Source organism: Poecilia reticulata, linkage group LG19 (assembly GCF_000633615.1).
Source record: "Poecilia reticulata strain Guanapo linkage group LG19, Guppy_female_1.0+MT, whole genome shotgun sequence".
In the NCBI taxonomy this organism is placed as follows: domain Eukaryota; kingdom Metazoa; phylum Chordata; class Actinopteri; order Cyprinodontiformes; family Poeciliidae; genus Poecilia; species Poecilia reticulata.
Genome location: NC_024349.1, coordinates 18,725,851 through 18,796,199, shown reverse-complemented (window position 1 = coordinate 18,796,199; position 70,349 = coordinate 18,725,851). Strand labels below are relative to the sequence as shown.

Sequence of the window (70,349 nt, the reverse complement as noted above, 5' to 3'; positions counted from 1 at the left end):
CGTAATAAAACAGAGCCGCATTCAGGGAAACCGCTGTTTGTGTTTGTGTGTGTGTGTGTGTGTGTGCGCGCGCAAAGTCCGACTGCAGCAGCTGGGAGGGTGAAGTGGGTCAGCAGCACGATGTAAATAACCAAATTAGATCAAATGTCAGCGGTGAATGAACAGAGCAGAAACCAGAGTCTGGACGCAAAGAAAGACAGAAGGAAAGACATAAAAGGAACATCTGGATGAAATTAACTTCAGAGCTCACAGGGGCAGCGAGGGGGGATTCTACAGTCACGATGCGGAGGAAGCTCATCCTCGCTCAAATGAAGGTTTTGATTCTTTGTTTTTTAAGCCAGTCTTTTGTAAATGCGATTGGGATCGTTGGCCGTCGACGACAAAAATGCTAATGTTGCTGTTAGCTATTTTAAGTCCCTTTGCTCGTTGGTTAAGGTGAGGAACCAATCCGGTAACACTTTCTTTGAGCATAAGACCAACATGACACTGTCTAAACATGACATAACATCTGTCATGAACACAAAAGGGTCATTATGAATGTTTAACTGTTGTTATGAAGCGTCATTTGGTAAATAATGACACTTTTGATGCCGAGTTGCTCTAAAAGTTGTATTGAATCCATTAAAAGTGCATGGAAGTGTCATTATTTACAAAATGATGGAAAGTTGGCACTTTTAATGGGCTTTCAATGATTCAGTGTTCTACAGAAAGCACAATGCAGCCACCACCGTGTTTTAACATGGGGGAGGTGTGTTCAGACTGATACGTAAGATGTGTGTGTTAGATACAGGTTATGAAAATTTAATTTTGGTCTCATCTGGGAAACGAAGAGTCTTCCTCAGAAAAAAACACTGTCACAGACGATCCTTCTTTCCCTTTCAGAGAACCATCTCTAATGAAGTTCATGGCCAGACAAAATGAGGCTCATCAAACGGCAGAAGGACCTGCTGCGTTCCGTTTGGGGTTTATCAGATTAGGCCTGCAGACAGCTGAAGCCGTCGGATGCAGACGGAGGAGCTTCTGCAGAGAGAAGGAAAGCAGGAAACTGGAACAAAGGAAGGAAATAAAGAGCGAGGGAGTGACAGAGAGACCGAAGGGAACAAAAAACGAGCGAGACGGATGAAGAGAACGRAGAGCCCATGCCGTCTGGCTGTTTCGGTAGCAGAGCTCGGTCACTCCGGGGGCCTCACCCCGTGGATTTCGGGGTTAATCGAGTTAACCAGCGGACAGCTGAGGGCTCAGACCGAAGCCTGTGTCGCACTCCCAAACAGCGGCTCTTTGTCGCTCTTTGCCCGGTCACCCAAAGGGCAGGAAAGCAGGAGGAGCCGGGAGGAGAATCAGCTGGTCAACTGATTCTTCGTCTTCCTTCAGATAATGGCGGTTCTCACAACGTCTCAGTCATCAGCAGAGTTCCTCTTTAACACGCTCGTGACTGGGTTCTGTAATTCATCCAAATGAAACTGGGACGGTGGAGTTTGTCTCTTTTGGAAGGTTTATCGAGCTCAACGACTGTGTGCATTACTGCCACCTTGTGGTGATGTTAGCTGCGGAAACGACAGCCGGTTGGTGATGTATGACTAAATAAATAACCTCCGTTTTTATTGTCCCTTTGCAGCTTTGTTAATTCACACTGTTGTAAATGCCTTCGTATTATTTTATTCCCTGTTCTGGTGCTTACATAAACCTAATTCCTAATTTAAAAAAATTATAAAAAGTCAAGTAATTCTCAGTAAGAAAAAAACAACAAAAACAAAGCTAATTTGCTCAAGAGCATTCCACTTACTTATGGATTGTTCATATTGTTCATAAAAAAAATTAAGCTCTACATTATTTCTGGTAGATAACTTTTGATTCTTTTTCATTTGTTTCAGCGTTCTCGTTGAATTCCCCCCCCCCGTCAGTCAGCATTACAGCTGATTATTTAAGAGGATTGATGCCTGAAATCTTTTCTGAGACCAAACTGAAGCACAGAAAGGTTAGAAAACTGCCTTCGGGCTGCAACACCTGAGAACAAACCCCCCGCTTCCCCATCACCCGAAGAAACAAGCGAAACAGTGACGTCATCCTCTCCTCCAGCTGAGGTCAGAGGTAAAAAGGTCGCCGCTGAGAGTGACAGGAGGTCACGACAAGGAAATGGAGCGACAAAACCCCGATAACGATCCACTGAATGGCGAGTGACGCACACGGAACACAAAGACGGGGGTTGGCTGGGGAGGCGACGCGCGCTTCCAGCTTCTGACGGGGGAAATCAGTACGTCTGGATTTACGTGGCTTCGGTCTGATCGTCACACAACGAGGAAGAAGTTTCAGTAGATAAAATATATGCGGCTTGACCCGGCAACGCCGCATATATTTAGGATCCGCAGTCGGATCCTAAAGCAAGCTTACTCACTTTGCGGAGGAGACGATGAGCGACGAGTCCTTGTAGGCGATCAAGTAGCCCTGGTTCTCTGGATTGTGGACGGACACCTGCATGAACCCAAACGGTCACTCATTTCCGTTTCATTCGGAGCTTTTCTTTGATTGTTTTTTGTGTGTGAATCCTATGCTGACACTTTCAGAGATCACAAAGAGGGAAAAGTGCTTAAAGCAGAACCTTTCAACACTTCAAGCTAACCCAGTCTACTTTCTAGTACAAATATCTTAATACACTTGAAATAACACAAAACTAACTTAAAAGTAACTTTTCAGCAAGATATAGCTTGTTTTACGTTAATTATTCCATAATATTGATTAAAAAATTTTAAAAAAGTACTAGTTCCACTAACTTGCTATACATGAAATAATCTGCCAGTGGAACTAGTAGTTTATTTTTAGTTTTTTTTTTTAATTAATATTATTCACTCAAAACAAGTTATATCTATCTAGAAAGTTACTTTGAAGTTAGTTTTGTCTCATTTCAAACGTACTTGGATAAACTTTTTTTTTTTTCTTCAAGTTTCCTCCCCCCCCTGAAAACACTTACGCTCTCCAGCACCCGCAGACACCGCTCCGCTCCCCACAGCGACGAAACCAGCTTCTCCTCCTGGTCCTCCTGGTCCAGGTTGTCGACGCACTCCTTCACTGTGGAGATCGGGGGAGACAGCCACGGTCACATTCAACACTCGGGAGACGGCGAGCGTTTTCTGTCCCTTTGAGACAAACACCTTTATCCACGATGTGATCCAGTCCTCCCAGCAGCCGCAGCTCCTCTTTGAACCAGTCTCCCGCTCGCTTCGAGGTCAGAGACAGCAGCGTCTCCATGGCTAAATGACCCGTCTGTAAGGAGAAGGGGAGAGGATGAGCAGCGTTTTAGTTCAGCTCCGATCGAGCTGCTAAAAACAGCCTGGAATCTGTGGGTGGTGTGAAGAAGCTGTTTTAGGAGCAGCTTCTTTTCGAAAAAAAAATTAAATAAAAAAGCCTGAAAATCGGAAATGAAAGGACTCGGAGCGTTACGGCACCGTAATGTTCTGCAGGTCCAGGTGCTTGTTGTGCACGGTGTCGCACAGCTTCCTGATCTTCTCCTTTATCTTGGCCAGCTCTTTGGCACTAAACTGGACGCTGGAGTCCGGCTCCGCCGCCGCTCCGTGGTCCTGGTCCAGCTCGAGGAGCCGGATCATCAGGTCCAAACAGGACCGGTCCAGGTCCATGTTTAGCCGGTCGCGGCTCAGGATGTACATCAGAGCTGCTGTGCACAGAGCCAGGTTCTGAAGGTTGAGGAGAGGAGAGAGAGCGTGATAACCAGCAGATTAACACAATCTGGGTCAAAGCACTCGGCTCAGTTCCGGAAAGCCGCGTCGCTCTTCCGAGTGTGATCGCTACCGGGAGCTGCGGGGCGTCGTTCAGCGTTTTGAAGACCTGAGCCACCTTCCCTCTGGCCCGGAGGTGCATCCTGAAGCTCGGCATGGCGCAGCGGGTCGCCAGGCTGATCACACTGGAGAAAACCAAACAACTGTGATGTTCACGACACCCTTCAGTGGCGCATGCAAAACACTCTAAAGTAGGGCTGAAACGATTAACCGAATTAATCGTGGCTGACCGATCATTGACATAACCATCGACTAATCGATTACTGATCTCACTGAAGAAACCAAACAACAGTGATGGCCACGACACAAGTCAACACTCCATCCAAATTAGGGCTGAAATTCTGTAAGAATAAAAATGTAAAATCTATTAAGCTCCTTTTATAACCGTTAGAATCAGGTGTTCGTTTTCATACCTAAGGCACCGAGTGTTGAGCGGCTGGCCGCTCTTCAGGCCGGTGGCGAGGTACTCGAAGTCGTCCGTGAACTCCTGGTTTTCCCCAAACTCCACCACGTCGTTGAAGTGCTTCACATGCTGGACCACCGTGTAGAGCTGCAGACGCGAGACGGCGGGGAAGAGAAGTCGGAAGCGTTTCCTGGTTTTTAGTCAGGAGTTTCTGAGTGTGACTCGGGGAAACAAACGGAAGCGTACCTCTTTGTGTTCTTTATGACACTTGAGTGCCGTGACCGTGTCCTGGTACGGATCTGTGGGAACGGTGACGCACTTCGTAACCTTCGGAGGAGGAGGCGGCGCCTTGAAGACCCCGTCGTCCTTCTGGGAGTCGGCCGGCTCCTTGCTGGAGCTCCCGGTCGGGACGGACGCCTGCGAGAGGGAACGGAGGAAAGTTTCCGTGAGTTTCCGCAGTCCAGCCGCAAAACCTAAGCGTCCGGTCAGACGCCGCGTCGGTGCCGTCCTGCGTTCTTACAGAAGTTGCGTGCGATCGGGAGGAGAAGAAAGGCGGCGGCGGTTCCTCCTCGCTCTCCACGGTCCAGTGTCTGGCGTTGTACACGGCTTTGGTGGGAGACTGAAACGCAGCGCAAAAAACAGGAATCGGGTTGAACGTCTGCGAAGAAAGGCAGCTGAGAACACGGTGGAGCCGCCGGCCTGCCGGCAGTTTGAGGCAAAACCTCAAGCTGACACACGATCTGATGCAGACAGAAACACTTCGTCAGCAGTTTTTCTTTTTCCCTTCAGTTACCTCATTTGACTTTTTTTTTCTTTTTTTGATCCACAGCCAGCAGATATAAACAGACACAAGGACGCTGAGCCAACAGGACAGGAGGGGAAAACATTGGGCTCCTAATGGGACTAATCTGATGAAATTATTTGCTTACATTTTATAAGGATGATTTAAAAAAAATATTTTAAAAAAGTCACACAAGGCCTTTGTGTGGGTATCTGATTAAGGGAAGCTCTTACTGTAATTGCTTGTTGTAAAACCTTATTAAACATAAAACTAAGGCCCCGACTTAATTCGCTGTTAAATGTTTTATTCCATCGCGAGCGTCGAGTGGTGCATTTGAACTCTGCTGGTTATCTCAGCAGGTCTTTGCAAAAAGTGTTCATTGGGAATTTAGGTGACAGATCATACAAAACAGCACATATTTAACGACAAAATGGACACAAAAATACACCATTGACACATTTTTAGTTGGCCCCTTTGTTCCGAGAAGCAGGCAAAAAGGCCTAAGGCAACTCTGAAGAGAGGTGGAGCTTCATCTTCCTAGAGGTCAACCACCCTAAGCATTCAGCTGGAGCTGTAATGGAATAGATTAAAGCATATCTATTATGAGTTAGACTGGCCTAATCAAAGTCCAGACCTAATGCCAACTGAAAATCTGCGGAAGGAACTGCAAACTGGCGTTCACAGACGTCCTCCATCCAATCAAAGACAACAGGAGAAAAGTTTCATTTCTGGTAGAGACGCAGGACATTTTCCTTTCACTTCCCAATCATGCACTACTTTTTACTGATACGCTGCATAAGCTCCAAATAAAATACCCTGAAGCCAGTGGTTTTAAAGGGTTCCATTTCTTTTCGGCGCATCGTGCACAAAATTTGCCGAAGAGCAAAAATGTTGGCAAGCTGAACTCGATCAGACGGAGAGCAGTCGAGAGCTGAAGCACAGAGTGGATGAGCAAGTGAACCGAGGAGCAAACAGATGCAGAAGAAGTTGGTGAGAGTCAGCCAGCAATGATCGAACAGCACGACGCACTTAAAAACAAACACACACACACACACACCGTCCTCGGTGCCAAACCTGCGGTTGGTGGCTGCCAGGGCATTCAGGACGAAAAACAAAAGACGGACAGAGGGAAGAAAAGAGAGCGGACCGAGTTGGCAGGAAAAAGTTTCTCCGCAGGGTTAATAAGCAAGAGACAAAAGGGGAGTTCGGGGATGAGCCGCGCAGAGCTGGAACGTCAACACAGCAAATTAAAGCCTGCTACAGTAATCTGAATGACACAAGGAGCCCCCCCGCCCATCCCACCCACCTGCTGCTGAGCAGCATGGCGCAGATAAAAAAAAAAAAAAGCGAGGCAGGAAGGTGGGCAAACCCTCCTTCTCCCCCCACCCAGCGGAAGAAAACAGACACACGGTTCACACGTTGCCGGGGGCACGCTTCAACCGCGGAACGGCGCTCGGCTGCTCGAGCCGAGGTCACGGCTCAAAAACGTTCAAGTCAGATAAACGGCGCTGATGTCGCAGGAGCCCGGTCACCGTCCTGCAGGGAAGCATCAAATGCTCTCCTTTTTTTTTTGACAGTTCACACCGTCAGAAAAAAAAGAAGAAGAAAAGAAATCCTTCCAATTCACCCGTTAGGCCCAAATACTGACGAATCCCTGCGTCACTATGGAAACATTTCCCCACTGACTTTCATTTTTCACTTAAGACAGTTTAAGGCCTTACTTTTAGACGCACGAATTTCTGACTTTTCAAGGACGCTCCAAAACTGAAATAGCTGCGAACTGAAAAGAACCCAAAGAGGTCTCTGGAGCTCATTAAGACAAACCTGACTGATTACCTAACGAACGAGGGTCAGAGACTTCTTAAAAACTCTCCTGCCGTACAACAAGACAGAACATAATTATCGCTCCGTTTCAAGCTGTTTATTTGATAAAAGCTTCAAGAGCAGATGTATAAAGAGGCTTCACCCCACAGCCCTCCTCTTCATGAACCTGCCTCCTCCATCTAACACAAAGTACACAGACTCTCCGCTCTGCTTGAGTGCCGCTGATCTGCGTCGGCTCTAAAAGAGGCCGATCGATAACTCTGATCTGAGGCCGGCACCGTGAGGCGCGCAGCGACAGGCCATTAGCACGCTGACACAGCAAAGACGGGCCAGCTCGGGAGTCTAAAAAAAGAAAAAGGGCCGATCGTCTGCCACTCCTCAGCTCTGCCGACACACACCGCCGCAAACCAACGCACCGCACCGAGCAGTGAGTCAGAGCAGGCGGAGGCGGAGAAACCCTCGTCCCCACAGGTACATCCATCCACACCTCTTTAACTCCGCAACAACATTTGCGCGCGGCTATAACGGGCTCTAARTGGATGAAAAGACCAGATCGATCAAGAGATCCAAACACGAGCACGCGGCTGAGTTTTGGATACGATTAACATTTCCAAAACCTCAATTCAAAACGAATGGACAAGTTTGTGGGAGGAGAAAAAAAAAACTACGACGAAAACCMGAGTTAATTTGGGAAMATTTAATGCCTTTTKCAGGCTGTGGCGATAATAAAAACAACCTCAATATCTCTTTAAAAATAAGAATCAAATGYGCAAGTTTGGATTAGCCTAATCCACACAGGGTCAAAATTATACATACGCCACCCCACTGATTTCTGATTACATTTTTCCTACTTGCCAAGAAACCAYGCAGTTTTCAGAGCCCTCAGTGAGCTGTAGTCCTGGGTTGATATTTGACCATTTGTCTAWCGGAAACGGTGCAGCGCATTTAAACTGGTAGGTTTCATAGCACGGAGCCAGCTATCAAGTATAATATTCAATATATTTTTATTTGAAAGCTATTTAGGAACCTTMAAAGACGAGTTCTGCTGAACACTGTAATTTTATCATCTTCTTCAGCAGCATTTAGACTATAAAACATGACATTTTTGCCATTACTTCTTATCCTYAGATCCACTTCGTMTACAAAGACTAAGTGACTTTGTGTTGTAGTTTAAACAGCGTCACGGTTGACACTCGTGAGTCACGTCAGACCCTTATGTGCCTTAGCGAYGTTGTGTCTGACCTTCTTATGTGCGCTGAAGATCCTCCGGAACGTGTCGGGATTCTTCTCGGTCACTTTGCTTTGAGCCGCCCTTCTGGGGCCGCTGGCCAGCACTCGGAGGCCGTCCTCAGAGAAGTCCAGAGTATCTGGAAAACGGAAAAAAAAACAAACACATTCCTGATTATCTCCTCCAATTCCAAGTTCCACCTGAACCAGTATGGTTATAACGAGACCAACACGTCAGACGTATTGAGAGTGAAAGTGTCCGATGYTTCCAACAGATTTCCCTGAAAATATTTGGTTTTATCTCTTGCTTAAATCAGGGTTTCTCCAGGTTTCACCAACTSAAATGTAACACTTTTTTAAGACGTTCTTAAGACCATTATGAATTGAATTTAAGACCTATATCGCCACAGACAAGTACAATTTTGTCCAGCTAGCTGGTGAGAAATTTGCATTTACCTATGTTGGACGCAAAAAAGGTAGGTAGCTAGCTAGCTAGCTAGCTAACAGGGGTATGTTAGCAGTAAGATAACCGGTAGCCTCAACRATCTCGAGTCACAACGTCGTGAAGAAGTTTCAGTGCAACTTAAACTTTTGTCTGACAGAAAATTCCAGTGAAAAAACCCAAAAAATTAAATATATTAGATTAAATAGTCCTGCTAAGACAAAATTTAAGACTCCTCATAATTAATGTATTAAGGTCAACATACTTTTTGTTTTTTAAAAATGAATTTAAGATATCCAAAGGCTTTAATATTAGATAAATTTAAGATTTTAACAGACAGCCTGTAAGCAGTTCATTCACCGCTTCAGAGGTGGAAACTAGAGTTATTGTTTAGACGAAAACAAACAGCAACAAGGTTATCGCTGTTGGGAAGAAGAAAAGAAAGATCTGGAGCACAATGTGGGCTCTGTGTCATGTTTACATGTACACACACACACACACACACACACACACACATTCATTCAAAGAAAAATGATCTCTGTCTGTGAGCTGGACTGGTTCCCAATTTCTACCCACACAACAAGGCCATTTTTCATACTTTTTAATCACCAAAATTAACTCCAAATAAATACAAAAACACAACTCAGATTTAAATATGTACCGTATAAGATACGAACACACAGCTCACTTGCCTCTTTTCTGGAAGCAAAAAAAAAAAAGCATCCTTGTAACAGAAATGTCTGTGTTACATTAAACAGAAGTGAGTTTGGTTTCTTTTGGGTTAATTATAGCTCAGTGAATCACTCTGCACTTCTGGTCATCAAGCCAAAGGAGCAGAATGTGGATACTCTGAATCTCGCTTACAGCCAGGATGCTCAGTCATATTTACATCACTGAGACTCTGGTGTCGTTTGTGTTCACCCATTTGGGATTACTGACAGCTTTACTACAGTTTCCACCCCCGACTCTGATCTGTGTAAAATTAATGTCGAGTCATGCATTTTCTTTGGAATGCGCGTTTACCTCTTTGAGTCTTCCACTCCGGTCTCTCGGAGTTCTTCTTGCTTTCCTTCACCACCGGCTTTTCCCAGATTTGCCGACTCTCTCGGTTCTCCAGCCTCTCGAACGGATCCGGAACGTCGTCGTCGTCGTCAACTGTCGTTGCCGCAGTCATCGTTTCCTTGACAGTGACCGCCRGGTTCGCCTTGGATACCGCAGGCTGCGCGACCTTCCTCCTCGGTTTGGATTCGGCGACAGTGTCGTCCACGCCGTCGCTGTCGCTCATGTCGTCGAAGCCGAAGTACTGGATTTTGTAGCTGGACCTGCCGTCGCTGCTGTCGGCGCTGTTCTCTTCCAGGTTGAAGTCGGTGTCGTCGAAGCCGAACAGGTCCTCCTTCTTCGACTTGGTCTGGATCGGCCTGGGCCTGCGCAAGAGAACGGCGTCGCGTATCAAGCGGGGAGACGTTTTTATTCCGTCTGCCACTGTTCTTTCAACGTGAACGAGATTTCATTTCGAAACCATCGCTGAAAACTGCAACTAGRGCTGAAACGATTAATGAAATTCTTTGCGAACAATCGTCAACTTTTTATTTTAGAAATCAATTAATCGTTAACTGACTCAAAAAAAAAAAAAGGCAATTTTGCTGAAACAATGTACTACTCACTGTGCAGAAATTACGCCAAAATGGTATAAATAATATATACATTTTGCATTGACGATAAAAAAAAATGTAACATTTTTCGTAAGCATTATCTCAAGTGATAGTTTTAGCTTGACAGTTTCAAATTCTGTAAAGAAAAAATATCTTATTTTGAACCTGTTGCTATAAAATCACTTTTTAAAAAAACAAACAGATTAGCTCAATTCTGTAGTGATGTTAAGCCAAACGAGAAGCGCCTTGGGCTACAAATGGCCAAATGTTYTCTAAAGAAATGATAGATTGTTGGATTTTATCCAATATAATGTTTATAATCTTTTAAAAAACTAATTTAACTATTTGTATCTATTCATGTATCTGAAGTGGTTAAATTAAAAAGCTGCAGAATGCAAAGATCTTTTGTACCACATTTAATCAATTAATCGTCAAGATAATCGATCACTACAATAACTTGTCAAACACGATTAGCTCAGAATTTCCAGACCCTTTTCTATCTTCACCATTCGTCTCCCTCTGTCTCGGAGATTTAGTATCTTAATCACCAACTATATAAATCTATCATGCAGGGCAGATTGAGTTCATCCAACTTAATCCAAATRAATAAATCTCGACACTAAAACACACAGGATGTGATCTAATGAGCCTTTCTCCTGCACTTGGTCATGTTTTCAAAAGTGACTATTTTTTAACAAGTCAATGTGTTTGTGTCCTACCTCGGCTGTTGGGCTTCGGTCTTTTTCCGCTGCCACCCGAGCTCCTCCGCTTCCATCGTGCTGCCTGAAGAGGCGCCGCCGGCVCCGCTGGCAGGCGCCGCGTCACTAATAAACTCGTCCCTGCCGCGGTCCTGGTTGGTGACGTTGCACGCCGACACGGACGAGGGCTGCAGCACCGTGTAGTCCCTCGTCCTGCCCCGTCCCCCGCCCGTTGTTTTGGTATGGTTGGCATCGGCGGAGGGTTTGGGGAGATCGGAGCCGAAGGCGGCGGCGTCGAATCCGCTGGAGTCCGCGGCCCTGCCTGAGCCCTGCTTGTTGGGCCTCTTGTACGTCCGACAGTTCGAGTTCCTTTCGAGCGATAACGACGCGGACATCTGGGAGAATTTGGACATCTCGGCGAGGTCGGATTCGCTGGTCAGGCTGTTTCCCTCGCCGGGGTTCTGCGGCCGCGGAGGAGAGGGGGGCTTCCTGTGCGCCAAGTGAAGGCCAGCTGGCGCCATTCCCGGCRAGCCCCAGGAGAGCGTGGGGGCCGGGTTCCGGGGTTCCTGGAGGGGCGACGGTGGGCGGAGACCCATGATGGCGTCCCAGGAGTCGTACGTGGATTCGGCCTGGGAGCCCGTCTTCAGGGTGGTGGTCTGGGCCAGGGGCTTTTTGTCGCTGTCTGAAGCATTTAGGTACCAGGAGTAGCTGTGCTGGTTCTGTGACGACGCCGGGTTCTGCCATGACGATCCTAAGACGGAAAAATATATATGTCAATAAATAGGAGCAAGTCTGGGCAATAAACTGAAAACTGACGCCAAAGTTTATGGCAACAAATGACGTCATTTCGTCTATGTTGTCATTTTCCGCGATTTGTTTTTCTTTTAATAAAATAATTATTTTTTTTTTTTGGTTGTTGTATAGGCAGGTGGCAATAAAAATAATTATGGAAACCAGTCCAGTGGAATCACACCATCAATATAACTGGCTGTGAAGTATCCATCAACTTATATTCTTTATTTTCAGCATAGGTGTGCTATTGCTATTATCTATTAATCAAGGTTATGGTTATCCCCATTTTGTTTCAAAATATTAGTAAAATCTAGTTTTACACTAAAACCCTCTCACACACAGTGTGTGACATCACCTCTCCTGCTGTTATAAATACTCAATAAAGGGTAGAACTAAATAAAGGAAGACTGGAGGGAAATGTTTTGAATCCTGTTCTTGCATGTTAATTTATGAATAATACAAAAAAACATCAGATACAATTTATTAGCAGGTCAAAAACCAGAAATCAGTCACAAAATTTCTCCTTAAAGTAAATCCGTAACTGCTTTCAAGGAAGGCCTGAAAGTGTGCTTTAAATAAAATAAGTCAGATGCCTTGCTTAGTTCCTCTCGCTTGATGATATGTTTTTTAAATCAACGCCGTGAACCGAGCAGAATCGCGTCGCTCAAGCGGGACGTTCTTGCAAACGAACAGGAACTCTATAAAGTGTGTCGACTTGTGTTAGATGTGCAGAAACTCACATCTTATCTTCTTAGGCGTCCCCAGGTGCYAAAACGTCACCGTTTCTATGAGCACCTCTGCAAACGGGTCATACAGCCACATCAGAAAAACAAACRGCAGCCACCATCCAAGCCAAACCGATACTCGTCTGAAAGCTGCTACATTTATTCAAAAATGAACACCCATTAGGAGCATACGCAATAAACATGCTAGTCTCTCACTCACTGTTTTTAGAATTTTATTTATTTTTTTAAACACATTAAAGAAAGATATAAAATTGTGAACTACACAACCTCCATCATGCAGGACATTTTGGTCTTTTAAATGTTTGCTAGATTTTACTCTAGAATCAAACGCTTGAGCTCGGRCGTGTTCCAGCTCTCTCACTGAGAAAAATCAGAACCTGGCAGATCCGAGGCATTTGTAACCACCACGATAATAACTTTGAGCTGGAAAAAGTTGCAGTCGCTTCGCATAACAAAAACAGGAAACCGTTTTACATGAAAACACAGAACCCTAAATCTCTCGGCTCTGAACAGAAGCCCCGGGTTTGACCTTGAAACTGGGTCATCTCARATCCAAGATGAAGCAYGCGGTAAATTAAAAGCTGAAAGATGAACGGAGCCGCCRGAAAAGCTTCGGCACTCCAGTTTTGTTCCTGGTAATGGCCGAGCTACAGAACATTAACTGAGCCGCTAATGGACACGGTTAAAACAGCCGTCGCCATAAAGGAACCGTCGGTCTACATACCTGGACATTTTGTTCTCAAATTCTGAAACCGAACCCACCATCTCTWCCCACCTTGTTTCTAATTGGGATGTACTTGACTGCATTGCATTTTATGTACTTGCATGAGAAACCGATCTCATCTACCTCTGCAGGTTTCCGACAAATCCGCCGCTGTCAGGTTTTGCTCTGCCGTGAGAGTGGACTGACAGACAGGCCCCCCCCACTGGGTCGYGTCTAACAATAGTCACCCCGCCTCTGTCAACTTAGCAACTTTGTCTCTTATTTAGCRATTTTTTCTTAAGCCTAGAAAAGAAAAACTGGTGCCAGARAAATGCMATCGGTGCATCCCTACTTCTACTTGAAAGAATGCGACTGAATTTGGACCAAATGCATCAAATCTAACCTAAATTGGGCCTGTTCAGATTTCTTTTGCTGAAAATGTTCAGAATATAATAATAAAAAAAAACATGTTTGAAATATGATGCAATTTGATATGGAACTATTTCTAGAAAGTACTGAGATATAATTGATATGCAGCATTCTCTCCAAAATACTGTACACAGTTATTTCATCACACATGTGATCTGTACCAGGGCTCTGTAATTTAATCGATTCTACGATATTATCGATTTTTTTCCCCTCAGAGAATATCAATACATTAAATCCTACTTTGAGTTTTATGTCAAATCCACATGAATTAAATGACAGCCATCACACACGACATTTTTTACCCATTTGCACATTAAAAATGACGTGATGAAACCAGTTGCAATTAATTAAATGATGAAATGAAATAGATATTATCTAAAATTAGTGAATAAGTCAAAAAAAAAAAAGATTCCTTTTCTGCATAACCAAATACACAAAGACACATTTAAATAAAGCAAATGTAAAACAAAAACATTTATTACACCAGTATTACACATCAGTTCAATTCATTCRATCCATGTCTGTGGAGCAATCACAAAATGTCACCAAAATCACTCTGTCCCTCTAAAATCTTTCAGAAAATCYTAAAACTGTGTCGAATCGGGTCATTTGCTGAATATTGTGATAAATATCAWATCCTGAGCAGAGTATTGTGTCGTGAGATTAGTGTATTGCTACAGCCCTAATCTGCACYCTCTAGGTCTGTAATAACCTTCAGTTTAAGATTGGGTGAGATGATAATTCTYGATCATGGAGRATTAGAACATGTACATAATCWGCCACAGCACAGAGATTGTTGGATTGGTCTATAGAGCACAGTCTATGCTTTTCAATTCTATGCGTCAACAACCTTTAACGTAAATGAGTYGAAACGTTTATTTTGTATTTAGTTGGTATTGGAGCGCAAAGTGTTAAATGTGGCTTTATTTAAAAATRAARAAAAATCATAACTGTGGTCAATGTCCATGTCCTTAGTCTGTGCCGAAGGAAACGAAACAACCAGTCCTCAGTATCAAGCTGATAAAATCAGTTAGAGTTTAGCCAGATACATGAACCGGGACAACTTCCGTAAAACCTTCACACACACGCACACACACACACAAAAAAAAAGACTTCAGCACATATACAATTCGCTAAATTTCAACCAGAGTATCTCCTGAAGCTCACTGATACATAGCACTAGTGAGAGAGGATGCTGTCAGAAGTGTGAAAGCCGAGTGCACGGTGTGTTCAGGCAAAGAGTAAACATTCGGTGTGAGCTGGTGGGAAAGGGATGAAATCATTGCTCTTTGCGGTTTAACAGTGATCAGCAGGCACAAGGCGATCGTACAACATACACCGTTAACGTCCTTGCTGTGCTGCAAGAGTGCATCTGATTTGTCGGCTAAAGTTTTAAGACGAGATAAAACTGATGGGCGCTTCATGTCTTAAGATGGACTTGAAACAAGATGGCGGAATCGATTCAAATTTTGATTAGCTCAAACTTCTTTGTTTTGTCATAAGTCTACTGCTTTTTTTTGTTGTTTTTTTATGAGACATTGCACAATTTTTTTTTTGTTACCTTGTGACAAACTGCATGTTTTTAAGTCCAGCCGAACAATTCGCTTGAGTTAGACATGCAGTGAAAGATCGCAAGCAGTGAACGGCAGGAAGGAAGTCCGAGTTCAGTCGAGATGTCAATGATGATTGCGATGATTTGTCAGTTCAAGTCTAATCCAAACACACAAAAAAAAACAAAGAAACACCAACTAAGACTTGAAACCCATCCAGACTGCAGGACAGACCCTCCCACACAATCAGATGGCACGAGTCCCAACACTCTGAAACCTGAAGAGGAATTCAGACTCTGCTGCTGCTGCTGCTTCTCCTCCTCCAACTCTTTCTCCTCCACCTCCTCCGCACCGATTCATCTGACAGCCACATAAATGAGCAGGCTGTTCGCAATCGCACACTCAATATGACCGCAGCGATCTCGTCGTTCACTCGTTAAACACGGGCGCTTTACGAGAACATAATCGCTCTGCGCGGCTTCCATGTTCCTCTCTCTTTCTTTCCACAGGTAAATGAAAAAATAAATATGAAGACCTGCTGCTTCGGAAGCGAGGGGGGGGGGGGGGGGGGGGGTGGGGGGGGGCTGCGGGGGGAGTATGAGGTCATGATGCGTGGATCCCAGCTCGTGTGGGTGTGAAAGCAGAAAAGGGTGCCAAAAGCTGCACATTATAAATGGCATCAAGGTGCAATCGGACGGCAACCTTCAAACGGGAGCGGACGTTTGATAGAAGAAAGATCCATTACACACATAGTTATATAGTTTGTTTGATTCTGATCAGGCATAAAACTAACGCAGGCTTCCAAAAACGTGCTTAGCAAAATATCAACTGATACAGAAAGGTTATGTTTTGCCGTTTTCTGGATTACATAATCCAAAAAAAAAAGAAAAAAAGACTGATGACTTTACAGTTGTCCTGTAGACAATGATTGACAATGTTTCACGAGACGGGTAAACCGCAAAAGGCCATTGCTAAAGAAGCTAGATGGAAAGGAGGTGCATCCAAGCGCACTTATAGAAAGTTGGCAGGGAAAACAAAAGTGCGGTGTAGGAAGTATAACTACCATCAAGCCAAAACCCATACAAGAATTTGCAATGGATGGACGGTAGCTACGGTCTGCAGCCAAAGCTTCAAGAGAGCTTACAGTTACCTAAAAAAATAAGTAATCTTTTTTTTTTAAATCACAATCTTTATCACAATAGTACTACAAAATATCACAGCGCTCAGCTCGAGTTACACAACAATGAAATCAACAACATCAGCGCTGACCACCTGTCACTTAACAACGTTAGATCCCATTTCAACGCTTACTGACAGCAATAAGCTGAAGATTTGCGATCCCCGATTCGAAGTCGATCTTCCGTAGCTTAAAGATTGTTCCGGCTTTTTATGATGCTAACACAATCAGTCTGCGTGTTTGTTTACCTGTGTTTGAAGTGGTGCTGTTGAAGAACCGGGCCGTGTCCTCCATCATCTCCGGCTGACTCCCGTCGCCGCTGAACCACGGGCTCTCCGCAGCCGACAGCGCGGCGGTGTGGGACGATCCCCCCTGGAAGCTGGACCGGCTGCCCGCCTCCAACGAAAAGCCCGGCCGCTCTGCCTGCGGCGGCTCGGCCGACGCCGGCTTGGAGGGCGACAACTTGCTGCCCGCCCGGGACGTCACCGGCTTGGACTCCTCGTCGCTGTCGAAGCCGAACGGATCGTCCAGGCCGTCCTCCGAGGGACGGGGCTTCTTGTAGACCTCCAGGACCGAGTCATTCCTGGGGGCTCCCGCTCGCTTGGAGCCCACCTTGGCCTTGTAGGTGGTGTCGCCCCATTTGGTACTGAGGGTGCCTCTTTTGGTGGACAGGACCTCGTCGAACTTGGATGTGCCCTCTCCTCCCTTGCGGCTGTAGGTTTTCCCAAATCTGGATGTCATTGTTGCATCTGGTTCATGTTCTCTACAAATAAAAACAGTGAAAATGAATGTTTTTTTGTTTTTTCAATGTAGTTTTGAAACCATTCAATGGACTTAAACCAACACTTCTGCAGATGTGAGTGTGTAGTATCACGCAGACTTATTTCAAAATGTATCACTCAGAGTTTTACAGTGAGGGACGGTGACCAAAGCGTTCTCCTTGTATATGCTTTTATTTGCCATATTCAGAAAAGGCCAGTTTAGCTGGAAGACTTTGTGTCCGTCCGCTCCTGTGACATCGGATATTCAGATACTGACCCAACTTGAATTTTTTGCACTTTGCAAGAGTTCAATGGCAATTATACCTGGAAAAATATCTGATTTTAAAAAACTAGTTAACCTGAAGCTAGCTTCAGGTTAACTCAGAACATATCTAGATATGTTCTGATATCTAGATAATATCAGAACATGTACATATTCTAATAATAAAGCAGGTTTTCCTAAACAAATTTAATAAGTACATGCACTCTTTCATAATGGAGGAAATACTAGCAGACATCTTTTCTCTCCACAAACATCACTGCTTTCTATATCCATTGTTTTTATCATTTTATTGAGCATTAAATGGTCTGACCTTGGCCTCTGCTTTAGGGAAGAACGCTTGTAAATAATCTTCGTTGTTGTACAATGAACAGATTCAAACAGTGTAAATGTAATTAGAGAAGCAATTGCAGATCTTGGTATTGTCTTAGACACCTGTATCCATCCAGAGCAGCAAACTGGCAAAACTACTACTTTTACAGAGATGATCTCACTGGTAATAATCGATTAATCACTGGCATTTGAGCAACAGCTGCAACTTCAAATTCTAGATATTCCAGAAATCAGCAAATGTAGGGTTAGGTTTTTTTTTGTTTCATCTTTGTTTAATAAATATTAATAGCCAAAACACACTCGTGTGTTTTGTGTATTATAATATTAGATTTGAGTCATTTTAGAACATTATGAAAGCCTGGTGTGTTTAATACGCCGTGATACTCATGGGTTAGAGAAGACTAAAGCTTATTTTTGCCGTGACTGTCTGAAGTTATCTTCAACCGTTAACTACACTTTAGCTGTTAGCTTTAGCATAGATTCAGCGGATTAGCCGGAGCTAGTTCCAAGCTAACAGCTAACAATAACTATAAACCGACATTGCACCGCTCTAGAGTTCCACGCAGATCAGTTTAAAGTCTTAACCCGTCACAGGTTCCTTCACTTACCCGGTGAGTTAAAGAGCCGATCGGCATCAGACACAGAGATGAGCCCACAGGGCCGTTAGCCTCACAGACAGACAGCAGAAGAGCCGCCGGGCCTTCTGCTTCCCTGAGTCGAGCTGTTCAGTATAAACAAGGCCGAACAGAGGCAGTTACCGGTGGATCAGAGGCTCCAAGACGGTCAGGACAAGCCGGCAGGTCCAGGCCGAGGCGGAAAAAGTGGATTTATAAGCGCATTTAATAAATTTCTCTTAGTTTATCAACCTAAATTCAGACTCGATTGTCTTCTTCAGCTTACGACGAAGGCTTCCATTGGACTCCCCCCACCGCGTCAAGATTGAACTGAAACAACAGCACGTAACCGGAAATAGACCCCTTCAAGCTGTGAAAATATAACTTCTTACAAATAAAGTACCCATTATTAGTTTACATCGGAACATTCGCAACTAAAATTAGTTTTAAAAGTCTGTGTTTAGTTTTGGTTTTTAAATATGTACAATGGTTAATAAACTCGTCAGTTAAATGCTATTCATTTACATTATAGCGACAATTATATTTTATTTTTTAAACTTAACCGGAATTTGTTTTGTTACTGCTTCTGACCTTGTTCTCATTTATGGCTGGGATGCTGCGTTCCAGTACATTCCTTAAACTCGGACAAATGTATATTTTAATTTCAAGAACGAATAAAAATAATTTAACAGAAAAAGAGTATAAAATTATTCAGAAATGCAAACGCCTGCCAGAGTATTAAAAGAGTCGAAGTGAAAGATAAATTAATCTTAAGGAAGATATGTGTATGTGCGCAATGCCGTTTCATTTAACAAAGGCAAACTGCGCACTTAATTTACGGTACTTGATGTTGACAGTTAACACACAAATGACCAACACTACAACATTTAAAGGACAATGCGGGAAGTCTGCTTGCAAATACAGCAGTCACTAGGTGTTTTCATTTTCTTTTCTTTTTTTCTGCCAAGCTTCAAGGTTGACATATCACACCAAAGGAGCCCTTTCAATCAACCCCCCCGCTCATCCACTTCATGGTGAAAACAGGTTCTCTCCCTCTGTGACGCTGCAATCAAACAGGATGTGTGGATGGATTTTGCTTTGCCTCATGTCCCAGCATCTCTAATTTGGTCAGATCTGTCCGAAGAACATAGTTCAAGCAATCCTGTGATTTATTTTGATTATTAATAGATTTGATAAATCTAAGTCATGCTGCCACACTCCCTTTAGAGTACAGAGGCTTCCTCTCTAAAGATTTCCAAACATAACATACTTCTGCAATCTTTTTGTAATTCTTCCGCCATTTGACATGGTCCATTCTGTCACTGTTAGTGTCCCTCCGTGTTTCAAATACAGATTGAAAAACAACATCTCTGTTTATGTCTGATCTTTGCCACCCTACCTTGGGTCCTACATCCATCCGAGTGTTTGCTGACATGCACCCTTCCGTGGCCGTCTGTTTCTTTGGGGCAGTCGGGTCATCCTGGCAACAAACTTTGATGTTTCAACCTTAAAATCAGATGCAACCGCGACCCGCAGAGGGATAAGCCTGGCAGAGGACTCAGGCTGGCATGCGGCACCCCGTCTTCGTGCCAGCATCAGCCGTCCTGCCAGCCATCAGACCAATGYTACTGTACCATGAGGGGGCTCATCATCCACACAATAAGAAACAGATCTGAGTTTTTCACCGCATTGCCAAAAGCTCCCTGAKYATGGGCCTGTTTGTTGGGATCCTGGCAAAGCTTTGTGGTAGCACCTGGAGTGCCTCGGCATCACACAGCTTAAAAGAATGAGCCAACGCAGTGGCTGCTGTCAGCAATGGCAGAGCCTTCTGTAAAAACAATTAGGTCTTTGACGTTCAGCAGATGATATCTGGCAGAGATAAAGAGAAGAGAAGTCACACGACTTTTCAAAACAAGCAACTYTGCAGAGAAGATGGTTCAGAGAGGACAYGGGCTTCTGGTTGAGTGTGCTTCTGACTTCGGGATGTAAGAACAAAACAGCATCGTCTGCATATGAACCTATCTCTCACTGATTTTAATGTCAAGATAAGGCTTTTTTTCTGCCTCGTTTTCCGTCTGAATGATTCATAAATTGTAGTTCATGAGCTTTGCTATCAAAACAAAYAAAATTCCTCAAAAGGAGTTGATCCAAAAAGGGTTCCGTAGATGTAAATGCGTTAGCACATATGTTGAGGTGAACATTTTTGGACATGAAGGACAGCCAAGAAGTCACATCTGTCTATGAAACCCATCCAGGAAAGACTGAAAATCTACAAYGGACAATAAAAGACTGCATATTTTCTCTGACCAATACATCTTCTGATTGTTTGGGACTGCTGAAAAATAAACAGTTAAAACAAACATGAGTTCTTTGTGGTGCAAGTAAAGTAAAATATCCTGAAATCTACAGAATATCTCAGAAGTCTGGATTGGATCAAGAGCGGGCTTCAAAAGCCAATCAAGAGTCATTTCCTCCAACAATCAAAATGTTGGTTGGTTGGTTGGTTGGTTGGTTGGTTGGTTGGTTGGTTGGTTGGTTGGTTGGTTGGTTGGTTGGTTGGTTGGTTGGCTGCCAAGCATCAGAACATTGAAACGTCGGTAGGAGAAACGGACAACACTTTGAAACAGTAGATGGAGAAGAAAAAGAGTCAACACCCTCAGATCAACTCCAGTGACAGAAGAGACAGGAATGGGTCAGGTTTTTGGTTCAGAAGTTGATATTTGCTTGTTAGAGAGAATGGAAGAAAGGAAGAAATTAGAAAAAAAAGAGGGATCTTCTTGCTTGGATTCAGACAAACAGTGGATGGCTGACAGTTAAATTAAAAGAAGAAAAAGTGCCTACCTTTTCCCTGATGAAGGAAACCCTAGCTCTTGTAGTTCCTCAGCAAAAAWATATTTGTCTATCAGGAACCTTGGGATAACTTGTGGTAAGCTGAAAATGAGTCATGCATTTGTTTTGTCATGTGTGGATTATGGCAGAACACTCTACCCGTGTCTTATCAAGACCTCCGTGTGGAAAATGTGCTGCTGGCAGGTTTTTGACAAAATCATGCAAGTTCTCACAGGTGACATCACCGCTGATGAAACTTGTAAAAGCTCTCWGTTTATTTCAGAGTGCGTTTTTATTCTTGTTCTGACTTGGAAAGCTCTTYGCGTCCAACACCAGGTTCTGTCAGAGGACTTCTGCACCCACGTATCCTCAGTAGGGCTCTATTTCTTTTTCAATCTGTCTTTATTTTTAAAAGTTTTCCCAACACTGGACATGCTGGCTTTCAGTTCAAAGTTAATGCTTTTGCAGATAAAAACCCATAAAAGGTTAGAATTTTTCAAAACAGTTTTCTGTTCGGAAACAAAACTCTGCATCTGTTAAATTCAGTAGTTTTTTGACCATGACAAAGGGCAAAATGAAAGACTGTAATTTTTGTTTTTCACCACTAGATGTCGGGATGTTCACGCGGTCTGCTGCTGCCTCGTCAACATCTCACTGCACTGACAGCTCCGTCATGATGCATCCCAGCATAGAGACTGAGGTGAAAAAGTAGAACATTAAAACTACTTTTTTTTTTTTTTTTTAACTTTTTAGTGAACACAACGCATCAGAAGAGGGCACACTGCCAGTTTTTATTGTAATCCAATCAGAGGTCAGAACACAAACTTGGGAGAGTGAGCAGAAAGTGACTGAGAGATTCTCAACCAGTCTGTCCGTTTACCCTGCTCTGTCCTGTTTTTGTTTTTCTTTTAGTTCCTCCTCCTCCTTACTGTAATAAAAATGTAAAAGCTCATACACACAAGGAAATTCCAACGGGCCAGCATTCTGCAACAGCAGGCATCCACACACACACACACACACACACACACACACACACACACACACACACTTCAGGCCACACGGACCTGCGGGAAGTCCCCTAGTTTTGTTTGAAGCGTAAAACCAGATGCTATTTCCTTCTCACACTCAGTTTCAGTTCCAACCGGTGAAATGTGACGATGCCATTTTTTTTTGTGTGTGTGTGTGTGTGTGTGTGTGTGTGTGTGTGTGTGTGTGTGTGTGTGTGTGTGTGTGTGTGTGTGTGTGTGTGCGTGCGTGCGTGCATGCGTGCGTGCGTGTGTGTATGTGTGTGTGTGTGTGCGCGCGCGTGTGAGGGTGTGGGGGAGGGAGCAGAGATTCAAAATTAATCAGTCATCCATACTCAGTTGGAGGTCTGCTCAGGGTTGACTTCAAGTGTAAAAAAAAAAACAAAAAAAAAACTGGTTCGGTTTTATGGATGAGGTTCTGTTAAACTGAAAGAACGAATGGACTGTTCCGTTTCCTGAAAGACTGCATTTCCCACAGGTCATTGCAGTGCGAGAATCGTGCCAAATCCACATCGTCGGGAAGCTGCTGCAAACATTCTTCCTTCAAAATAAAAGTTGCAGATTTCTTTCACATTTTTCACTTTGATTTTATAAAATGATGTTTTCACCTTTTTCTTTCTTTTTTTAAAAAAAATCTTTTTTGTAATTTACAAAGACAGAAAGACATTGTTGAGGTGTGTGGTAGCAGTGATCTCCACTTGATGCACGCTGCTTGGATTATTATTACAGCTGAGGCTGTAGTGACTAAAGAGGAATAAACTTTATGAACACATGGGAAAGAGTTGTTCATTTCAGAAATCATTTAGCGGCAGTCAACAGCCCGGAAGACCAGTACAGATAGGATCTTTGCTTTGACAGTATAGATGGAGAAGTTTAGAAAAGGTCAGAGAGAGTTGCTGAAAAACTGGATAAAGAGAAAGCGGGTGACACAGTGCCAGGAGAGGAACTGTCGTACTGTTTGAGGAAGTATGTTAGGACAGCACACAGTAGGAGCTGGGACAGCAAGACAGCAGAGATGTGCGAGGTAAGTTTTGTAGATTTGACCAGAAATCTGCTTTTAGCCACTGATCGTCTCCATTGGTGATGGACTGGCTCACAAATGAGGTCATGAAGACGTCTCAGAGCAAGATGATATTTGCAGAAGGAAATAGTCTGGATGCTGAAACAGTGGCATTGTATGAGGAAATGGGGAGAGGTGTGGAACATTTCAGAACAGTGAGAAAGTGGTAAGGTGTGCTGTGAAAGGGACAGAGGAGTTCCAGATGTAATGGGGTTGTGGCCACAGCTGGGATTTCTGTTGTCTATACTGAGAAATGTGGAGAGAGGAAAAATTAGCTGAAGTCAGACAGAATCAATGAGTGAGAATCAAACAGAGGGTTTAAGATTAGTAAAGCTTGAAAGATTAGGGGGACTCTAGGTGTATGAGTCCATTTGCAGAGCATAAAAGGTGTGAAAAAGAGAGCATAAGCAAGTAGAAGTGGACGGAGATTGTTGGGAGTGATATGTGACAGAAAAGAGAAGCTTAACAGATTGAGACCAGCTGTGATGTTTGGAGAAGACGTGAAAGTGCTAACCAAAATGTAAAATTCTGGAAAAGTTCCGATTTTTGCTGACGGTAAATAAAATTGGGGTACAGTGGATGTATATATAGAACATTACCTCCTGACACTCAATGTTTACAGGATGAAACACATCAAAAATATGAAAAAAAAAAAAAAAATCAGTTCAGGCATTTTACGATGAAGCCTATCCGGAAGTGGCGGCGTTGTGGAAAGGAGACCTTTATTTTAACCGTTTAAACCGGAAGTCGTTAGTGTTTCTTCTACATGTAGCTTGACGGTTTTTTTTTTTTTTTACCCGGACAGCTTCCACTCTGGACTCGGACTGAGCCGAACTATGTAAGTAAACCTCGCTCCCAACTGGTCCCGCTGGCCTCACGGCGGTTCTGAGCAGAGCCAGAACCCGTCGGGATGAATACTCGGACGGGTTTCGGGGCGCCGTAGGAGAGTCGGTTTACTGGTGGTGGTGGTGGGGGGGAAACGGCCCGATGTGTCAGGCCTCTCTGACTGACAGCAGCTTGATCCACAGGGAGGGATTTGGGCAGATTGTTGTTAGTGATGATTAAACTGATTTATACCGCAGTGATGGCAGACAGAGAGCCGCATCAGCTGATCCCAATTTATATCCACCAGAACGGAGTTTTTTTTTTTTTTTTACTGTGTGATTACAGCAGGATGGGAGCCGCTGGGATCTCTACAGAGGAGGACAGCAGGAGTGGAGGATTTTTACTGTGCGCTCATGAAAGAGAAACGGCTAAATATGCTGATTTTTATTCTTTCAGATGCTCTGTGGGCTCTGAAACCTTAGAGCAGATGTGGAGTTTGAGGTCCAAATGTGTTGGTTAGATTTAAATTCAGGGCCAGACCTGATTTCTTTAGATTTCAAAATGTGTGGAAAACCCCAAAGATATGACAGATTCACATATCTCCAGCAATCTGTCACAATGGGGACTTGTCCCTTGGGGACTTTTATTTAGTTTAATGGAGGAGTTGGAACATGGTGACTCTGGAGGAGCTGCAGAAATCCCCAACTGGGGCGGGGGAAATTTTGCTGACAGGAAAGTTAAGAAAATCTGGCAAGAAGAAAGACAAACAATAGGGGACATGGCAAGAAAATGGAAGAAGGTGTCAAATGAGACCAACATTTAACTTTTTGCCCTCTACACACTTCGATCTGTTTAGAGGTAATTAAATACTTTGCATAGCATCCCAACTCTGAAACATGGTGGTGGCATCAGCATGCTGTGGGAAAGCTGGTCAGAGCTGATTGGGAGATGAAAAGAAGGACTCTAAACAAACAGTCAGAGCTGCAGAATAACAGCTTAGATCAAAGTATATCCATGCTTTAGGGTGGCCCAGTCAAAGCCCAGACCAAATGCCATTCCACCGTGTACGGGATTGTACAAGATTGAGTTTAGGAGCCCTTTTTTTAATGCCTGAATTGTTTTCAGAGATGAATGGCTTAGCAAACAAACATCCCTCAGAGAGTGGTCAGGAATAAAAACTGGACTGAAACACAGATGACAGCAGCTGATATCTACAGGAAGCTTGAAGGACTTCATTCCTACAGATTGGGATCTGATCAAGAACTGGACCAGACATATGAGGATCTCCATTTGCCCCCCCAAAAAAAAAAAACTTGTTAGGAATGAAGCATTACATTTTTTTTGATTGATTTAAATGTTTTTATCAAAATAACGTCCTCTAATCAGCAAAGATTCTGTGCGTGTGTTCACATTTTTAAAGTCCAGCTCATCAGCTGGAATCAGAAGTCTAGCTGACTCAACAGTTGCCGTGATACTAAAACAAGTCTTTAATCTTTCAGGAAGTTTGATTGTTTAAGTGTCCGTCTCTGCAGCTGCTGATGAGACGGATCTTTTGAAAAAAAAAAAAAGGGGGTTGGGGGGGAGGGGAGGGGGATGGATAATGGACCAAAGAAAAAGCATAATGTTAATTATTTGCCGGCATTTTTGACCCAAAATGCACTCTGGTGTTTTCAAAATGTGGAGACAGAGACCTTTGCAAAGTGAAAGCTGACAGAAACTGATGGGATTTTTGTGAAGTGTTCACTCGCGCTAAGTTCAGCCGCTCACCTGTTAAAAACCAAACAAACAAAAAAGACAAAAGAGAAACTCTGAGAAGGAAGTAAAGGTTTTTAAAGGGGATACATCTCCACGGCTTTTAATGTGAATACAACTCTGGCCTGCAGATAACGGAGATGCTGCTGCATTCGTTTTCTGAGATGTTCAATTTGGACTTTTCACTTTCTGTCATTCATTCGTAATCGTCAAAATAGCAAGAAATAAAAGAGCTTGAAACATTTCCCCTGTGCGATAAACGTGTACAATATGTCAGTTTAGCTATCTGAAATGAACCTCTTCACAATATCAAACTTCGTGGCGATGTAACTACCAGCACAGTTTTGATAAGTGCCCACCCCATTGACTCGAATCTCCTAGTAGCTATGGTCTGCTTGCTTTAACTATACCAAACCAGATTGGGTGTTTGTTTGGGATGATTGTTTATGTGGAACACCCAGGCTTGTGCTCACGTTTCAACCGTTCAGCTGTTTATTTGTTTAGGTAGCCCTCCTTCCAACTTGAGCAATGCAAGAGACCCTCAGCATGATGGTATCACCACCGTGATTTTTTTGGTCACGTTGCCCAGACAACGCAATCGTCATCTCGTCTGACTATGATGCTTTCCTTCAGAAGCAGTTAGTGAGGCTTATCTACGCTGGCGTATGCAAATCTCAGTAAGGTGGTGTTGTGCTGACCCAACTTACAGACGTGATTGATAAGCTTTGGATAAAAGGCGGAGCCACACCCGCCCCTCCCCCGGCGCCCCAGAATCCATCACTGCGTTACCACGACAGCAGGAGTACCGTAACTCATCTGCTGGAATCGGAAATCTACTGTAACTGGGAACGACTTGTAGAGTAACTGTAAATATGACCAATATGACCAGTGCAAGCCGGGTGACTTTCAAGGGGTCAGAAGGATTTTCATGGATGTTTTCAGTTGGGCTGCAACTAATGATTATCTTAGTTTGAGATTGTTCTGACAATTAATCGATTAATTGGATAAAAGGAACTGGCACGTTCTGCAGATTTTTCATTGAACCACTTAAGCTTTTTATTTTTTTTTTTTTTTAGACGATTTTAGAAATACATAAAAAGATTCCAATTAAATAATAATAATGATAAAAAAAGAAATTAAAAATGACAGTATCATTTCTTCAGTAGATGCTGCTTTATCGCTGGTAGGAAAATATACACCTGCGGCTGAAATAAAACTTCTAACGTCAACATGAGAAAAGCTCAGTTCCCTTGCTGCATCAAACCACTGCAGGTCTGAGCTGTTGATTATTGCTTCTGTTAATAATTGGCTTGTGAAAGTGAAGCTAAAAACTATGATATTTGGAGAGTTTTGGGTTAGAACATATACAGACAAAAAACATTTTTTTAATATTAAATGCAAAATGTATTTGTTTTGTGAAGCCTTGGCTTAACTAATGCTCTGAGTATGTTGTTCTTTCAGTAAATGACCTTTTATTGAGTCCGTATGCTATATAGTTAACTATTAATATATTAGTTGATGATTATTTCAATAACTGATTCATCAAAATTTGCCAGATTAGCCCTAGTTTTTTGTAACTTGTCTTTTTATTTTACGTCAAGTTGAGCATAGTGAAGCAGCAAAAGCCACAATTTAAGGTCATCCATCTAGAGTGACAGTTACAATCAAAGTAAAATAGAAACCTAACCAGTGAGAGGAGAATCACCTGCGGCAGCGAGCTGTGAGGAAGGACGGGGCCCAACCTGGCCTTGACCTTCTGAGCAGGGTGACCGCAGCCTGCCGTCTCACCCGCGACTGAACTCCCGACCTGTTCCTCCGCCCTCTTCCCCCAGAGTTCCTGTGATGCCCCAGGGCGGGCCGAGCTGGCCGGGGTCGCGATGCCGTACGTGGACCGACAGAATCGCATCTGCGGCTTCCTGGACATCGAGGAGATCGAGAACAGCGGCAGGTTTCTGCGCCGGTACTTCATCCTGGACACGGAGCAGGGCAACCTGCTGTGGTACATGGACAACCCTCAGGTGGGTGAAGCCGAGCGGGTCCGCTCCCGAACCGGATTTTTAGTCTGCAAAGCAGTGTGTCGGCGATTACTTTAGGCTGCGTCGGGTGGACCGGTGGGTGTCGCACAGAACGGATCAGGAAGCAAACAATATGGTGGAACATTATGTTACGATTGATTCAGTTTATCGTTGTGCTTTTAGCAGAATGTTGTGGCTTGATTGTCTTGGATGTTGCGTTTAAATGACACAGTAGTAATTAACGGAATGTATTTTTAATAAGTTGACTGTTACACGTTTGGTGTTTATTTTTGATTTCCAGTGACATTTTTGTTAATGACAAAAATTTACAGAAAGGTTGTTATGGACAATGCAGAGCAGACTAATAATGAAGACGTTTGAAAGAAGTTTTTGTACATATTGCATGTTCAAACAATAACTTCGTGCCAAAACTGGTTGAAACGTGATACATTTTGTGTCGATAATTCAAGCAAAATTGAGGGAAAAAATATTTACAGATACTTTAGTCGACACATTTTTTAAAAATATAATAAGTCGACTACAACTAAGACAATTCTGCTGACTAAATTATGACAAAAACGAAATGACATTTTAGTCAAAAGATTAAAACTAAATAAAAATGAACACTGCTTGTGGAGCCACCTGCAGTTACAGCTACACGTTGTTTTTCTTCAGCATTCTTTGGGCAGAGTAACTTTTACCAGTTCTCTTTATTTTCTTTGAATTGAGAGTTTCAAAACATCGACCTCGCTCTGGATTCTCAGTGAGATTTAGGTCTGGGCTTTGACTGGACCATTTAAGCTCACGTACACGCAGTGAGCTAAACCATTATAATATTGGCTGGATGTTTAGCTTTGCTGGTCGGTGAACCTCCAGCCAGTCTCTAAGTGGGTTTTTTTCTCCCACGGTTGTTCTAAATGTTGCCTTTTCTTGCAAAAAAAAAAAAAAAAGAAACAGTTATTGGAGCATTAGATGCAAGGGAGCTAAAAACTTTTAACATATTTCATTGTACACACTTTTTAAAAAGCACATAACTGCCTTTGTATAATCAGGTCTTCCGTTCTTCTAGCAAACACTGTTTTAGTGGTTTATTTTTATCGTCTGCTCTGTCCGCACCGCTCAATCTTCAGGCTGCTTGCTTCTTTCTAAAAAAAAAGTGAAACTCTCACATACTTAACGTTTGTAGAGGTAGAAACTGTTTGTAGCCACATTTTGTAGCAGCAGAGAAGGAAGGAAAAATGAACAAAAACAAAGCGCGCYTCAAAAACATCTCTGTAAAAATGTAATTCCTAAAAAGAATTGAAACATTTCTGCAAACAGGTTAGAACGAAGGTGAAGGGGAAGTTCTGTGCTAACGGGACAAAACGACGTCGAGCGGCTTTTTTTTTTTTTAGCAGCGCACCTGCCACAAACACACATCCGAGCGGACTGACTTGTGCGTTCAAAGGCCCTCGCAGGCAGGAAGTGATGAAAAGCTCAGCGGCGGGACGCTGACGTTGAGCTCCTGCTATCGGGGAATTCTTTAATAGAAAACCACGGACTCATGGGATTAAATATAATTTAACCAGAAAATACACGAGAATAAACTCAAAGAATTTTCAGATGAATGGCTTAAAATAACAAATCTGAATAATTTCTTCAGCGGTTATCGGAGAGGTAGCTGTTTTTCTGCATTTCTTTTCCCCTCTGTGTTCACACCAAAACACAAAGACGAAGAAATATCGAGGCACGACGGGAATCTTGAATTGTTCTTTATCGATTTCATCCCTTCTAACCCGAGCCCTGTTTTGACTCAGCAGGATCAGTTTGATCACATTCTGAATGTTTCATTTTTCTTTCAGAACCTGCCTAAAGGTGCGGATAATGTGGGCTTTCTCAAACTCACGTACATCTCCAAGGTCAGTCCTCGCTCAAACGGCGGCGCATTTTGCGTCGCGTCTTTATTTGACCAAAAACAAGGAAATCTTTTAGAAATCACCTGTGTTTCCAGAGCAAGAATTTCAGTCTTTTTGGCCACACTACAACCAGAAGTTACAGAAAGGTTGTCAAATTTTCCAAGCAGTTCGTAGTTATTCCAAGCTGTTTTTAGGAGGAAATGTTTCAGGGAAAGCTTCAGGCTCCAGAACAGTTTATGGGTAATTTCTCAGTAACTTTGGAGTTAGTTGCGTTCCACTGGGTGATTTTTAGGCTTTCTTGTGTCGTCTGTGACATTTACTGTCTTCCTGTCTTCAGGTCAGCGATGCTACCAAGCTCAGGCCGAAGGCAGAGTTCTGCTTTGGTGAGTTTGTTGTTTTCTCCCTCCATTTATCTCCCTGAACTCGCTCCGTCTTTGTGCCGAAGCTTTGCCTCCACACCCCTTCCAAGTCCCTTGTTTCCTTCCTTCTGTCCTTCCTCATCTCTCCACTTCTTCCGCCCTCCTTCTTCTCTTCCTCTCCCTTCCTCCCTCCCTCCCCCTTTTTCCTCATCTCTTGAGTTTACTTCCTCCCTTTTGTCCCGCGCTACTTGTTTTTCCTGCCGCGTGGAACAGCAGCTCTTTGTCACTCAATAGGAGGAAACCGTGCAATGACAATGACCGAACCGTTGTGTGCGGACATGTGCACATGTGTTTGCATCTAGATGGGATGTTAACGCCGAGACGTGCATCCTCTCTGGCTCTGAGAAACCAGAAACAAGCGGATATTTTTAGATCTCCATGCGGCGGAGCGGATTTGTCTTTGGTTTTATCGGGTCTTGTGATAAGCGGGAGTATTTACATATCGTCCCCTGTTTTTTTTGTTTTGTTTTTTTATCTCTTCGCAGTTATAAACGCAGGCATGAGGAAGTTCTACCTGCAGGCCAACGACCAGCAGGATTTGGTGGAATGGATCAGTGTTCTGAACAACGCCACCAAGATCACAGTGAGACTCGCGCACACAGATACACGCACAAATGGGGTTGGGCACAGATGGATCCATAGTTGACCCTGTTTTACGTCGCAGCCATCCCACACTCTGCACTCGGCCTCGGGCCACAGCAGATGGAAAATTAGCCATCAGACCGGACCGATGAAGCTCGATCCGCTCTCCTCAGAGCCTCGTCGGAAAGTTGTGGGGCTTCACAGGCCGATGCGCTTTCCAAATTATCCTCCGGCTTCGAAGCCGCAGGGTCAATTAGAAAAGCTTCTGCGTCAAAACTATCTTTTAATTGTAGGGATTTTAGAATGTCTGCAAAAATCGTCTGGAAGGCGAGACACAAAAACCTTTAGACAAATAACATCCTACACTGGTAAATAAAAGAGAAAGAGGAGAAGGGACGATTCCAAACTTCCTTTGAGGTAAATTAACTCCAGAAATCCGGGATAAGTTGACTCTAAAACTACACTATTTGGAGAACAAGAATATTTAAATAAATCAGCGATGCACCGATCTATTTTCTTCACTTCCGATACCGATGTCTGAGGTTTAGTATCGGCTGGCGCAGAAAAAACTGTGCTGAATTGACTTAAGACATTTCTGTTTTTAAACAGACTTAAATATACTGAAATACAAATTTGTGTGAGGCAGTACAGCACACTTACATACACCAAACACGTAAAAACAACTTTCATTTGTTCAGTCAGTGCAGTCAGGAGGATAACAGCCAGTGTAAATCAAATAATAGGGGAACTGAAACCGATTAAAAACAACAGGTTGACTGCATTGGTGAAACATGTAGAAAATAAACTGAAACAAACCTTAATTCAAATGGTTCAGAAAACGCAATTAGGATTTCTAAGTAAAATGTAAAATAAATTCAGAGCACAGAGCATAGAATTAAACTGAATAGATCTGTCCTAACGGATCGGGCACCTATGCAGATATTAACATCGGGTCTTTGCATCTCTAATATAAATTATAGGGTTTTTTTTCTTTTAGACCTGTATGATTCTAAGTCTACAAAGTTAGATTTAATTTAACGGAGACTTTTCTAAGTAGTAAGTAACTTTGGCTCACATTTTGTACAAAATTCTAAATCTCAAGTTGTTTTCAATCCTCTAGAGAAGGGAAGTCGTTAACATCATCCAGAATTAAAGCTCCCCCTACATTTAAACGACGTTTTCAAGCCTTAATTGTGTTGATTTTTCATTGGAAACGGATAATTCTAGGGCTAGAATATCACATCAAATTAGCAACAAATATTTTTAATCTTTTATTTCCTGATTTAGTTTTGAAAAGGATTTCTAATTTGACCAAAAAAAAAGCCTCATTGAGACACACATTTTGCATATGAGTGCATGTTTATAACAGATAGTTGGTCAAAGTATGCGCAATGATGATAATAACAATAAAACATATTATTAGGAATATTTCAGCTCCATTGGTAACTGCTGCTGCAGGAGGACTGAAAGATGACGAATGGGTGACTCAACAAACCTCACCCACTTGTAATTTTACTGCTTTTCCTTTTTTTTTTTTCTAGAACATCAAAATAAATGTCTGGAAGGCTAATAAAACCTAGCTCGGCTCCACGGGTCGGTTCTGATCTCCCGAGTCGGGTCTGAGGCGTTACTGTCTCGTTGCGTTTCAGGTGCCAAAGTCTGGAGAGAGCCAGTCCGCCTATGTGGAGACCCCACAGGAAGCCCTCGGCGCTATGAAGCAGGTCTCTTACAAAACGGAGATCATAGGTGGAGTTCCAATCATCACAGCCACGCAGGTAACGCTTCCCCCAGTCAGAGCCGTTGTCTATCAGCAGCAGGTCTGGTCTTGTCTCTGCAGGTATGCGGCTGTGCGTTTCACCCAGAACACAACAGCTCTGCTGCTCCGACTGTTTGTGTCTCATTAAAACCTACTGGGCTTCACAACTGCTGGGGAAAAATGACCCGAGAGTAAATGCAGAGGTTTTCTTTTGCGAACTAATTTTACTTATCAAAACTGGATCTACTTAAAAAAAAAAGCCATTATCAGAAAATGGTGTAAACTCCAAACATCTACAGTAGAGGACTGATTCAAAATCGTGTATGGCGTATTCAAAATGGAGAAGATGCATACATTTGTGATTTCTGTTTGGTCTTTTTCTTTTTCATTCATTTTGTTTTTGTGATTTTTGAATACGTGTACAGAAAAATATTAGGAAATAATTCATAATTATTATCTTAATTACAGTTTTTTAATTCATAATTGATAAACTGGACTTACTTTACATCTATAAACTTCCCCACATTGTTGGGCAACTACAGTTGCATTACTGAGGGTAGGCTTACGTCTTTCTATTTTTGCAATTTGTTATGGCACCAGAAAACTACCAAAAAATAATTCTCAGAAGGAGCTAACACTAATTAAAAGTGGTTATCGTTGCATCAGTTCAACTTATTTTTTTGTCTCACTCCCTCTGCGGTCTGATTTTCTTTTTATGTTCGATAGTAAATAACAATGCCAGTTGCTCCCTAGATCATTTTCAACTTAAATTAAAGCGGTTTTTCATATTTCAAAAATACAACTCTCTTAAATTTTAGTCAACACTGTTCTACAAATTATGCTCATTACAACAAGGAACCTGCGAAAGATCAGATTTAACTAGTTCAATAATAGAATTATGACAAGAATTTCCTCACAATTTAACACTTAATCCTACTCTAATTGAATACTGCAGTCTAAAATTTAAATGAATTGATAATAAAATTTGTCATAACGCCACACTTTTTGCAAAGGCAAAAAGCTCTCAGATGCACTGAATGCAACTAAGCGAGGTCAAATAAAACACCTGAAATACCTGGACTTGTTTGCTAGCAAATGTCCTAAATAGTAGTAGATATACAAGTTTGCAGGTTTAAAGTTAGAGTAAGAGTAGCTTCTGTTTCCAGTTTCCTGGCGTACTCAAAACCTGAACTGCAAGACGTACACCACTAGCGACCCAACAGAACCTGTAATGTCCGCTGCAGTTTCCTCACTTCTGTATAAATAGGCCAGATAGGTTTTAGGATTCTGTTCTGTGGAGCTCTATAAGTCAAAACTTGAACTTTTTGGATCTATGCGCATTTTGGAGAAGGAAGAATGAATCACACATTAAAAAGAACCGCCTGTCCACAGTGAGGCACTGGAGCAGCTCTGTGATGCTGCGGAGAGGGCAAGATGGTTTTTGTTTTCCCCCGTCTGTCTTAAACAGAACCTTAACGTTACGCCAGGTTAAGATGAATCCTGAACATGTGGGTGTTTGTTGTAGGAGCAGAGCGAAGGCCAGAACGGGTCGGACCGAGGGAAGCGGGCTCAGAACCAGCTGCCGTACTTCCTGTCCAGAGGAGCGCAGGACCAGTCTTTCATAAAGGCGGGATACTGCGTTAAACAGGGAGCTGTGGTGAGAGCAGACAGACAGACACCTTCTCTAGCTTTCATGACGATGCATACGATAAACTAGTGTTGATGTTCTGTATTTTTTTTTTTTTTTTAGATGAGGAACTGGAAGAGGAGGTACTTCATCTTGGATGAAAATGCGCTCAGCTACTACAAATCCGACCTGGTGAGAAAATGGGATGAGGTGGTGTGTGTTTGACATCAAGCTGGAACCAGACGGCTGTTATTCAGCTCCAGACCGGAGAAAATGTCGATCTTAAAATTAAGAAATTTAGAGTATTTTCCTTCAGCAGCAGGTCTGGCAGCTCTTTGTCTTCGTATCAAACAGAAATCGTGTATCTTTGTATATTTGTTGTGTCTTGAGAACCTGTTCTGGACTTAGCTAGGTGTTTTAGCTAGGTAACACTAGCCAAAACACCTTAGCTAGCTAAATTCAAGGCTCATTTTGCCTTGAATTTTTGGGATGTTTGTCTGTACACGCAGCAGCACGCGCTCTAAATTCCTCCCCGTAAGATCCGTGTGTGGACAAATTAAGCGAATGACATCCCAACCAGGACCTGTCGAAGCGCATGTGGACACACCCAGGTTGTGTGCCCTCAGGCTGTGTGTTCATTTGTAGAGGCAGCTGAGATCAGGTGATCTGATTAATAAAATAAGCACTGCTGTTAAAAAAAGATCTGGAAAAACAGAGCTGAGTTTTCGTTCTCTGCAGTGACAGCAGGAAGTCTTTTTGGGCTTAGTCTTGACCAGCTTTGCACATCTAGAAACTAAAATCATTGCCTAAGTAGAACTAGATGACGTAGAATAGCATGAAACAAAGAAATTCCTTTTAGCTGGTGCGGGAATCCTTCCTTTGAAAGTTTTCTGTCATTTACAGAGGGTGTCCGTTCATCCTTAAAACGTATTAAATTCATGTATCTAAAATTAATTTAAAATGTCTTAAATTTTGTTGCATGACTATTTAACTTTGTATATTGTATGTTTCTTTTTTCTCTCCTGGGACTTTTCTATCAGACATCTTCACTGCATTCTGTGACTTGAGGCGGTTTATGCTACCGGTGACTAGCTGCTAATACACCCTTGCTAGCCAGCTAGCTAACTTTTCTGTGTCTAGTAGTGAGACCCCAAAACTCTCTCTGTTTTTGCCATGCTTTACTTTAATACAGCAGAATCCTCTAACCGTCTCCTATATTCATAGCTTTTTTTTTTTGCTCTTAAATTTAATGCAAGGTGGTATTAAAAAAAAAAAAGTCTTAAAAACTCTTAAGTTTCAAACCCTTATTATGGGACATATTTTATTCTTTGTCAGGACCGGGAGGCACTGAGAGTTATCCCGCTGAAGGAGATTCAGAAAGTCCAGGAATGCAAACAGAGGTCAGTTAGCACTTGAAGCCATCAGAGCTTTGCTAAAGCCACGGTGTTCAAAAGCTACTCCGTTCTGTGTTCTGCAGCGAGCTGATGATGCGAGACAACCTCTTCGAGATGGTCACCAACTCCAGAACCTTCTTCATACAGGTGACACTGGCCGAATTCATCTGGGTTTTCTGGATGAGACTCACTTCAGCAACAATTCTCAGAACTGCCTGATTTATTTATTTAAATCACTACAATATGAGTTCATAATATCACTGGAATAAGCTGAATCAACTCTGTGGGTATGTGTCTTTCAGGCTGACAGTCCAGAGGACATGCACAGCTGGATCAAGGCCGTCTCCGGGGCGATTGTTGCCCAGCGCGGGCCCGGGCGCTCAGCCAACACGGTGCGTATCTCGTCAGCTGAAGCTGTGCAGGAACCTCCTTAAATGTGGGTGCAGTGCAAACAGACAGAGGTCGCAGCAGTCTATACTAATGTGCATCATTTCTGACTTTTATGAGCCAGCGAAGTGGTGCCACCATGTGGCGCTTACAAGTAAGTGCATCGGAGAAAGGAGCGCCTCAACTCTGAGTTATTAGTTCAAACACTGTGTGAAACGATCAGTAGCCCATATTTACAAAACACACACACACACACACACACACACACACACACACACATACACATGTTCACAGCTTGTGAAGTTTCTTCTTTTTCTGTCTCTATAGTTTCTTTCCTAACTCGAACAATGATCCACCACAAACTGACCTCTGTGCTTTTAAATTTAGGAAATGGCTTAACTTGTTCCTACAAATGTGGTTGATGAAATGTGTTTTTTTTCTATACTACTTGTGCATTTCTGTACACAAGGCCACACTGTCTTTGTTTTTTAAGTGCAGTATAATGTGGTTTAGGATCGATCCACCGATCAGAATCTGACCACCGCGAGGCGGTTTGAGGTGTGTTGGAAAGGAGCTCTCTGCCTCTCCATTACTGAGTCCAGCTGTAAACTGTTGTTTTCAGATCCGTCAGGTGCGACGGCTCTCCAGTCCGTGTATAGAGAGGTATACTCCGTTCTGCAGTGGGGAATCCCGCACGTATGTGTCCCCCCCCAACCCCCGACCCTTAACCTCCCACCGCCCCCACCATCCATCGCTGCTTCCCCGCTAACGGGCATTTAGCCCCACGCTCCTCCAGACGGGTCCAGCTTGACATCAGTTCTCACTTTTAAATGTGCAGAATGAAAACAAGAGCGCTGCAGTCGGATGAACTGAAGTTGACCTTTAACCTCACAGTTAGAATTTAGGTCAAGTTAGGTTTTTAACTTAAATGAAACACATCAAGATTTGTCTCAGTAAATATGTTTCTATTTAGGCTGTGTGAAGTGCCAGGAACAGACCCACTAACCAGCACATATAAGACAATCAACTCATTAGTGTGTAAATTGAGTTGTGTGTAATAAAGTACAATAATGCAAGGAATAAATATTTAACAGACTGACTGAAATTTATTCAGTTCTTACTAGAAAAGCATTTCTAGTAAACCTCAACATAAGGCCGGCTTCTCTGGGCCCAGAGGTATCTGAGATGGACCATTACAAAATGAAAATGTGGATTGTGGTCGAACATATCTGTATTTCACAACTCCAGCTTATGAAAGGTTAATAACATGGTCATGTTCTTCTTTTTCTTTTTTTTTTTCTTAAAATATTTTGTACATTTGGACCTGCAATCTGTTTCTGAACTGTTTCCTGATCCCTCTCTGAGTAACATTTCCAGACTTCCCGACTCGCAGACGACCTCCCAAAACCAAGTCGTTACTTTCTTTCTGCTAACCCTCTGCCATGTTGTCTTTCTGTTTCTCCTTCCTGTTGTACGTGCGTGTGTTTGTGTGTGTGTGTGTTTTCTAGAGAGTGAGGTGTGACAGTGACACAATAACTTTCCCCAAATGAGCCCCGCCGCCTGCTTCCTGTTCCCTCCCACTGCTGCTCATCGTTTTTATCACCAAGCCCCCGCTGCCTCTCAGCTTCCTTAGCAACCGCTGCATCATCCTTTCCTCTTCCCCGGCAACAGCAGCATCGCTCGTTCGTACGTGGACCTGCATGAACGTTACATCTCAGAGCCAGTCATGTTCCGTGAGACCATCTCAGAGTGTTTGTATAAGTTAAATTGGACAATAATTCCAAGAGGGAAGTTAAATGTTGTAGTGACTTGAGTTGCAAAGCAAAATAGTTAAAGATGAGGACAAATTCGAAGGCACGTTTTTGTGCAGACAGATAAAAAAACAAGCAGATAAAATAATCCTTGCAGTAGGATAATCTCACACTGAAAAGCTTAGAAAAATCCAAAAACACAGAATCTTACCCAGTATTTTTTTGTCTAGATTCAAGTGAACACATCTTATGACACTTGAAATATGACAAAGTTTAATATTGATGGCAAAAGTCCTAGTTCCACAAGGAGATTATTTCACTTATAGCTAGTACTTTAAAAAAAATCATTCTTAAGGAATTATTATTTATTATTGTTTTCTATGACTATTACAAAAGGAGATGAAATTCACGAAAACATTTCTTAAAATGGAACAAATTTCCTGATTTTTGGCTCAGATTTGAATTAGATTCTTATCTCTGAGTTTATTAAAAAAACCTCTTTACTCCTGTTGTCTTGTGCTTTTCTTCTTTCCCATCACAAGCTCATCCATCCATTCATTCATTCATTCATTCATTCATTCATTCATCCATCCATCCACAGAACCATCCATCGGTCTGATCCATTAATCATCACATCCATCATTCCCAGCCTCCTCTTCACCCTCTCACTTCCTGTCCCGCTCTCCTTTGTCTCCCCAGGAGCACAGTGACCCTCCCTCTCCCACCTCCGCCTCCACCTTCTACTACTCCCTCAACACGGAACCGCAGCACCCAGAACCCTCAGCGGGTGCTCAGCCTGACGCTGGACACTCGCCACCAGGACAACTTCCTGGGCCTCCTGCCGTGGCGCCTCAGTGGAATCCAGCCCGTGATGATTCCGTTGCCTTCAGCGCGTTCCCGCCTTTCTTTGCAGGAGACGGTGCAGACCTCAAAGTGACGGAGGCCGAACGGCCCTGCGCCGGCGGCGGGGGCGACCCGAACACGGAGGAGCCCGACTCGGAGATGACTCTGATGTGACAGCAACTGATCTTTGAATATTTCTCCTGCTAAACTTCCTGGGACCGGGTTTTTCTTCTCCCCCCCCCCCTCCCCCCCTACGTCTGGCTACGCCTACAAGGTCTTCCTCTGCTGTTCCCCTTCACCTTGTCTTCCTGAATATCTCTCACAGTGTGTTGCAGCAGACCAGCGACACAGATCACACAGGCTGTTTAAGCTCTCAGCAGGAGTTCAGCGACACAGGAATTCACTTCTGAAACAACCAAAGTTTAAAGGGTCGCAGAGAGATGTGTTGAAAGACGTCTCTTCAGTCCTGTGTGTGTTATCTGGAAGGTTGAGATTTGATATGAATTTGTGTTGTTTCCTTATCAAACTGTTTTTTTGTTTTGTTTTGGTTTTTGTTTGTAGCTGAGTTTTTTTCAGGCACAGATAAGGAGACATATGGAGTCTTGCAAAACTTCCCCTTAAAGATGTTGGTAACGCTTTATTTGACGGGGTGCATAAGACTGACATGACGCCATCATAAACATGACATAACATCTGTTATGAACATGAATGGATTTTCATAAATGTCATCTTGATACAAAATTAACAATTTTAATGGACTTTTAATGCAAGTTTCAATGCGAAGTTGCATTAAAAGTGTTATTATTTACCGAATTACACTTCATGACAACAGTCGTAAACGTTCACAAAGACTCCTTTGTGTTCGTGACAGTGTCATGTGGGTTTTATGCACACCACGTCAAATAAAGTGTTACCAAGACGATCTCAATTATATTTTATGTCATAGTCCAACACAAAATAGTGCAGTGAAGTGGAAGAAAAATGTGTGGTTTTAATGGGGGCACGGTGGTTAAATGTAAAAGTCTGAAAAGTGTGGCATGTATCCAAATTCAGTCCCCCCTGAATGAATACTTTGTAGAATCCCAAGGTCGCAGCTCAGGGTGTATCTCTTCATACCTACAAACTGAGTCCCTCTTTGCAAATTATTCTCCCCACTCCAGATTGAAGAACAGCATACCCATAGCATCATGCTGCCACCACCGACATTTGTTACTGTGGGAGCAGTGCACTTAGAGTAAGTTGCGGTCTTTACTCCTGTAGCTTTTCGCAGCAGGTCAAACAATTCAGCGGGTCAAACAGAGTCAGTCTCATCAGCTACCTTTCTGCTTGAAGTTAACTGTATGCAGGCGGACTTTATTAATTTGGTGACTTTTGAAGGCAATTATTACAACAGAATTTTAACGAGGTGTTTCAAAATCTGCACTGTACTCTTTTTATTCCACTTCAAATTATGCAGTTGGTGTTGATATATACTATAAAATCTATATAAAATACAGATTTTAAGAGTCAAGGGATATGAATGTTAAGAAAGCTGCAAGACTCCAGTCATCCAGAAACTCTGCTGCCACCTAGTGTGTACAACTAGTATGTCAATTATGTTTGTTTTTTTACTTGCGTTTGCTTTATCTGCATTTTCTAATAAGTGTTAAAAAAAAAGGTTGCTATATATTTATTTTTTTGTTTGATCCTAAACTAATAAGATCAAACAAATTATACACAAGAAAAAAATATATAATAAAAGAAATAGGAATAAGGTTACAAAGAAATAATATATTTTCACAGCACATGAAACTGTTTACATGCAAAGAAATGCTTTGCGACATTTGCAGAAATCATGCATGTGAACACATACACGGAGACACAGTTAATGTGAAAATAAAGATATTTGACTTCAAACTAAGCAGAAACATCATTCAGATAACCTAAAAGAAAAAGGAAAAAAAAAGTTTAAGATATGTTCTTTAAGTAGGTTTGATCCTCAGAGTTTCTCGTGTTTATATGGCGTGTGTCAGAATATAACCTGAATTATTTAAGTAAATTTCTCTTTTTGCACCTCTTTCACTCCTATGTTAATCAACCTGTGTTACAGAAACTGGACTTTTTTTCTTTTTCTTTTTCTTTTTTTTTTGTGCAGTTCGGGTCGGGTCGGCGGAAACCGTTTGTGACTTTGCTAAAAATGTCAGCCTCTGTCCCGAGCGTGGAAGTTATGCGAAACACGGAAATGCTTCAGCATCACAAACTCAGACTCTGGAAACATTTCCTTCTTGCTCACCAGCTCCCCTCACCTCACCTTAACTTCCTGTTACTTTACCTGCCGTCACGTCGGCGTTCAGGACGCCCGTCGATTTGCGTGGAAATCTTTTGGGACTCGAGCCGTCCCGCAGGTCGTTTCTCCTCTCGGCTCTCTGGTTATGGGTGTTTGTTTTTTGTTGTTGTTGTTTTTTTCTAGTATTGATATTATTAACTTTAATGAGGAAAAAAATAAACTACACATATATGTTGTCTACTGAATTTTTATGAACTCACGTGCATGACTGACTGTGCACCCCCTTCACTCTTCAAATGTTCCCTTTGATACATGAGTTGGGTAAAGTGCCTGCGTCTATCTTTCTAAAGAGCAGATTTTAAAAACACCATGAGCTGTTTGATCCGTTTTGTGTGTGCGTGTGTACGTGGGTGAGACTACGACCATTTTTCTATTTATTAAAAGATGTTTAAAAAAAAACAATGAAAGTGTTTTTTTGTTTTGTTTTTTTTTTTGTTGTTTTTTTTTTAAAGAAAAATCTACTTCTGTGTTTGGGATTATTCAGTTTTCATACAGATGGCCTCACATTTTACTGTAGGATACCTTCCTGTACAGAAACGATCGTGGTCCACTCAATGACCTCAAGGTGACTCGGCTCTCTGGATGAAAAATAAGCTAACTTTAACACTGATCATGCTAACTGGGGCCTGAGGAGTCTAAAATGCAGCTCTCGGGTATTTAGTGATTTCCCTGATCGTTGCAGGTGTGGGGGATCAGTTGTTGGGGACTTTAGATCAAGGACCCTCCCTCCCCCCACCTTCTATTAAGATATGATTATATTCTCTATCCTATGAATATTTTCATAGGAAAATATTTCATTCTCTGTCCTATGAATATTTTGTTTTGTTTTGCTATTAAAAAGCACTGTGTTGCATTGCTCATGTTAAGCTGAACATGGAGAGTGAAATGAGTTTAGAAAGGGATCAGTTTTTAACAGGCGCTTAGGGCAGCCTTGGGTCCTACGTTTATGTTGAAGAGCGTAAACTCAGTAGAACATAGTACCCATAAAGTGACACGTCGGATTTATGAATGTTTTGTATTTTCAGGTAAGCCGAAGTAGTAAAAAATTGTTTGTGACGTGAAGTTGTAAAGTTTCATAAGACGAAATGTATGTTGCTGTATTAATAACGGAGGTTATCTCAGTGAAGACAGCTAAGCTAAGTTTCTGTGTTGAAGAACATAAGTTCAGTAGAACATAGCAGCCTTAGTGTGATGCAAGTCGGATTTATGAATGTTGCTTTGTATTTTCAGAAAAAGGAAAGTGAAGAAAATGTACAACCACCGCATGTCATCACTCGAGTGTGCAACACAGGCCCTGAACTTGAGATGAATAACGTTTCTCCATTTGTGAGTTCCCACTCTTATTTTATACCCTTGTTGGTAAAGATCCACATATCTCTTACATAACTGGTGGTTTCTTAATTAATTCTTTCCTCACAGCTCTTAAATTATTGTCACCTTCCCAAAAATAATGGCATAAGTCATTTTTGCCTAAAACATCTTTTGAAAAAGGGCTGAAGATTCCCCCCCCAAAAAATCACATTTGGCGAAAGAAGGACTGGCTGTTGATTTAGGAAGGTGAAGTTATGATGAAATAATTTAATAAGTCAGTTGCTGAGGGACAGATTATTATATCCCTGTTGAGTTTTCCTTCAGTTTGGATTCTGACCCGTTGTAGAAGGAGTGTTTAAAAACACAGCATACCCGGGCCGGTATGGATGCAGGTTTGCTGCACTGTAACTTTGACCAGAAAAGGATGAAACATCACATCCATCGCTGTTTATCTCAGTTTCCATAAATCAGCACAAACTGCGGATGTTTTTGTGGAATTGGGAACACGACGCACAGGGATAAACACAACGCCGCAGCGCCGCTTAGATCCGTGGCCCTCAGCAGACTGTTTGGAGATCTGAGTCATCCCAGCAACACACTCCTGCGTTTTCCCGAACCGCACAAGCCCGGCAGATGTCCATAAAACCAACGCCAAGTCCGTCTTCAGTGATCCAGCTTTTTGTCTTTTTTTCTCTCTGTGTGTCTTGGATGCACATATACGTTCATAATTCCTGACTGCGCATGAGTGGACTTAGATTGAGCCGTCTCACTCAGATGGGACTGTGTTTCTGGGAAAGTCCAGAACAGAGCAGTTGATCAGTCTCCTGTGGTCTTTGCGTCATAAACAGAAACGGTTCCTGGTCCAAGCGAGAGTTCAACAGGCTGAGGACATTTCCACCGAGACCTTCGTTCATTTCTCCTGTTTAATCCGGTTGGTGTTTATCATGACTCATGTTGTACTTCAGTGACTCGCGTTGATGATGATTTAAAGTCAAGTCTCAAGGTTCGGTATAAGGAGCTTTTCTCCAGCTCCATAGCAACAAAATGCTGTCTCTTGTCAGGGTTTTAACAAAATTATGGATTTGTATGGTAAGCTGTCAAATAGTTGGATCTAGCACGAAAAAAAAAATCAAAATCTGGACATTAAGAAACTTTGTTCTTTTATTTTCCACGAAAAGCTTCGAATTGAATTAAAATAGAAGATTTTCTCTTCTTTTCCCAAACCCTGTGCACAATTTTCTGTTGCAGCAGAATCGTGTGTAAGCCAACAAAGCATCCAACAAACTGTGAGCCAAAGGGAACATGTTATGCTCGGCTAACCTAAAAGCACTGGAAGAGGCTGAACTGCTGGCAGAACCTGCAGATGGTAAACGGTTCCTCATGTCGCTAATGAACCCTGATGGATTTATTAACTCCAAAGAACAATCTAAGGTTATTTTTTAATTATTATTCATCAAAAAAATATGTCATTTACGACCATTAAAATGTTTGAAATAGTCCCATGTGTTAACTAATAAAATTCATATGGGGAACTTGTGCAAGTCTCACTGATCGAATCCAAGCCTCTGACTTTTTTTTTTTTTTTTTTTTTTTTTACAGCCACAAAATGTTTTGTTTGCATATGGAATGTTTGGATTTAATGCAAAAACACGTTGATGTAGTCCTGAAAATACCGGCTTCTGCCAGCAGGGGAGCTAAAGTTTAAAAAAATGAATAAAAAATACACACACCTTCTGCTGCATCACTCCAAGGCCAACTCCCTCTATTTACCTCCTGGAATCCTTCACTTTCATTCTTGCAGTCACCCATCTGTAAAAGATCGCCCATGACAACCATCTTTATTATTTCACCTTGCTCAAAACTCTCTTTCTCTTCTCCATCTGTCTGGTGTTTTGACTTGACCTTTGAGTCTTTACCGTTCCACCCAGCTTTCACTTAAACAGACATTTTGGCTGATTTTCATGACGGATATAATTTTTAAAATTATTATTAAAAAGCATCTCTGATCTTATCGCGCATTGGGATTGAACCCCTCCTAACTCACTCCTCACCACTGTCTCACTGTCCAGCTTTGTTCTCTCTCCACTCTGCTGTCTCTGCGGGTTTCAGGGTCACTGGAAAACATCATCGCAGCACCGATTTCTCACTTCCCCAGTCCGTATCCTGCACCACCTTTACACACATACATCTTCTTACTCTAAGGCAGTCTGCCATCTTGAAAACCATGGTGACACATTGCCTCACCCTGACTAAGCCGCCCCATCGACACTCTCATGGCGCACGACATCACGTCTACAGGGTGCATGAGCTCATTAATCTGTAATTTTGTGTTGCTTACATGTAACATGATAAATTAACATTGGAGATGTGAAAAGGGAGAGAGAGAGAAGATAAAAGACGAACACTAAACTCAGGCTGAACAAACTTTTCCACAGCTGGGAGACAAATCACCGGCTGCCAGCAGGTCATCGGGAAATCTGTTTGGTCCAGAAATGTCCAACAATGACATAATAATCACACGAAGCCGCATGTGATGTCATAGATACTGTCACTGATTGTTCAGGTTTCAAAACAATCGATAGTTTCCACAACAAAGCTTCGCCTGTGTGTGTGTGTGTGTGTGTGTGTGTGTGTGTGTGTGTGTGTGTGTGTGTGTGTGTGTGTGTGTGAGTGTGAGAGAGAGAGACACACACATTGGTTCGCCTCAGTCCTGGCCGAGATTAACGCCAGAGTCTTTAACTCCGACTTATTCTGCTCAGACATGCTGGAAGCTGTCGCCTGCTGCAGAATGTTTCACATTTTTAACAGTTTTGTTAATCGGATTGTACACAAGGGCACTTCTTTTTCTGAGAAGTGCCGTCATCAGGGTCAACACAGAATAAAACGCATTCTTTCTTCAGTTTGTGGCCGCAAATCTGAAATTTATTAAACTTCATTCAGTGATGATAAGTAATGAGTCTAACTCTTTTTAGTTGTTATTTTAAATTTGTGGTACTTTGTATTTATCCATCCATTTTCTTGCACCCTTTTTTCCCTCAGTGGGGTCGGGAGGGGTGCTGGTGCCCATCTCCAGCCAACGTTTCGGGCGAGAGGCGGGGTACACCCTGGACAGGTCGCCAGTCTGTCGCAGGGCAACACAGAGACACACAGGACACACAACCATGCACACACACACTCACACCTAGGGACAATTTGGAGAGGCCAATTAACCTGACAGTCATGTTTTTGGACTGTGGGAGGAAACCGGAGTACCCGGAGAAAACCCACGCACGCACAGGAAGAACATGCAAACTCCATGCAGAAAGACCCCAGGCCGGGAATCGAACCCAGAACTTTCTTGCTGCAAGGCAACAGCTCTACCAACTGCGCGACTGTGCAGCCCTACTTTGTATTTAATTTCTTAGAAAAAAAACATCTGATGAACTATTTGATGACATAAAACTGGAACAAGAAACATAATCTTTATTTATATTGAAGTTCGACAAATCTTTATGGATTATATGTCCTTTAATTTGACAACAGGAGGTTAAACTTGGTACACAGTCTGATGCTGAGGGTCTAATTGATATTGGCATTTGTCACAGCTGCAAAACAAAACCATAAAAGCAACAAATTGATTCTGCTGCTCAGGTTGTAAACATGAGCAGCAGAAAGTAAATCAGGTGATCTGGTGATTTCCTTCGAATACCACCTTGCACAAACGCTGAACATTCTGCACGGCCTCGCAGAGGCCACAACTGAACTTTCCAGTCTTCTATACTGGAAAAATCAATGTGACGATTGCTCTTCAGCTTTGCCAGTGGGGGTCGGGTCAATCAGAGGGCAGGATACGGCCGGAGTGCGGTGGCAGTGAAAACCCTGCGGCGTCAGCAGCCGTTTGGAACAAGAAAGCAGATCCATTCCATCCAGCTGTTAACTGTTTACAGAAAGATTATACATCCGACGTTTGTGAAAACAACAAGAAACCCCCTGAGAAGATTAGCAAACAATCGGGACAGGTTGTAAACCAATACCTCAGAGTGGCAAAAAAACAATTAAAAATGAAGCAATAATCCTTCAGATAATGTAGAAAACATGTGAAAGAAGGAGGGAAATTAACTCTGCTCAAAATACACCTTTTTTTGCCACCTTGTTTTATGCTTTAAGAAAATTTAAAAAAAACTGGGGGAAAAATCCTGACATAAAGCATCATAATTCATGCATGAAAGGGATAAATCCACACAGTAACACATGGTGGTGTCAGCATCATGCTGTGGGGATCCTGTTGCCCAGCAGTGACTTGGAAGTGTGGGGGAAAAAAAGCAGAGGTGTTAAAAACTGACAGTAATACACTGCAAACGCTTTGCGACTTTAATTGCGATTTCCCTGCAAAGTATTGACTCGCGGAGGCTCGATCCAAATGCACTCCACACTTTTCAGATGAGGCCTCTGAAACAAAAGCAGCTTTGCTTCCCTGAAGATAGAAAATGAAGTTGCAATTTAAAGTAGTTCCAGTTTAACAAACTTGAGTTCAGTCTGCTTGACATTTATTCTCCGCTAACATGCAGCACCCCTCTCCCTCCCACCTACCCGTCCTTCCTTAAGAATGACGTCACGTTATCTCCACCAATCACCTGCAGGTTTTATCCCGCAGCTTGTATAAACCGGGGCAGCCGGTGAAAGTTTCCCACTGCGTCTTACTTATTAGGCATTGACTGCATCCTTCTCAAAGTCTCTGGGTTCCAGTTCAGACAGTCCCGTCATGCAGCTTCTCTTTCTTTTGTGCGTAACGGCGCTGCTCGCCTCCTCCTGCCTGCTGTCCGAGGCGCGCGTCGCCAAGCGCTTCGCCATCGACTGTCCGGAGAGATGCGACAAGTCCCAGTGCCCGCAGATCCCCGCGGACTGCCTGGCCGGCGACGTGCTGGACAGCTGCAACTGCTGCCCGGTGTGCGCGTCCGGCGAGGGCGAGCAGTGCGGCGGCCCCGGCGACCAGGACTGCGCAGAGGGCATGGAGTGCAGGGTGACCGACGGCGTGGAGGTGTCCGCCACCGTGAGGCGGAGGGGCAGGTCCGGCGTGTGCGTGTGCAGCAACGCCGAGCCGGTGTGCGGCAGCGACGGCGTGTCCTACCGGAACATCTGCGAGCTGAAGCGCGTCAGCAACCGGGCCATGAAGCTGCAGCAGCCGCCGGTCATCTTCATCCAGAGAGGAGCCTGCGGGAAGGGTGAGCGCATGTGTGCGTGCGTGCGCGTGCATGGTCAGATTGCATCTAAAGGGAAATAGACGACAATTAAGGTCGGCCATAAGTATGAGAGAACTTTGCAACTGTGAAGGGCTCAAAGAGAACACATGATATTTACACACATACATACACATCTTAAAGCTTATGTGAATACGTAATAACACAATCCTCATTCAAAACATATTTAACATATTTACTTCTGCTTGAACCCGTAGGCACAAATGAACTATGTGTGGTGAATAATCACCTTTTTTCTTTGAAACAAATTTAATTCACTGTTTACTTGAAGACCAAAAGCAAAGCAAATGATATTAGATCATTTTTACCCTGTGTTTTTTTTGTTTGTTTTTTTTGTTTGTTTTTGTTGTTGTTGGGGCCAAAGAAGGGTTTTTATCAATTACAAGTAATACATGAGGGCTTTATTCTAAATGCTTTTTGATTAGTCCACAATTTGAACTGGTTAGTATAGTTGGCATGTCAACCACATTGTGTCAGATAATCATCGTTCTAAGTTGTTGGTTCAGCAGTTGTGCCAAATGTAGAAAGTAAAAAGAAAAGGGACAGAAAAAGATCAATCAAGAGGAAAGTAAGAGAACCCCCAAATGAAAGTCTACTGATGTTCGCCCCTTAACTCTGATCATAAATTCAGTGTCTTAATTCATCAATCTGATTTAAATGAAACTCCAGGTCATTGCTGCTTTAGGGGTGCAGAAGGATGTTATGTTGTAATTTAGATTTTTATTGTTCTTATAGTTTCAACGAGCACTCCAGTGTTTTCACCCTCTATTTTATTAAAACAATCAAGTGGCACGGAAACCCAGGTTTTCAAATTTAAAATTATACTAACAGTGAAAGCTAAATGTTTGGCCAAACTGGCCAGCTAATGGTTTATTTTTTGTCTTTTTGGTCTTCAACAAGGACATTTTCGCTGCCAACATTTCAACCTCCCCTTTTTAGTTCCCCCTTATTTAAAAAATAATAATTTCTTACTTTTATTTTTCTTCTTTTCTGGCACAGTTTGCTGCAGAACATTGATTTTCTGTTCATCTACCAACTGGTCCAGCCCCGTTAAAAGTCACACACCTCCCTGAACATCATTCACTCCCATGTCCTCATGCTTTCACTATGCTTATGCAAGAAGGTCATATCCATGTAATCACTTAGATAATAGATGAAATGTGTCTGTATGGGACCTTAATTACATAAACTGATCGATTGGAGTGTCTGCACATATTTTATTGTGCCATCTCGAGGTGGAAAGGACAAACGCAGGTAACTCAACAGAACGTAGCTTGATAACAAAAGCTACTTGTTGAGAGAAAGTGAAGTCAGTGAGGTTAATTCTCTGTAACTGCTGCTACAAAGGTTAACACACTCCTTTTCACATTTTGCCTCTTGTGTCAAGTGCATTTTATTGCCAAGACTTGGAATGAAGCAATGCATGGATTTCAAAACAATGTCGCAAATCAGTAAAGCGTTTAATCCCCCCTTTACTCTAACGCTCGAGATAAAAAAAAAAGCTGCCAGTCTGCCTTTGGAAGTCGTCCGTTTCACAAACAGTCCGTCTGAGTGTAAGCTAACCTCACGCAAATGTTCTGTTTTCTGACTTTTGTTAGAAAAATCTCTGGTGGACAAACAGGAGGGGCAAAAACCAGAGCAGACAGGTTAGGAGGAAAAAAGTGGTTTGAAGCTGGGTGCAGTTATGAAACAAAACCCCAACCTTGGAGTGTGAACCAGAGAAGCTGCAGAACTGTGTGACTCATGACTTATGCATTTCAGCAGACCCACCGTTCAGCTAAAACAATCTACTGGCAGAACAGCTTTAGATTGTGGTCTCCACAAATCTGACCTTTACACGAAGGAGGCAAGAAGAAAAGAGAGCAGCAACATAGTCGGTTTTGCAGCTTTTTGCAATTTTGTGGTCAGTTTTGTTGTGTCCAAAATTTGTGTTTGCTGCGTACATTCTTCCACAGAAGAATGTGCTCTGCTCACATCTGGCCCAAAATGAAACGTTACGTTCAGTAACCCTCTGGCGGGGGCAGCATCATGCTGTGGGGAGGCTTTTCTTCAGCAGGAAAGCTTTAGCAGGACGACAGCACTGAACACACAGCCAGAGCTGCAGGGGAGTCAGTGGCTGACAATAAAATGGTTTTACGCGTCAGACCTCAACTGCAGCAAAGGGAGACGTAACAAATTCATTTGTTTAAAACAATTAAAATGATGTTGAGTTTTTCTTTTCTCCTCCAGTTTCGCCTCTCTTGCTGCTGAGTTTTAGTGAGGTGGTTTCTGCGTTTCACCGGCGTTACGGGAAAATATCGCTTATTTGTTACACTTTCTTCCTCTCCCTGTGTCTCTGGCCATCTCCATCTCCTGAACGGCACCGTGAAACTGCAGCAAACTCTAAAAAAAAAAAGTGAGGGCGGGGTGGGTGGGTGGGGGGCGCTGTTTTCCAGCTTCGGCGCTCACTCCCTCTCAAACACACCCTTCTATGTTATCTTAACAGGGTCATAATGTGTTGAAATAAATCCAGGACTGACTGCCCCTGTGCGGCTAGAACGCGCACAGAGCTCCGAGTCATGAAGGACGCACGCATCCCGGAGACGCCGCAGCTGTGAACACATTGGACCTGCTGAGGCAGAGAGATTCTTAAGAGTCAAACAAGGTCAAAGTCAGTCTCCACTTTCTCCCTCTCCTCCTGAGAATCCGAAGCATCGTGGTGCATCCTCTCCTCCCCGTCCCGCTCCGACAGTCGGCTCATCCAAAAACCACATTTATTCGTCATTCCTTGACTCCGTTCCTAATCCAAAGCAGTCGTTTCTGATTTACGGGCTTGGGGCAGAAATCTGGACGGTGTCGGTGAGACGCCGGTGATCCGCCTCTTCGCTGGGTTGTGTAACTCCTTAAACAGAGACAGATTTAGGTCAGACATTTGTTTAACCCAGATCTGGGGATCGAAACGTTTGCTTCTTACTCCCCTCCGTGTTTCATCTCCGTGTGCAGACCTGTCGGCTGTTTGGACTCGAGAAACAAACGTTTGCATGGTGACTCAGCGTGTTCAGATTCTTTTCCAAAGTGATCCCCTGGAAAACAGAGCATTGCTTCTGTGAAAACAGTTCATTGTTTGATCTTCATTGCGGAATTTGACACTTAAAACTCTCCCCATGCTGCATTCAGGGACACCTGATCTCGCCGTCTGAGGCAGTTTTATTTGCTCGGTCAGAGGCTTTTTCCTGACCTCCCAGCTCGCTGAGCTGTTACCAACACCAGCAGCTTAGTTGGCTGTTTTTGTCCAAATGACTCCTTTAATTTCACTTCAACTTTCAAAGCTGCATCAGCTGGCAAAGCATTAATCCTGCGGCGAGCGTCCGGCCTATAACACTGGCAGGTTTCTTCCAGACGCTCGGCTGCAGATCTGGAGGTCGGCTCTTAAATTTCTTTTTTTTGCTGTCAGCTCCAGGTGCTCACATTAAGTCTGGCCTCTAGTTAAAACGTACCTTACAAAGATTTCACCCTTTTTTTTGACCAAAATCCCAAACTTCACGCCTCGTTTCTTGCCCTTTGCATTACTGACTTCAATCACGTTTCTTCTTGTTTCTCCAACATTTCTGAGTGTTTGGTGGAAATGGTTCAGCGAATCAATGCCACACCGAGAGTTGAGATTCATTTTTATTTAGGTCTTTCTAATAAAAACAAACGCATCTCTGCAAAGTTGTATTTTCTCAGGTCAGGGAAACAGGAAGGAAAAAGTCGTTTAGAAAGAGTCGCACGGAGCAACGGTGCTGCCCAAAGTTCACGCCTTTGAAATGAAGCGAAGTGGTCGCCAAGACGACGGATGAGAGCTTTTCCTGTGATAAGATCTGAAAACAGCCGAAATATTTGCAGGGCACCGGCCAACTTGTCCCTGTCGACTTGCGACCGTGAGGAAAAAGAGCAGATGTCCTCACTGAGGACTCCTGTTTGTCTGGCCAAGTTAAGGTCACATTTATTGTGTGACATCAGAAGTTTGTTAAAAAAAAAAATCATCTTTTAATAACAAACCAGTCGAAACATTTAATCATGAGTTCAGCATGATGGGCCTCATTGACCAGGTTTTCGCAGCTTGTCCAATTTTTGTCTGTCAGGCTTAAGATCTTTAGATTTTCTGTCATCAAAATAATTCTTGATCCATCCGTTCATTTGTCGAACATTCGATGCCATGTAGGCATCGCGTCTAGATAATCGGAGCATCTTAAATGTAAGTCACCAGCCACTATTTCGCTCAGAATGATGACGGGTGACTGACATGGAAAGAATAAAATTATCCTCACTTTAAAAATATTTCTGTTACTAAAATTAAAAATGTGGCAAGCAGCCTGAAATGATAGGAAGGTCCAAGGATCCACAGGTCAACCATTTCTGCCTTCAGTGGACAGCCTATGGATACGACAGCAGTTCATTTTTTTAAATTTAAGTATGACATTATTTCATTTCAGCCACTGATTTAAAAAGATAAATGTATCCCTCAAGAATTTGACGTTACTTCATTCGTAAACCCAGGGATTATGTTTTATGTATTTCCACAACATGTCCAACACTTAACATGGAGAGAGTTTAGAGGTAAACTCTCTGTTGAAGGGAAATTGGATTAAATTTAAAGTCACAACTGAGCAATTTTGCAATAAATCTTCTTGTTGGTTGAAAACAAACAAAAAAGCACGCGCGTGCAGCAGAAACGATTTTAAAAGCTGCTTCGTAAAGTTTTGTTTGCTCATTATTTGTGAAATGAGTCCAGGCTGCTTGCAATTACTGTTTCTAAATTCGATGTTTACGACACAGAAAGGAGGATGTGTTTAATTGTTCGTCCCGCGGGACCTGACTGGGAAAGGGGAAACTTTCCCACAGCATCGGTTTGAGAAATGGATCTCTTACAAATCTACTTCTGGAGTCAAACAGGAACAGCGTGACACAACAGGAGCAGTTCTTCTTCTTTGTCTGCAAATCTCTCCATATCTTTTGATGCTCTGAATTTCTTCCTTTGTTTTATAAGAATCAGAAGGAGAAGCTCTCTGAGGTTCACGTTGACGTCTACGTCAGATACAAACTCTTTGTCTGCAGTTTATATCTGTTGTCTGCGATCCAAACCCAGGTTAACGCATGTTTTACACGTCCAACCTGGCAACCCAAAAGCAGCGTTATCGCCTCTCATCTCTGTCGTCTGCGTTTCAGGCCGGACCACACAGAGATCCCCTGATTGGCCGCGATGCCTCATACTGATACTGTGTTTCTCTCCCTTTCAGCCCAGCTGAACCTCGACAGTCTGCGGCACAAATACAACTTCATCGCCGACGTGGTGGAGAAAATCGCTCCCGCTGTTGTTCATATTGAACTCTTCCGCAAGTAAGAACAACAAAATGTTCCTGCAGCTGCATTAAATTTAAAATGTCCTCAGCAGCTTCGGGTCAAGATATTTTTCGCAGCTCTTTGTAATTCATGAATGACGAAATCTGTTAAAATTCATCCTGAAAGTTATGAATTCTCTTGAAAGTTCTGGTATTAAACGAGATTATCTTTAGGTGTGAAATGCTTTGTTGAGGTTGTTTTGGATCATTTTCCCTTTAGGATGATATTTTCTAAGAGGGAGGTCGCTGTCGCCAGCGGCTCTGGTTTCGTTGTTTCTGAAGACGGGCTGATCGTCACCAACGCCCACGTGGTTGCCAATAAGCACAGAGTAAAGGTACGTAAAGCTCCCGGGATACATTTTAACCTTTTAATATACGAATTACGTCTTTAGCGTTTATAAAACGCCTTGACTTTACTCATGACTTTAAAGAGTGTTGTCCCATCCATCCAGTCCCTCTACAGAACAGTGAATATTCTGTTGCTTCTTTCCTTTCTTACAGGAAATGTTAGATTTTATTGTGCTGTAGTTTTTATTTCTTCAAGTTGTTTTTTGACTGCTTAAATCTTTACATTTTGGTGAGGGTCAGGCGAACTTTTCTCCATGCCCTGCAGGTGGAGCTGAAGAGCGGCGCCACCTACGACGCCAAGATCAAAGATATCGACGAGAAGGCCGACATCGCCCTCATCAAGATCGACGTACCGGTGAGCAGCAGAGGGCTACAGAGACAACTAATGAACTGAGTGTCTTCTGTTTGTCTTCACGTTTACGATCTCACATCTGAGTTCATCCGTTTTGGTTTCACTCTGTTCCCAGTCGGTTTTCGTTTAAATCAACTCTTCCTAGCGACCTCAGAGTCGTTTGATTATGAAATTAGAGCACATCGACTTTGATTTCCGTAATATCTTTTTGTGGCACAACTTACTTATTAGAGCGTTTTCTCCGAAAATGGATTCCCGGTTTCAAAAACGCCAGAAATGCTTTCTTCCACACGGAAACGGCCCAAAACGTTTTTTTTTTGTTTTGTTTTGTTTTTGTTTTACTCCTCCAGGCCTGTAAGTGGCGCTAAGCATGAATTATTGGACATGTCCCTAAAGCTTCCACACGAGGTTAGAAGTGAACCCAACAAGAAAACAAGCATGGCAAACATCAAGTGGTGTCTTTTGTGATGAGAGGCGACGAAATCAAGCTTCTTAGCATTATGAAACAAATTATAAGACAGATGTGCAGTCCACCGTTGCAGCTGCAACACATGGCGCATGTGATGGGTTTGAGATTCTAGGTCAGGTTAAAAACTTGAGATAATATGTCAGTGTTTTCACAAAACAGGTGTTTTCTCTGTCCACATGAATACACAAGGTCAACATTTTCAGTCTGGAACTTGCTCCTAAAAAAAAAATAAAAAATTGTGTAGGGTTTCCTAAAATGTCATTTCCACTTTTCTGTTTTGGGAATAACATTTCTGTGTATGAACCAGAGTAACCAGTTGATTTTGTCATAATGAGTTTTTTTTTTTTTTTTTTCTTATCTCTATTTCAATCTTCGGTCTTATTATTTGTCTGACGGTGCCTAAGAAAAAGGTAAAGTTTCTTGAACAATTTATGTTCTTAATAACTAATAAACCAAGACAATACAGCTAAAAGATTTTTAATTAATTTCCCTGGCAGTTACTGCATGTCCTTAAAACTTCGTTACTTTATATTTAAATTGATCTCTTATTTAATTATGAGCCAGGCTCTTACGTTCTAATTTCTTCCATCTTCTTGTTCTGTCTCTGTTTGTCTCTGTCTCCCTCAAGTATTTACAATATTTGTGTGTTTTTCATTAAGATTTCCTCAGAGCAAAGTCTGGTTTTAATTTTAACCCGGCGGGATTTTTTTTTTGAGGCGAGGCGTCTCAGGGAGAGAAATGTCCTGACTCACTAAAGTGTCAACAGATGGAGCAGGTCAGCAGGGACCGAGAACGGTGTTTATGTGTTTTAAATTTGGCTTTCGCTTTTTACAGCACATTGTTTTTGCCTCAACACAGCATTTATATTGTTAAAAATCAAGCAAACAAAAACTTTAGTTACATTTCTGGGTACTCTTTAAGCTCCTCATTGGTTTATTGGTCAGTTTTCATAAATCAAAAATATTTCCTGATTTATGGCGTTTTTATATCAGCTATTGGACTTGAGTTCAGGCAGTTTAATCCATGTTTTTCACTTCACTAGCCCTTTCAGAGGAGCAAACAGGCAATAAATTAAAGGAAATGAAGTCCAGCTGTGCTTATGAAAGCAGACGGAGCGTATTATGCAACTGTGAATTGGTGTGTTTCCAAACAAAAAAAAAGGTCAAATTTCATGACCGTTTAAAGAGAACTGAAGGGTAAATTTATAACATCAGATTTAAATCTGAACTCTGCAGGTTTGAGGGGAAAAAATTAACCCATTTGTGACATTTAAATATATGGCTGGAGTAGATCAGGGCAAACAGGACATTTAAGGAATGACTGAAATACGTCACAAATGCAATAATATAAAACAGAAATTTTTATATGTTTTTTTTTTTTTTGCTCCTTAGAAGCTCAGTCTTGAGTTCACCAGGCGGTGAGGGGAGGGCATCTTCTCAGGGAGTCAGCACGCTGTGCAGGCTGTTAGAAACTTTACAAGCTGGGTTATTAGTGCTACTTTGGCCTTTTACTCAGGTTCCGCAGTTTGCACTGTGCAATATGTAGGTCTCTCAACTGTTTATTCAAAAGAGACAAATAATAAAAGAACCAATGTGACACCAGAAATTGGACAAAATTTTGTCTCTTTTTGGTGCTTTGGCAATACTGCAGATAAGAGAAAACGTCTTACTCTGCATTTCTTCAAAATAAGTGTAATTGTAGACGAAGCAACCGGTGACTTCTCTCTACGCGTGCTTTGCAGTAGAAGTACACATTGTTATTTAACTTTAAACACTTTATATTCTTCAGTTAACACATATGTTGCTGTGGTCGCTCCGAAGGGAGGGTGCTTCTGGCTTAGAGTCGCACCACTTCTCTCTAACTGGGGAGCCGATTTTAAATGCTGCAGAGCTTTAAACTGTAACTATTCGTGTACTTTATATACATCATAAACATCAGCATTTTATCTGTCATTGCAATATGATATATGGTTTCCTGAATCACAAAGAATGCACACATTTATTCCTGTCACGTTCTTTACTTCAAAACTCCAACTGCATTTTTTTTTTTTTTTCCAAACTTGTGATATCTCTTCCAAAAACCACTGGAGAGATTTGAAAATTGACATACGCAGCCAAAAAGACCTGAAACCGTGAATTATTTTTTGACTCATCTAAAACTTTTTTGCACAATGACAGACTGCTTGAGGTTCACATTTAACCCTTTCCTCCTCTCCCCTCTTATTAGGGAGACAAATACAGGGGTAGATCTCACTAAGACACGGGGAGGCAGGTTGACAGCAGAGCAAACAGTGAGCTAACRCTGCAGTGGATGTTGGCTTCTTGGCGTGTTCAGACAGCTTGCACGGGGAAACTTTAGCTCCAGGACGTCAATATGAAGAAATTCATTAACCGTTAGAAATGGGTGATTTTTTTTTTTTGGGGGGGGGGGGGAGGGTTGCTTGGAAACACAAAACAATTCGTCACTGCACAGCCAGAACACACAGAACCTCACATGATTTTTCACTGCCTCTCAGACTGGTTTGCAATGGGTGCAAATCTGATGAGGTTTGCTTTCACATGATGTGGGAGGATGTACAGAAAGCAAAAGAAGGAAAGGAACTCCGACTTCTGCATATTTTTCCTTTTCCATATTATCTATAGTGGGAAGCATGCTAGATTGTTAAATAAAAGCTACTTGTGTATAAAACCTTTCACGTAGAGAAAAGTTTCTCTTTTTATTTATCACCAAAGAACTGAAACTAAACTAAAACTAAAAACGTCTCATCTTAGTTTTATTCTTTTGCCGTTTGCCACACAGTGAGTCTGTTGTACACCGTTTCGGTCTGACCTCAGAAAGTTTGGGTTTACCTGCCACTTTCGACAACATGCATTAAGCTGTGATCACAGGGAAAGGGGCGGGTAATGGTGGTGTTATGATACATGGCTTGTTAGTGGTGAAGTTCTCTTTAATCCCCTCTGTTCCTTTGAAACGGCCTCTCTGAACGGTGTGAACATTCTGCAGCCCAGCGTTCAGGAGGCTCCCGAGTGGGACTGCAGCTGCGAGGAGCCGAGTGCAGGTGAAGCTGTCAGGCGTGTCGCTGCAGGTTCAGGACAGAAAAGCCTGGGCTTTACGCCGGTGGAAAGAAGTTTTAATTCTCTCTGTCGCTCGTCTGCTCCAGTTTCTCCTTTCCTAATAACAAACTTATCCTGCTGCTCTGGGAAGATCTGTTTTATCACGTAACTCAAAGCTAAGTTAGAGAGGAACACATTTAATTTTTTTAGTGCATCATAGGTGGTCTTAACACAAACTTCTACTTGCATAGAGAACTGCGCTTGGCTGCAGATAGCATCGGAGGCACACAGAGAAATTTAGTTCATTGGAGAGAAACAAAATAGGAAATGCGAGCTCGAATCGTGATAGTGGTGTGCTGAAGTCTCCAGCTGCCGCATCTGAGGCGTCTTTCCCCCCTGGAGCCTGTACAGACAGGAGCTCCTCCTGGGCGTGTTTTTAATCTCGATCTTTAGAGCGGCCTTGCGGCGATGTTCCGCCTCGATCGAGCCGCGATCGTGTTCCGTGACAGCGTGTGGAAATTTCGCATTGGTTTCGGTTCCGGCAGGCCTAGACGTCTGAGCACCGGCAGACACCTGATCTCTGCGATTAACGATGAAGAGATGCAAAAAAGAAAAAAGAAAAAAAAAATGTCCGTCGACTTGTGTTTCAGTTCAGAAGTTGATCCTGTCAGAGAGGTAAATCTCTGCCAGGTTTGTGAAACCAAATGATTATGAAAAAAAAGCAAAAAATCCACGAGAGGAATTAAAAGAGTTATTGGTAAGTTTAGGAGAACAAAACAATGTTATGACTGTAAATAAAGTCTGTGGAACGCCACACTTCTACTAGGAGAGGAAACAGTCTAATAGCAATGAAATCAGAGGAAGAAAGTTCCTAAAAAAACAGTGTTGGTATCGACACGGCTCTGTGGGGACAGGATGAGTCTTTCGCTCTTAAGTTTCCGCATCCAGGATGAAAACAGGTGCTGCTGCAAAACGCATTAGTGCAAAGAGCAAGGTTGACTCTGAACGTCTGGCATGGGAGGAAACAATCAGTGCTGCTTTATGCATCAGGTTATCCTCCCTTCTACAGGAAACAAGTCAGTTTTTCATCCATGTGTGATTTAAAAGAGTTGGTTGTTGCGGTGGGGCGGGGGGGACACTGACAGACAGTCCAGGGTTTTCTGTGTTACAGTGAAATCGAATCCGTGCCGCGTCTCTCTCAGGCGCTGCTGGGGTTTTCCAGCGTTGTTGGAAATCGCTCTGCACTTTACAACGCACCGCCTGGAGGGACAAAAATGGTTCAAAGCAACATAAGCAACAGCGTGGCTGCCGACTCATGTGGGAGGCAGCGTGAGCTTTACCAGTAACTAGACAGGAAGGTCAGCCACCGCTGTGACTTTGCTTTTCCTTCTGGAAAATGTGATATTGTCCTTTGCCACATTTCAGGATGAAGTGCTGCACTCAGCATTTTTTTTCTATTTGTAGTATTTTTCTTTACTTTGGAATCAGGTCAATAAACGTAAAGCAAGAGTGTTTTTGTCTTGATATTGCAAGAGCAAAAATAATTTCCCAATATTCATTTTATGTCTTTTTTTGTTGTTTTTTTGTTTTGTGTTTTTGCTTTAAAACTGAAATTTGAAAACTGAAAAGAAAAAAAAATCAAAAGTAAACCAAAGTGAAAAATCAAAACAAGTAACTGAGCTCTGTTGAAGTCTTGCGTGATCTCCTGCTGTTCAACCAAGATGATTTTTTTTGTGACGTTTCAAACGAAAGGAGCAGCTTTTGTAAAATCTGAGTTAAAACCTCAAAGCCTCAAATCAAAGGATTTATGCAAAAATTAAGAGCTCATAAAAAGCTTCTGGTGCTTTGAGTTTTACACACATACACACACACACACAGACACACACACACACACACAGACACACACACACACACACACACACACACACACACACACACACACACACAGACACACACACACACACAAAGAAAAACTATAAATCAGTTGCTCTGATGTTAATCCAAAATTAAAGTTATATATACTAACATAAAGGTTCTGATTTATGTGTTTGTGATGCGATCATCTCTATTACTTTCATGAACGGTTTTGATCACGAGCACAAAAATCCACAAAAAAAAAACTTTTTTAACATTTCAGCTAACTAAGTATCACTCCGCAGCGAATACAGAGGGATGTTGAAAAGTAAAACGAATGATGTTTAACCTATTCTTAGTGTTTTGCATTTGGTCGCTTCGTGCCACTCTGCTCCGTTGGTGTCTGGAAGTGATTACTCAGCAGCCCCTTTATAATTTCAGAGTAGGAACCCATTTTCCTGGTGGGTGGACGTCTGCAGGGTGGCATGAGAACGTTAGAAGGTCTGACTTGTGTTTATGGATCAGTCTGGGCCCAGGAAAGGAGCTTTTCATTTCAGATAATGAAGCAAATCATCTTCTGAACCCATCCAGAACCAGAACTCACTGTGTTTATGCTTTGAAGAGGTCATAGTTTGTTGGGGGATGGGGGGGGGGGTTAATTGGAGAAAGAAAGTATTTGGTTTTCCCTTTTGAGCTATCACGCAAATGTTCTTCACAAATTAGCAAATTAGCCTCAGAATGGGACAAAGGAGCAATAAAAGTGGCTTAAAAATCATGTTTTCTTTTGTTACCTGGATGGTTAGTTTAAGTCGGTGTTGTAGTTTGATGGGCTGATCAATGCTCTGCTGTGAGACTTTGGGTCCTGTCATTCATGTGGATTTTACTTCGACATGAGCCGCCTAGCTTAGCGTCGATACAGACGGTATCTCCTGTTAGCTGTGACCTCGTTTAGCAGGTTAATGCCCCCTGACACAAATCTAAAAGAGGTTCTGAAATGTTTTAACAAGTCCAACAAGCGTTGACCTCATTTCTAAAATTCCCAAACCCCAGTCCAAGCAATGCTTTTGCACAATGTGCTCAAGAAACAAGTCTGATCCAGAGACGCGCCGACTCGCAGCTTACAGGACTTAAAAGATCTGGTGTTAACAATGCCGCGCATTCATGCCTGCATGAAAGTAACGTCTTGATTATTAATCTTTTTTTGAACGGGGAAAATGCAGGTTTACAGGAGGTGATATGTTTATTTCAACATTTAGCATTAGTTGCATTTCTTCCTAATAGACTGAAGCTTGCATTTCCTTTAATCTGCTGAATGTTGCCTTTCAGCAAGGGCTTGCTTTGGAATATTTTAGTTTGATAATGAGTCATTATCTGCCATGATAATAAAGACTTTGTCTTTTTGTAGAGTTTCAAAAGGGAGTTTGTTCAGTAGTTTCCGTTTCAAAATTACTCATGAAAAGCTGCTTATTTGGTTAAATGTGCCGAGCAGCAACATCTGACTTTAACAATGTTTATTGTAGAAAGTCCTTTTAGCTGGAGCTTAAGAGAAGTCGCATCAGAATCTGATTCTTCATTGCACTCAAGCTCTTATGATTCCCTGCTAAATGAGGTCTACATCTGTTTTTAGCGCAGGGGATTGAATCAGTCAGCATGGATGTTTCTAAGACATGTGGCATCAATATTTGTTTCCTTTTAGTTTTTATAAAAGAAACATGTCTATTGGGAAAATGAATTCCTGGCGGATAGACGGCTGTGTAGAAACAGGAGAACACAATGTTTGTTTGTTTTTCGTATATAAAGTGCTGTTGAAGTTTATAGCCATTGAGCTAATTTACCTTGAAAACATCCACAAAAAACAAACATAAAAAATACTTCAAAGTTTTTCCAAGAAAGCTTAAAAATATGCATAATTTCCTGTCACTTTTCTGGTTTGGAGAACAGCAGCTGCTCACTGTTTCTGCTTCAGGCTCTGCGGTTTAATTTGCTTTATCGCAAGTCGTAACTCATCGGGATCTCGGGACGCAAACTTTCTCTCAGCACACAATCTGCAGCGACGGCCTGTTCTTTGAGCGTACCTGTGGACTCAGACATACTTTTCCTTCAGTCTAAGGTTCCCTGGAAACATCTCCCATCACTACCCAGAAGCCATCAGATGGAAAACATGTTTACGTCTGTCGCATCAGTGTGCATCTGTTTCCCTCATAGCCGTCCACTCCACTTAACTCCACCTAAGTCGCTCTCTCTCGGCGGCTGAAGGTCTATGTTGTCACTTTTTCTGTTTTCCTGTCTGGTACCGAGATTTAAACTCAGGAGATTAACACGGGAGTGGAGGATGATCTCTTGATGTCCTCATCCGCAACTCGACCTTTCTTATTAAACACAAGAAAATAGGTCAGAGGTGTGTGTTGAGTAAGTCGCTCGAAGGCTTGTTATTTAACAGAGGAAATGGGCGGGCGCATGGTTGTGCAGCAGCCAAACCGAATGCACGCACACGGAGACAAACAGACGGTTGTTATGCGTGGGGGAAGAGTGGAGCTGATGAAAGTCGGGCTCCGACATCTGTCTCCGTTTTTCTGCCTCGCATCACGTCTGGATCTGAAAAAGGTCAGTGGGACAACACAGGTGTCACGAAGGCCTGGCTGACCTCCAGAGCTCTGCGGCCGCAGGTGATGCGCAGGTGTCACTTGAGGCGTCAGGTGGACAGAATGAGCCTGAAACGTGGAAATCTGTAGTTCCAGTGGCCAGTTTCAGCACTGAAGAAGAGGTGGGAGACTGGTGAATTACAGCACAACTGGGACACTAAAACCCGACAATAAAAAGATTATAAATCAAACAATAATAATAAGCCATAAGCAAGCTAGCAATAATAGAAATTCATTTTGGTCGTACAGAATGATAACTATAACCTCATTTGGACTTTTTCTGTTTCACGCTGGAATACGCAGCTAAAAAGTGGTAAAATTTCCTTTGAGCCGGATGTCTGAGAAAATCATCTCATAGAAAAGATGAAGCAGAAGAAAAAACTCAAAAGGAAAAGCAGGAGCGAACATGACAGAGCAGATTTGATTTTATTTTGCTGTCATGTAAGTAACTGACCAGAATGAATGAGTTGGGCATCTTTTATCTACAGTACAAGACACTGTAAAAAGAAAAAAGTCTCTAATTTATGGTAAAAATAGCGGCAGCTGTGGCTGCCAGAATTTTACCGTAAATTAGAGACGTTTTTTTTTGTTTTTTTTGTTTTTTTTTACAATGCACCCTTTTGGTCAAATTTCAAAGACTTACTGAAACAGTGAACCAATAATATTTACACTGTAGACCAATCAAAAACCTCCCCAACATGTGCATATCAAATCCTCAACGGGTCACTGACGGTTCCAACTCAGCTCATGTCGGAATGATTATACAATTTTATCAGAAACATCAAAAGTGAAATAAAAACTGCATTCTTGTTTTTGACAATTGTTTTATAAATGCTGTTGGCTCTAAAACGGAGGGGGAAGAAAATGACACGAGTCATTGATCACCGCTCACTTTAACATGTGAGGCAAAACCAGCACCAAAGTCTCCTCAAACTGGAGAACGTTACCGGGGCTGCTGATGTTTCGTGGAAACTTTAAGTGAGAGCAGAAGCAGTCAGGTTTTTATGTAAAAGGGGCCTTAAAATCTCACAGAGGACTGGAAATGCTAATGTCGGTGAGGAAATTAGTCATAAACCCAGACAGAGCCACAGTCAGACAATTTAGTGTTTAAAAAAAAGAAGAAAATGGCTGATTTAGTGGGGAAACATTCCTGGGAAAACATCCTAATTCCCAAATGTTTAGTTAGACATGATGAGGGAAAAATCCCACAAGTTTCGCCTGCATGTCTCTAAATGCACTGCATATTGCATTTTTTTTTTTCCCCTATTCAGCTCATTGTTTATGCTCATCAGTTGTTCCTGAGTTCTCAGTGTTCCACTTTCGGACATCCAGATGTTACAGGAATCCGGTAAAAATAAGTTGAACTTCCTTCTGTTTTACTGGAAGCCTTTCTGAGCCAACGATGAGCCAGCTTTACCACCCAACTTTAACTGGGACAGGGCCGTGACCGGCAGTCGGAGGAGTGGAGGACACCTCCCTGATGACGGAGTTCCTCTCTCCATCCCAAACAGTGACCCCCACCCTCTGACGAGGCTGGTTTTGGCTTGTCGTTGTTGGCAGTCTCTTTGTCTTTACAGTCATGACCTCTTGAACGCCCCACATCTTCGTCACAGCCAGCCAGTAAAACTAGTCGGTGGCCAGTTAGAAATTTTTTACTGAAACATTTCAATCCCTTTTTTTTTTTTTTTTAGATTTTATAGAAGACATGCTGGTGAGCTTCCACTTTGCAGCTCTTTCTTTTTCGTTGATTTCTCCAGAGCAAAACAGAGAGTAATTGATGTCAGAGCAGCGGCCCTGGCGCATCATCATCATCAGTTGAGCTGGAACTGCTGCATCCTAGATCATTTTGTCCTGAGGAGTTCCAGGCGAGTTTCTCCGGAGATTTGTATCTCCTCTGCTGGGTTGTGCTTCTTGGATTCCAGGACGTTCGGATCATTCTGAGAATCCGACCCAGCTCCTCGCGTTTTTCCCCTCCCCGTGCATGTCATCGGCTGCGCTGATTTAGAGGCTCGACCAGAGGGCGAGCTGACTTGCTGACATCTGTCTCTCGCATGGCAGTAAGAAAAATAAGGCATCGCTTGTGTGGTTGGGTGCTGCTCTGTGTGTGAACTAATTGTTCTTAAAGAACAACAAGTGTTATAAACACGAGTTTCAGCTCTAAAACTACCGGTTGAGTAATTGTCTTTAATTCTTACAAGCATATTCAGGCCAGTTCTGTACTATTACTGCCAGAAAACATGGGAAGTATGTGGTGGCTTTCTTGGTCATTTAGAAAACCGTAATGTTCTCAGCAGCAGCTTCCAGAGGTGAAGTTTGAGAAGTTCTGCAAAAAAAATAAAAATACAACAAAAGACTGTGAAAATGTGTCGGCATTATGAAATAAACCTTTTTGAGCTGAGGATGATCTTTTTTTTGTGATGCATAAACATGAAGATAATCAGAATCTACAGTGACTTAAAGACAATTTAAAAATGTCAACCAGATAAAACAAAATCTGCAAACTCGTGTCACTTTTGAGCCTGGCCGATAAGGGAAAGCTTTGATTTTGTTTGATTTCACCATTTTCTCCGCCTTGTCCATCCCTTGCAGACGAAGCTGCCTGTGCTGCTCCTCGGCCGCTCTGCGGACCTCCGCCCCGGCGAGTTCGTGGTCGCCATCGGCAGCCCGTTCTCCCTGCAGAACACTGTCACCACCGGGATCGTCAGCACCACCCAGAGAGGAGGCAAGGAGCTGGGCCTCCGCAATTCAGACATGGATTACATCCAGACGGACGCCATTATTAACGTGAGTGAACGGACAGGAGGAGCAGGAGAGCGAGGCTTACAAGAAGTAAAAAAAAAATCTCCAAGCTGTTTGCAAGTTTTACCTGTTTGAAACTCTTACTCTGCTTTTTTATCACCTGTGAGCAGCAGCAGCTGCTGTCATAATGAATGTGAACTCAGCGGAAGGAAAGTTTCATCTTGTTTGTTTTCTTGCAGTACGGAAACTCAGGAGGGCCATTGGTCAACCTGGTAAGTTTGAAATTTCTTGTGTGCATTTTGTTCAACATATGTAAATATTGAACATGTATGTTGTTCCCATTATCCAAGACGTATTCTTAGTCTGCTTGTGGAGAAAATATGAGGAGACGCCAATTGACATGTTTGTTGCTGTTGTTCCGACTTGAATGACTCACATCTCACTCAACAACATGGTTTCTTTCCTCCTTAGCAGACACAACAGCGGTGTTTAGGAAACCGCCTGCATATTTCACATTTTGTCAGCTCGCAAACCACAGACTTCGTCGTGTTTTTGTGTGACTTTTGCAGGATTAACCAACAAAACGACTGAACGTTGATGCATGGGTTAGGAATTTTGTTTCTCCCAGCTTCGCACATATGGAGCGTGAAATTTGTTTTGCATTGGACTCTGATTCACATATTACACATTCAAGCTTCGATTTTAATGACTTTTCCACTTTGACTTTAATATTTTAACACAATGGATTCCACTCCTCTAATAAACATGGACCGGTCCCATAAAGCTTTTTTTTTTTTCTCTGATTGGCCTTATGAAATCTGTAAAACAAAAACAGAACTTTTTATAACACTCGACCTCAGCCGAGATATTACTTAACAGATGTCAGATGTGCAAACAAACATCGAGCATCGCTAAGATCTCATTAGTCGAAGCAAAATAATCCGTTTAGGTAACGCTTGGCAGGTGACATCACGTCCACAGCTGACACTGATTTTCAGCCGTGTTCCTTGAAATGCTCGTGAAATGATGCGAGCCTGTTGTTTTTCCCCCTGCAGGACGGGGAGGTGATTGGCATCAACACTCTGAAGGTCACTGCCGGGATCTCCTTCGCCATCCCGTCAGACAAGATCAGACAGTTCCTGGCAGAGTCACACGACCGGCAGGCCAAAGGTCCGCCACTCTGCCCGCCGTCGATAATACGCAACAAATGGATTCTGTGCTGATAATTGAATCGCAAGTCTTTCTAGAGATTTTGGTTTTTACTTTATGAGTCACAGATTACCTTTTTCCTGAAATATGCAGCTTATTCAGCTGTAACCACAGAGGAGAAACAATTTTTGTTTTATTTCCAAAATGTGTTGCAAATTAATGAAACTAAATGACTCAACGTTTGGATTTTTATTTGAATTTATATTAAATCATGGGTTGGATTGTTGGTGAAAAAGCCACTCTATCATAAACAGAACAATTTTATGGAACGAATAAAGAAAATTTAGAGTCAGATAACAAGACGTAGAAAAAAAAACCCATGATGTCAAATCATAAAGTTGCCATTTTAAATTCTTCCTCCTTCAGCTGAAATGTCTCTTTTATAGCTTTAACACCACTTATAAGACCAATTTGAGGTACAGAAACTAACTTGTTTTGTTTCAGCTACATTTAACAATTAATTTTAAAACTTAATGCTACAAACACTTAGCTAAATAAAAAGAAATATAGTCGCTGGGCTTTATTGTAGATACAGAACAAACATGGAGACGTTTCTCTGCTGCTACTGCATTTATGTCTCTCAGTAAGACTGACTCTGGACTCATGGCAGGTGGCTCCGTCTTGGTGAGTGGATTTTAGTGAGCTGTGAGTGACCTTTGACCTTCTAAAACAGGATGTCTTTAAAAATACCACTTTGTAAAGTTGTCACTTGAGCTCGTTCTGCTGCTTTCACTCTATTAGACAGGCCTGGAATTTAACAAAACAAAACTAAATTTCACCTTTCTGCAGCTGATAATCAAAAAATAATTTTCTTTGTTCTTCAGAAGAACTCAAATAGTAAATCAGACCAAGCGCATCCCACATAGCAACATGACTTTCACTGGATCGGGTTCCCTTTGTCCTGACGTTAACACAGAACATTACAGCACCCTCTACAAGCCAAGCAGCCATGGCGTAAATAAAAGCAAATGGTCCAAACCTCTGTCATGATACGAGGTTAAAAAGAGTTGACCCAGCTGTGTGTTCAGGCAGCCATGATTGGGACCAGTTGGCTGCAGTAATAAAAGTCATCATTTCCAGTGAATTGTATTTATTCCAAGCATTAAAGTTCTTTGTATTAAGTCCTTTTGAGTGACTTGTGTTTAGCATGATCCTCTAAAACGTTGACAGTATATTTAAATGTTGCAGACTTCTAATGGAGGTTTTTAAAAACATCTGCTAACATCGACTTTTTTTTTTCTTCTTTTTTGCTTCCCACAGGGAAAACATTACCAAAGAAGAAATACATCGGCGTCAGAATGATGAGTCTCACTCCGTCGTAAGTTTCTGTTCCAGACTGCATCACATTTGATTCCTGTACACGATCAATAAAAGAAACATCTTGATGCCAAAGCGTTGGTTTCCATAGTTACAAACACGTACCCTGATTCCTGTTGCCTCTAAAGCTTGACATGGTGAGCCGTTTTTCACCTAACAAGGATGAGCAGACTGAAAATGTTTTAGTTCAGCTTTTTACTACCTGCTGCCAATTCTGAGCTGGAAATGGGCAGGGATAGAGGGACAGGAGAGCAGCCAGAGAGGAGGAGGAAGACCTGCTCCAAATCAGAGAAACAGCCAGAATCTGCCTCAGTTTGTTTAAATCTAAAGATCCCAAAAGAGGAACTTTTGAATCTTAACTGCCCGTGTCACATAATTGGTATGACCTTGGAAATCATTTATGTCACATTCTTCACCTTTTGTCACATTTCAGCCAAAACCTTCAATGTACTTTATTCACGACGCAAAGTAGAGTGCTGGAAACCCTTTTTTAGCAGACGAGGACTGGAAAATTTAAGATTAATTCCAGATTTGCTTCTGCAACAGAAGTAGCAACACAATCGTGGCATGTTGAAGACATTCAAATTCACAGTTACTGACGAAGGAGAAGCCACTTTAACAAAAAAAAAGTTTATTTAATGTTTTGCAGTTTTAAACCTCTTAGCGTCAGTTAATGTTTTAGAATCAGACGTCACCAGTTGAGTGTCATGAAATCCCCTTGGTTGACGTGTTTTGAATGTTTTCACCCCTTTTTTTTTTTGCCCTCAGGCTGGCAAAGGAGCTGAAGGAGAGGCATTCGGACTTCCCTGACATCACTTCAGGGGCGTACGTCATCGAAGTCATCAGCCGAACTCCAGCCGAGGCGTGAGTGCTCCGTTTTCTCAGGAGAAACTTTAAAGATGTTTTTGTCCGAATCTGAGACCACTTCATTTGCAAGTCGCAAAGTTATTCCCTCAGTTGCTGCCAGACATTATAAAAAGTGGGTGGAGAAATAAATATTTGGTGTTCAGAGAAATTTCTGAGCAACCAGATGAAAACCAAGCTGCAGTCTTCCAACTAAGAAAACAGCCAGGGATGTTTGATTTCTGCTCATGCTGTGTTTTTTCTGTAGTCCTGTTGACTTTCATACTTGAGTTTTTCTTGTCAATAGTCCTGTTGAGTTGAAATGTCAAGTAAAAGTTTTATGAGCTGGCAGTGGAAGCAATAAATGTACAAAGGCCCAACTCAACAAAGATGAGTTGGGCCTTATCAGGACAATTTTAGAAATTCCAATTTGTGTATAGTTTGCATATTTGGTTTGAACCAGTCAAGTTTAGGCAGAGAACATTGTCTTGTTTCACTCCAACATGTGATTTCTCTGAGGCAGAGCTGGCCTGAAGGAGAGGGACGTCATCATCAGCATCAACGGGGATCCCGTCACCTCGGCCACTGATGTCAGTAACGCCATAAAGAGGGACGACAAGCTGCGGACGGTGGTGAGGCGGGGAAACGAGGACGTCATCCTGACCATCGTCCCAGAGGAGATTGACCCTTGACCTCTCAGCTAAAGAGAGCAGCCAATCAGCGTGAGAGCTGAAGCAGTCAACCAATCGCGAGCCGGCTCTCAGAGCTTCTCGACCAATCATGAACACTTTGAATGAAACGAGCATCCAATTGGAGGGTGTGTGTGTGTGTGTGTGTGTGAGGCTGCGGCTGTAGGACTTCCCTTTTTCTCTAAATCCTTCCTCCCACTCTGAGAGGCTCATTACTCCTCAGGCTGAAACTTCATGTTAGCTCTTTTACTAACCTCCATTTACCTTCCGTCGTCTCTCATCTTCTATAGCCTAACACCTGTTGTGCAGAGAGATTACTGCAGGTCACCGTAGTTCACCATGTACTGTATATTCATGTTCATGAGGGAATATTTTGATAAAGTGTTTTCTCTTTGTGTTTGATGGCAATGTTGTCAAAAAGGAGAATAAAATTATTTTTGAAAAAAAAAATTCTCACAGCATTCTGATTTTAGCAATTTGCTGGTTAAAGGTGTGAAAAAATAAAAAAAAAAGTATAGATTTATTTTGGTGCTGGAGCTTAATACTAAAGAAAAGGAAAATATACACATCAATTCAGTTGGGAAAAAAGAAATCTTACTTTAACAAAATATCCAGTGGTACCATAACTATAACTGAAGAACTTTGATTTAATGTGGATCCAGAATTTCCTGGAACTTAACCGTTTCTCTCGAGTACAGAGATGTTAGACTGGGGACCCAAGTTTGAACTGTAATGTAAAAACAACAGGAAGCAGTGCCACAGAAGACCTACTTATGCCGGGCCAGTTGGAGATGCTATAACACAAAAAACAGTGGCGCCATGTTTGTGGCAAATGTCGCACATGTACATTTGTATTTTAGCAATTTGATATTGGACATGGAGATTATTTTTTTTATACTTATTGCAACTTTCGATTCTGTATTCCTTCTCAAGTGTTCTTTCAGCAATGAACTTAGAATTAAACACCGAACAGTGTTTTAAAAGTACAAAGGCAGAGCTGTAGTTAGAATAGCCTCTTTCTTTGCTAGCAAAAACAGATAGAAATACCCCCAACCCCCGTTCTCTTTGACTGCTCTATATTTACTAAACAGCCATGATTAAAAAATTAACAAACTTTGGCTCCTATTTACTTTATGAAACATTTCATCCTATTTGATGATTGCTCTGAATATCGCCATGTTCCACGAACAAATTATGCAAGTCTAGGAGAGGTGGGGACTCGAGTCACATGACTTGGACTCGAGTCGTTAAAATCACGACTTGAGACTTGACTTGAAAAAATGCTCAAAGACTCGGACTTGACTTTGACTTTCATGCCATTGACTTGGGACTTGACTCGACTTGAAGCTGTTTACTTGAAAAGACTTGATATTTTTTACTCAAAGTCTTAAAATTTAAAACACATTATTTATAAAGTATCAATATGCGCAGACCGTCCCTCTGTTTTTACTCTCCTTATGTATGTATGTGTGCGTAGCTGCAGCTCAACCAATCAAATTAACAGGATTTGGACATTTAAAAAAACGCCGCGACGCTGCAGAGCTCAGGGAACGAAAGACGAAATAACCGCTCGAATATGCTTCCGCGAGTAATTTCTTTTGGCTACGTAGGTTATGAACTTTCGAATAAAAAACGAACTGCAACTTGTAAAACATGCAAGAGGAGAATATCGGATGGAGATGCCACGACGTCCAACTTTGTCCGGCATTTGAAGCTTCACAAAGATCGGTAAGTGGCACTTTTCTTTTGCTGTAAGACAGTTGATTTTTTAGCTAACTTCGTGTTAGCATGCGCCGGGTCTAGTATCATCTAAGGATGGTTGGTGTATTTGAAGACATCTACGTTATAAATTATATTGACAATATATTGTTTACTGCCGTCAGTGCATTAAGTCAACTGTTTTTGACACTGACCGGCGTGACTGTCACATGTCGCACAGAACCCATTTCCAAGTAGTATAGCTTTGCTGGAAAAACACATTTGAAAAAATCCCGTTTTTTTTTTTTTTGGCCACCTTTCAAAAATTTCTGTAAAAATAAAAACTGTACAATCTCACTGACCCTGAATATAACACTAAGTGGGATAGTTAACTGAGTAGGACATAAAATAATGAGCTCATTATTTTGTGTTTAGTGATTGTGACCAGCTTGATTCACACAACATGTTTTTATCAATATTGAGATATGAAATTGACTGTAGATTTAACCCACTTGGCCTGACAGATATTTATTTTACCATCA

At 42.4% G+C, this 70,349-nt stretch overlaps 3 protein-coding genes and 1 long non-coding RNA gene across 8 annotated transcripts in view; 3 read left to right on the top strand and 1 right to left on the bottom strand.

The window, feature by feature from the left end:
- Positions 1 to 18,539, bottom strand: part of LOC103481872 (wings apart-like protein homolog) — a 23,265-nt gene extending 4,726 nt beyond the window's left edge. Inside the window, exons 1-13 of the mRNA XM_008437660.2 lie at positions 18,195 to 18,539; positions 16,461 to 16,975; positions 10,837 to 11,566; positions 9,489 to 9,889; positions 8,039 to 8,163; positions 4,712 to 4,810; positions 4,438 to 4,608; positions 4,202 to 4,338; positions 3,802 to 3,913; positions 3,441 to 3,686; positions 3,147 to 3,258; positions 2,966 to 3,063; positions 2,393 to 2,469 (exon numbers count right to left, since the gene is read on the bottom strand). Of these exons, the coding sequence (XP_008435882.1) occupies positions 2,393 to 2,469; positions 2,966 to 3,063; positions 3,147 to 3,258; positions 3,441 to 3,686; positions 3,802 to 3,913; positions 4,202 to 4,338; positions 4,438 to 4,608; positions 4,712 to 4,810; positions 8,039 to 8,163; positions 9,489 to 9,889; positions 10,837 to 11,566; positions 16,461 to 16,953 (2,801 nt within the window). The 5' untranslated portion in view covers positions 16,954 to 16,975; positions 18,195 to 18,539. The remainder of the gene's footprint in view (positions 1 to 2,392; positions 2,470 to 2,965; positions 3,064 to 3,146; positions 3,259 to 3,440; positions 3,687 to 3,801; positions 3,914 to 4,201; positions 4,339 to 4,437; positions 4,609 to 4,711; positions 4,811 to 8,038; positions 8,164 to 9,488; positions 9,890 to 10,836; positions 11,567 to 16,460; positions 16,976 to 18,194) is intronic.
- A 5,314-nt stretch (positions 18,540 to 23,853) lies between these two features.
- plekha1b (pleckstrin homology domain containing, family A (phosphoinositide binding specific) member 1b) lies at positions 23,854 to 40,993 on the top strand. Of its 4 annotated transcripts, none has more exons than XR_001777670.1 (13): positions 23,854 to 23,952; positions 27,524 to 27,709; positions 29,548 to 29,604; positions 29,939 to 29,984; positions 30,506 to 30,603; positions 32,252 to 32,377; positions 33,884 to 34,015; positions 34,109 to 34,177; positions 35,321 to 35,385; positions 35,463 to 35,526; positions 35,682 to 35,771; positions 37,275 to 37,452; positions 38,217 to 38,306. XR_001777670.1 is itself a non-coding variant. In XM_017310967.1 (13 exons), the coding sequence occupies exons 2-13, from the start codon at positions 27,569 to 27,571 to the stop codon at positions 38,452 to 38,454; spliced, it is 1,167 nt and encodes a 388-aa protein (XP_017166456.1). In that variant the 5' UTR covers positions 23,854 to 23,952; positions 27,524 to 27,568; the 3' UTR covers positions 38,455 to 40,993. The 4 variants fall into 4 exon arrangements, 3 of the variants coding, with proteins under 3 accessions (XP_017166456.1, XP_017166455.1, XP_008435880.1); XM_017310967.1 differs by lacking the exon at positions 37,275 to 37,452 and adding an exon at positions 36,389 to 36,429 and having other exon boundaries at positions 38,217 to 40,993; XM_017310966.1 differs by lacking the exon at positions 37,275 to 37,452 and adding an exon at positions 36,389 to 36,462 and having other exon boundaries at positions 38,217 to 40,993.
- A 719-nt stretch (positions 40,994 to 41,712) lies between these two features.
- LOC103481868 (uncharacterized) lies at positions 41,713 to 43,553 on the top strand. Of its 2 annotated transcripts, none has more exons than XR_536347.2 (2): positions 41,713 to 42,012; positions 42,106 to 43,553. It is a non-coding gene; the product is annotated as an uncharacterized LOC103481868 (long non-coding RNA). The 2 variants fall into 2 exon arrangements; XR_536346.2 differs by having other exon boundaries at positions 41,717 to 42,012; positions 42,846 to 43,553.
- Positions 43,554 to 45,416: 1,863 nt separating this feature from the next.
- On the top strand, positions 45,417 to 68,553 carry htra1b (HtrA serine peptidase 1b). The gene is made up of 10 exons (XM_008437653.2): positions 45,417 to 47,198; positions 52,493 to 52,592; positions 52,815 to 52,929; positions 53,208 to 53,297; positions 63,902 to 64,096; positions 64,291 to 64,323; positions 65,107 to 65,221; positions 66,521 to 66,578; positions 67,346 to 67,441; positions 67,944 to 68,553. Exons 1-10 carry the CDS (start codon positions 46,739 to 46,741, stop codon positions 68,110 to 68,112), a joined length of 1,431 nt encoding a protein of 476 aa, XP_008435875.1. The 5' UTR covers positions 45,417 to 46,738; the 3' UTR covers positions 68,113 to 68,553.
- Positions 68,554 to 70,349: the final 1,796 nt, after the last annotated feature.

Excerpts from the sequence above, each read along its gene's own strand:
- htra1b (XM_008437653.2), top strand. The coding sequence starts at position 46,739 with ATGCAGCTTCTCTTTCTTTTGTGCGTAACGGCGCTGCTCGCCTCCTCC. Across the intron at positions 52,930-53,207 it reads CCAATAAGCACAGAGTAAAG|GTGGAGCTGAAGAGCGGCGC; the intron begins GTACGTAAAGCT and ends CATGCCCTGCAG. Across the intron at positions 64,097-64,290 it reads AGACGGACGCCATTATTAAC|TACGGAAACTCAGGAGGGCC; the intron begins GTGAGTGAACGG and ends GTTTTCTTGCAG.
- plekha1b (XM_008437658.1), top strand. The coding sequence starts at position 27,569 with ATGCCGTACGTGGACCGACAGAATCGCATCTGCGGCTTCCTGGACATC. Across the intron at positions 34,178-35,320 it reads GCTACTACAAATCCGACCTG|GACCGGGAGGCACTGAGAGT; the intron begins GTGAGAAAATGG and ends ATTCTTTGTCAG. Across the intron at positions 35,527-35,681 it reads CCAGAACCTTCTTCATACAG|GCTGACAGTCCAGAGGACAT; the intron begins GTGACACTGGCC and ends TGTGTCTTTCAG.